Genomic DNA, 72,089 nt, shown 5'->3' with positions numbered 1-72,089 from the left:
GACCGCTTGTGTGTTCCCAATGTCCAATCTATTCGAGAATTGATCCTCAAGGAAGCTCATGAGACAGCTTACTCGATACACCCTGGAAGTGAGAAGTGAAGGATTACGGGGAGGCTACGCTAGCGCAAAACAAAATTTTCAACCCCATAAAACCAAGAACTACTGCGGTTATAGGTCATGGAATTACCACTAGACGCGCAGAGCAGCAGAAGACGTCTCGATGTAGACGAACGCGTCGAGCAGTGCTGTGCAGTCGTCGGCGTCCTTCACGTCCTCGCACGGTTCGTCCTAGTGCTCCAGATGCAGCACCTCCGAGGTATCCACACGTACAGGGAGGAAGCGCCGCGTACCGAACTGCTAGGTTCGCGACGGCGGCTTGGCGAGGGCGAGAGGCGAGCGGCTACTCGTTTGCTGGTGGCGAATTAGGTTAAGCCTAACCGCGCCCCCGCCCCTCATTATATAGGCGTTATGGTGGGCTTCTGACACCGAGGCCCATCGGTAACCCTAAAGCCCAGTCTAATTTCGGATCTAATCCGAGTTAGGCTTCCTTCCCCTTAAGTGTGTGACCCTATAGGTTCACGTACAAATAGACATAGCCCGAGTACTCTTACTCCAATAATTGACAGCGGCCTCTAGCAAGACATGTCAACTCCTATGCACACGTAAAGATCATATCAGACGAACCATTGCAACATTACGTACATGTTGTTTCCATTGTCTCACGATATTTGGTCTGGCTCTAAGCTAACCTCTCTTTCTCGATACTGTGAATTGGAATCCTTTCAATGGTTAACTCTTAACCCTAGCACGACCATGCATTTCTTGATCCAATCACTCGAGGGGCCCAGAGATATCTCTCTCACAAAGATAGGGACAAATTCCATCTTGACTGACCATGCCTCATAGCATGCTTCCTGACAAACCCAAAACTACCTTTATAACTACCCAGTTACGGAATAGCGTTTGATAGTCCCTAAGTAAGTCAATTCACATCTTGAGAACATGCGACAATCTCAGGTCTACGGATACAGTATTTATGTTGCAAAAAGAGAACTATATTACAATATCTCACGTTGGGTCGGTCCAGCCTCATGTCGTACATGCGCCCACATTATTAGTTTAACATCTCCATGTTCATGACTTGTGAAATGTAGTCATCAACTAATACATGTGCTAGTCATCGACTCTGACTAGGGACATCATTTAGAATAACCATATAAGTAAAGAATCTCACAAACAATTCACATAATTGCTAATCAATACAAGGTGCCTTCCATGGATATTCAATTAAGAAATATATATATCATGGATACAAAGAAATATGCTCATCTCTATGATTATCTCTAGGGCATATTTCTAACAAGAAGATGTATCAAGATCTAAAGAAGAAATTCTGGTGGTACGTAATGAAGAGGGAAATCGCAGAGCATGTGGCTATGTGTGATAGTTGTTGACGGATCAAGGTAGAGCACCAGAGACCAGCTGTATTGTTGCAACCGTTGCAAATTCCTCAGTGGAAATGGGATGAAATCGGTATGGATTACATAGTCGGATTGCCTCGCACTCGAGCCGGCTACAATTCCATTTGGGTAGTGGTGGACCGCTTAACCAAGTCAGCCCACTTCATACCCGTCAAGACCAACTACAACAGTGCAGTATTGGCAGAGTTGTACATGTCTCGGATCGTTTGTCTTCATGGTGTGCCAAAGAATATAGTGTCAGACAGAGGAACGTAGTTCACCTCTCATTTCTGGCAGCAGTTGCATGAAGTTTTGGGTACACATCTGAATTTCAGTTCAGCTTATCATCCGCAGACAGATGGTCAGATCGAAAGAACCAATCAAATCCTCGAAGACATGTTGAGAGCCTGTGCATTGCAAGATCAGTCCGGATGGGACAAGAGATTGCCTTATACAGAGTTCTCCTATAACAACAGTTACCAAGCCATCTTGAAGATGTCACCATTTTAGGCACTTTATGGGAGGAGTTGTAGAACTCCATTGCAATGGGATCAGCCTGGAGAAAAGCAAGTGTTTGGGCCGGACATTCTGCTTGAAGCTGAAGAGAGCATCAGGATGGTTCGGGAGAATCTGAAGATAGCGCAATCAAGGCAACGAAGTTATGCAGACACAAGAAGAAGAGAGCTGAGTTTCAAAGTCGGAGATTTTGTCTATCTGAAAGTGTCGCCGATCAGAGGAGTCAGAAGATTCAGAGTCAAAGGCAAGCTAGCACCCCGCTACATTGGTCCGTATCAGATTCTCGCAAGGCATGGAGAAGTGCCCTATCAGCTCGGTCTGCCAGAAAATTTGTCTGCTGTGCATAATGTCTTTCATGTGTCTCAGTTGAAGAAATGTCTGCGTGTGCCAGAAGAGCAGTTGCCAGTGGAAGGTCTTGAAGTCCAGGAGGACTTGACCTACATTGAGAAGCCAACGCAAATCCTTGAGACTGCAGACAGAGCCACCCGAAGGAAGACTATTAGAATGTGCAAAGTCAGATGGGGTCATCACTCCGAAGAAGAAGCAACCTGGAAGCGTGAAGGTGATCTGATGGCTAAATACCCTAAGCTCTTTGCTAGCCAACCTTGAATCTCGAGGGCGAGATTCTTTTAAGGGGGATAGGTTTGTAACGACCCGAATTTTGGAGTTGAATTTTTTTCTTTTTCCTTCACTCTCTAAATTCGGGCGTTACCTCTCTTTCCCATTTCTTTTCGCTAAACCTTACCCATTTCCAAAACTCTATGTCGTGTGATAATAGTAAACCCTAGAAATATTTTCTTTTGGTTGATGCATCATGCCGGATCATGCATTTTTGTTGTTCGATTGAGAGGGTTTGTGAATCATGCGGTCTAGTGATGAATTTTAGCTAAAATAGGAAGAAAAATAGAAAAAGGAAAACCCCCAGGCTTCTTGGGCTCGCTTGGCGGCCCAGCCGAGCCGCCCCCCTTCTCGCGGCCCAGCCACGGGCCCAGCTCGCCCCCCACTCCCCACGCACGTGGAGCGCGTGGCGGTTAAGCCGCCGCCGCCTCCCCCTGTAGGCCCCACCTGTCACTCTCCCCTCCCCCCAAATCTCTCCCTCTTTCTCTCCTCTACCCCCCACGCGACGTGTCTCCCTCGCCCAGCTCGCCCGTCGCCTGGAAACCGCTGCCCGCCTGCGCCCTCGCCCCCCACGCGGTGAGCCCTCCTCCCCCTCATCCTCCCCGTTTCGCCCCCTCTTCTTCTTCCTCGGTCCACGGCGCGACCCCCTCCCTCCCTCTTCCCTCGCGCCCGCCCCGGCCATGGCGCCGCTCGGCCCGGCGCGGCCAACCACGTAGCGCGCGCCCGCCCCGCCCCTCGTCCCGGCGCGGCTCCGCCGAGCCCCCTCACCTCGTGGCGCGCGGCCTGCCCGTGGCGGCCTGTCCTCGACGCGCGGCCTCGGCGCGGCCGTCCTGGCGCGCCCGCCCCAGCTCAGCGCCCCCTCTTCCTCGCGCCCGCGCGGCCCTTGCCCCTGCGTGGCGCGGCGCGGCCTCGCCGGCCATGGCACGCCCACGCGGTCCCCTGCTCCGGCAGTGGCGCGGCCCGGCCTCGGCGGCCCCGGCGCCTCGAGCACGCCCGCCCCGGCGCATTCCCCTGCCCCCATCCTCGCGGCCGGCGTGGTGGCACGGTGCCCTGCGCGCGCGCCCGTCCCAGTCGTGCTCGCCCGACTGGCGCGGCGTTCGGCCCCCTCCCCGCGGCGCCCTGCGCAGCCCCACCCGGCGCGCGGCCCCAGCGGCCCGCCCGCCTCGGCGTGCCCTGCCCACGCCGTGTAGGCCCCGGCGTGCCTATGGCGCGCGGCCTTGAGCTCGGTCAGCGCGCGGCCCCGCGCGTTCGGCCCCGGCGTGGCCCCGTTGCCGCTCGCGGCGCGCAGCTCGGCCCCGACGTGTGCGCGGCTCATTCGTGGCACGTTAGCGCGGCCTTGCGCGCGCGTGCTCGCGTGGTGCGCACGGTGCTTTGGCACGGCTCGTCGTGCCCTCGGCGCACTCGTCTACCCCTAGACGTGCCCGTCTACCCCCTGGTGTATTCCATGCGTAGTGATCACGTTATTTAAATCAATAAATGGAAACTCAATTTAGAAATTGGTTACGTTAGTTATTTCATGTAGTTAATCATTGACCTTGTTTAATGTTGATCAATTGAAAATGGTTATAATTCTATTAGTGCATGTGACTAATACTTGTTATTATAACTAGGTGGAACTAGATCACGTAATGATTAGTTATGCATCTACCCGTAATACGCTTCGATTATAGCTTTAACCACTACGAGACCTTCCTTCTTCTCTTTCTAGCCATGGCGAATGCAATATCATATGTCACATCTTATGCATATTTGACTTATTTGCTCTCTTGAATGGTGTACTGTTTATTTTCCTAATTCGAATGGATGGATGTATGTATGTTTGCGCTCGTATAGAGAGCGATCTGGTTGAGGAGCCCGAAGAACTCGCAGGAGAAGCCCCTGAGCAGTAGCTGGTTGGTGGAGGCAAGTGTCCCTTGATCTATCTTTGTCCAATACATTCTATAATTCACTTTCCGCATTTACACAGTTATACCTAAGGATTGACTAGCTTTTGTTATCCATATCCTTGTTTACCTATGTGGGTTGGATTATTATTGTTAGCTTTATGCTATTGCTTAACACTAATCAATGAACATGATGAGATTTATCAATTATACGCGGTTTCCCTTTTTTATTTATGATATTATACTCGTGGCATTTAAAGGGGCTCGAGCGGTTTCTCGAGTACCTCTCTGTAAGGACCTGTTCGTTGGATGACCGCCCAGGAAAATAGTGCAACCATGAGGGTGGAGTGGGACACCCTTAGCTGAATAATTAGAGGAACCGGGGTGTAGTTCGCTTAGCCGTCGTGCCGTTAATGGGGCTCGGTGTATGCGGCTCGCTCCGCCAAGTTTGGTTCGCCCCTTGGGGAGGAGTGCGGTGCATTTAGGAAACCTAACGGGCGGCTACAGCCCCGGGGAATCTTTGTAAAGGCTACGTAGTGATACCCTGCTGGGTCACCTTGGTAGTGATCAATGGAGAGTCATGATCTCCGAGCAGAAAGGGAATCACGGCTTGTGGGTAAAGTGCGCAACCTCTGCAGAGTGTTTGAAAAACTGATATATCAGCCGTGCTCACGGTTATGAGCGGCCAAGGGAGCTCCATTGATTAGTGATACTTGATCAGAGATGTTCGTATTACAGGTGGTGATGAGAATGTTGGTTTTGGCATTGACTCTGATGATGGTAAGTGGTATTCTTTCCGTTTGGAAAGGGTACGTTTTGGTTAATAACGTGGGTTAACTCTAAAACTTGGCTTTCTCTACTAGTAATAATAATCTGACCAACTAAAAGCAACTGCTTGACTTCCCCCCCCCCCCCCCCACATAAAGCTAGTCCACTACAGCCAAACATGACACTTGCTGAGTATGTTGATGTGTACTCACCCTTGCTCTACACACCAACCCCCCCTTCCCAGGTTGTCAGCATTGCAACCACTGCTCAGGAGAAGATGAAGCCGTGGAAGGAGACTTCCAGGAGTTCCAAGATTATGATAAGTTCTAGGCGTGGGTTAGCGGCAACCCCCAGTTGGCTGCCTGTGAAGGCCGCGTGTATCTACGTTTCTTTTCCGCACTTTGATTATTGTAAAGACTATGTGGATGTCTCAGACATATGATGTAATCGACTATTATTCCCCTTTTATGTTATTATTTGAGCACTGTGTGATGATGTCCAGTTATGTAACTGTTGTGTACGTGAATTGCTGATCCTAGCACGTACATGGTTCGCATTCGGTTTGCCTTCTAAAACCGGGTGTGACATTGTCCCCTCATATAAGGACCGGTTTGTCATCCTTCACTACCTGTACTCATGAAAAGTACAACCACTCGAGGCTGTGTGGGCAGTCACTCGATCTGAACTCGTACGGTCCAACCCTAGGGTTATGAAGGCTGGGGAGCACCGGGAGGATAAGGAGGGGGAATGTTTTGTCCGGTTTGGACATGGCGGTGGCCTGACTCCTTCCGGACCGATAAGGTTAGGACGTGCGAGGAAGGAAAGATATTCGGATTCGGATCTCATTGGCCATGAGATCATAGAGCCAGACTAGTGGGTAAAGTGTACCCCTCTGCGTAGAGTTCAAACCTATTCAAATAGTCCGTGTCCATTAGAATGGACGAGTCTGGCGTGGTATGACAATTAGTGTTTTACACCCTCCGTGAACAGGGAAATGTGTGAGTGTGTCTTTGGAAGAGAAAATGGTGCTAAAGGATCGGGAAGCTCAGTGGTGGTTAAGTAACGTGTTATTTCTATTTCTTTGGGAAAACCCCAAAAAGTACTGCCTTTCTCTGAGAAAAAGGAAGAGTGCCTTCAACTCCACCATATAAAGCATGTATGATATAGGCTCCTTTCTATTTACGGGAGCGGGGTGGGCTTGGAATACCTAGTGTATTCACCTAGATTTATTTATGTTTTTCAGCACCTGAAGACTTCTTTTCTGCTATGCTTGATTGAGGGGGTTGTGTCTGCACCCAGTTCTGCCTATGGCTTGGGTTAGTTTATCTTCTACTGCACGTTGTATTTCTGGCTCTCTCTCGAGCTTGTACTCTGGTATTGTAAAAACATTTATTCGAACTCTGTACTATTTGAAGTAAGGAATGTGGTTACTAGCCTCCTGGGACTAGTAATTGTATCACATTTGAGTCCCAAAGGATCGGGGCGCTTCAATATACTTACACCTAGTAATTGCAAATAAAGTTTGACCAACTTATTAAAAGCAATGCTCAGCTTTAACCAGTTTTTGTTGATCACCCTTACACTATGCATGAGCCCCCACCTTAAGTGAGCTCATGCACATTGTTCCCCACACTTGTTGAGCGATGAAATTTTGTGAGCTCACTCTTGCGATAACCCCCCCCCCCCCAAGTGAAGAGTAGGTGGCCTCGGAGGAGGACTACTACGATGAGTTTGATGAGGTCTAGGTGTCGTCACCCAGTCAATTTGATGGTGCCAAGGAAATAATATTATTAGTTCGATTTATCTATTATCAGTTATTTTATAAGACATTTCCGCTATGTAATAAAGTTTGTGACATTTATCTCTATACACCGAGTCATTGTATGTGTTAGTCTTCTTTGGCGCACATGTGTGACGCACCTGAGTTTGCCCCTTAAATCCGAATGTGGCAGAAGTGGTATCAGAGGCAATGTTGACTGTAGGACTTAACCTAGACAGAACTGGACAAAACCCTTACCTACTTACCTTTACTCTGATTCTTTCTACACTTTTCTTGATCTTGTCTCACCTTTTGGTTGTTCTACTCTGACTACTCTTACCTTTTCTACTCTAGAAAGACCGAAAGGATTTCACACCTTGGAATCCTATACCTACGACTCCATAAAGGGATAGGAAACCTAAGAAAAAAATATATATTTTATCGATATTTAAGTGCATGAATGTTTGTTCTTATGATAATTTCTTGATTCACTTCTTTGATTGAGTAAAATAGTATAGTAGGGCATCCTAGCATGTACCATCATAGGTGTAATGTAGTAGTGTTAGGTAGGTGACACTCTAATATACTGAGCTATTGTGACCCAAAAGATCGTGACCTAAAAGTCAGGTGTTTCATACTTATTTATGTTATCTGCAAATCTAGCTTACCATATCTCTCTAACCTAGATGGTCAATACCAGGAAGGGAGACGATGTCGATCTACCTGTACGTATTTGTCGAAGGAGGGAAGATGCTAATCCAGAACTGGAGATGAATCCTCCATTTGCTGGGACTGATGATATGGTTGCCACTCAAATGCAACTGCTGCAGCAGATGTCCAACACTATGGCAGAGATGCAAGCTCAGCTCCGCCAACAATAGCAGCAGCCACCACAACCACCCAGGGATAAGCATCACGAGTTTATGAGTCATAAGCCACCCACCTTCTCCAGCTCCCCTGATCCACTTCAGGCTGATGAGTGGCTGGAGGCAGTGGAGAAAATGATCAACATTGCCTAATGCACTGACAAGGAGAAGGTAATCTATGCATCGAGTCACCTTACTGGCCCCGCTGCCGACTAGTGGGATTCCTACTGCGCTGGTCACGCCGCTGCTGACACCATCACCTTGGACGAATTCTCACCTAATTTTAGAAACTATCGTATTCCTATTGGGTTGATGAAGATCAAGAAGAAGGAATTCCTTTCCATTAAGCAAGGAAATATGACACTGAGTGAATACAGAGATAAATTCATTCAGCTGTCTAGATATGCTCCTAAGGAGGTTGCTGAGGATGAGAGGAAGCAGGAACAGTTTCTGGAGGAACTCATTGGGCCACTCTAGTACTAGCTAATGTCTCATACCTTTCCATCTTTCCATAGGCTTCTGGACAAGGCCATAGCTCTTGAACACAAGTGTGTTCAGCTTGGCGAGATGAAGAGGAAGGCCGCCACCTAGGGCCAGGGAGGCAGTAGCAGTCGTCCTCACTTTGCTCAGCCTCAGTGTACCCTAGCTCGTTACGGAGGAGGGAAGCAGTCTCATCAGCGCCCTATTCAGCAGACACCTCCCACACCTCAAACACCACACCCTCGTTAGGCTGCCCTAGCTAGCACCCAGCGAGATCTACTGGCCAGAACACTGCTACTGGCAATACATGCTTCAAGTGCGGCAAGGTTGGGCACTACGCCAATGTCAGTCCTAAGAGAAGCACCAACTCTCCTGCTCGTGGCAGTAATCCAGGCAAGCAGAATCAAACTCTAGGCAGCAACCGTGGATATAATATTACCAGGGTCAATCAAATCAGTGTTGAAGCTACTGCTGATGGTTCTAACATCATCATTGGTACGTTCTTCATTAATTCCCTGTCAGCTTCTATACTTTTTGATTCTAGAACTTCACATTCATTCATATCTACTTGTTATGTTAATGCAAATAGTCTACCTTACCTTGCTATGCGTAGACCTATGGTAGTCATTACACCTAAAGGACCTTTTGAGGCAACATATATGAGTCATAAAATAGAAGTAATAATAATGGGAAGAAAATTTTGGGCTATGCCTGTAGTGCTAGAAGAGAGTACCATAGACTTAATCCTTGGCATGACTTGGTTAAAATAGTGGAAGGCAGATATACATTGTGCTAGAGAAACTGTAGAACTTTCTAGTCTTAATGGAGATAGATTTGAAGTCACATTTGCACCACTCCCATCTACCCAACCTGCTATATACCTGGTTAACAGTAACTTTGTCGGTGATCATATCAAAGTTGTTAGAGAATTTCTAGATGTTTTTCTAGAAGAGTTACCTAGAATGCCACCAGATAGGGAAGTGGAGTTTGTTATTGATCTCTTACCTGGAACCGCTCCTATTTCTAAAAGACCCTATAGAATGTCGATAGAGGAATTAAAAGAACTTAAGAAACAAATAATAGAGTTGTAGTAGTCGGGGTATCTTCGTCCTAGTTCTTCACCATGTGGAGCACCGGTTATGTTTGTTCAGAAGAAGGATGGTGTCACACCCGGTTTTGGAAGGCAAACCGAATGCAAACCATGTACGTGCCAGGATCAGAAATTCACGTACACAACGATTACATAGTTGGACATCATCACACATTGCTCAAAGTAAAAGCGGAAATAGTACTTTATTACATCAAGATGTCCAAGACATCCATAGAGTCATTAAGTTAACATAGATCAAAGTGCGAATACGAAACATAGTATGATAAGGCCTTCACAGGCAGCTGACTGGGGGATTTCCACTAAACACAACCAGAACTCGTTGAAGTCCTGAAACTCCTGAAAGTCCTCCATGTTGCCTTCATCTTCTCCTGAGCACTGATTGCAATGGGGACAACCTGGGGTTGGGGTGGGTTTTAAAGCAAGGGTGAGTACACATCAACGTAATTAGCAAATGTCATGTTTGGCTAAAGTGGACTTGATATATGTGGAGTTAAGCTTAAAGCAGTTGCTTTTAGTTGTGTCACACCCGGATTTAGGGTCCAAACCTGGGCGCGAATCACATGTGTGCTAGGATCAAGTCTCACACATATGATGACTCATGGTACAAAAACGAATGTCACATCATTAATATATAATGGAGTTCTATACAAAATAGATAAATAATTACATCATATGAAGACAACGATCCAGGAACCAAAGTTGACTGGGAGACGACGGCCTAGACCACTCACGAACTCATCACAACATCCTTCACGCGCCTCATCCTGTGGTACCTATTCTTGACCTGGGGGATGTGAGTACAGCAAGGGTGAGCTCACATACGTTCATCGCTCAACAAGTTGTGGGGAATAATGTGCATGAAGTCACCAAAGGTGGGAGCTCATGTGAAGTGTAAGGCTTACCAAAGAAGATGGTTAAACCTGAGCATTGCTTTTAGAGTTGGTCAAAATTTTATCACCATTTACTAAGTATAAGTGTATACCAACCCAACTAAATAAGAGATTACAATTAATAAAAAAATCCCACAATGAAATGCATATGACAGATTAAATTTAATTCCATAAATTAATCATGCGAGAGTCCTGAGTCGCTCTTGACCGTGAGCGCGGCTGATATACCAGTTTTACACTCTACAGAGGTTGCGCCCTTTACCCACAAGTCGTGTAACCCATCTAGCTAGGGTTTGCAAGGCCCTTAGACACTTTTGAGGTGAATGGCTAGGGATCCACTACAAGGCCTTTAGAAAGTTCCACTAGCTTTAGAAAACCCGCTACGGTTTCTAAGAAGGGCAATATAGGAATCCCTCATCCGAAAAGCCATCGCAGTATGATCGACCCGAGAACCTCCCTATATGCAGCTCTTCTACCACCCTTGCCCCTTTCGGGTAAGGTAGTCCTCCACTAGCTTTCCTAGTTAGTCAGCCAAGAGTGTCCTATTCCACCCTTGTGGTAGCATGGATATCTCAAGTTAAGCTCCATGTTCCAATTAACACAATGATCTTGTCATGAACAATAATTAAAACAACAACATAACTAGAACATGATCATAATATAACATTAATTTCCCAAAACCAGGTAGAGCAATAGCAAAACTACCCAATAGTTCTTTTGTCTGCAAGGTGTGGAATAAACAATGCTAGGGAAGCCTATTAGGTCCATCAAATTAACCTGAGCATGTCACAGTGATTAACAAGAACATTACTGGGTAAAGAGAAAAGTGATCAAGGGCACAACTTGCCTTAGACTTGAGACCCCAGATACCAAGTTGGTCTTCAGATTCTCGCGACCTCACCGCTATTCATAGTGATACATACACATAAACAAGGAGCACATAAAATAACAGTACACCATACATGAGAACAAACAACGTAAAAATCTTCCACGCGATACTACGAGAGCGTAGGTTCGTGAACCACTAAAATCAAAGCTACGATTATAAAGCTATGATTTTCCGAAGGTTTAGGTGTTTACTATAACCTAGATGAGGCACAAAATTCTAACCATAAGTTTCATAGTAATACAAGGTTACTAGATGATAAACAATATTAATATGAGACTAATGCAACTAGAATGGATCAAAAAGGAATTAAAATTGGATTAAATATGAATTAAACAAGTTTCTGCAATTATTTCTATCCAAAAAATCATTTTCTGATTTAATTGTGATTTTCTCTAATGGCCCTGGATTGCGGACAGAATTATTATAAACCCCAGGGTCTAGCATGCAAATAACATGACCTAATCTGAATTACTTTTACATTCACTTGGATGGCAGGTTTATTTGTAAATAACTCGGGGTTCTTTTGCAAATGCACCGCAGCGAGGGGGTATCTGTTGCCTCCGGCCGTTGGATCACAAGCCCACGTCCAGGATTAGATTAGCCCTGAATGAAGCGGTATGCGCAGCTGACCGTTAAATTACGATTCCTCGATCCGACTCAAGGGCTAGATGAGGACGTAGATCCCGTGGACCAGAAGGAGTATAGGAGCATGATTGGCTTCCTCCTATACTTGACTGTGACAGGGCTAGATATACACTTTGCAGTGTGTCGGTGCGCTCGCTAATAAGCTTACCTACGTACTTCTCATAGACAGGATGTGGAATGGATTATGAGGTACCTGCGATTCACTCCCGAGTTGGGTTTGTGGTACTCTTTTTCTTCCGTTCCGTCTTTGTGTGGTTATTCTGATGTTGATTTTGCAGGATGTCGCTTGGAGCGCAAGTCTACTTCTGGGACTTTTCATTTTTTGGGGACTACATTGGTTTCTTGGTCTTCGTGCAAGCAGTCCAGCATGGCTCATTCTACCATAGAGGATGGGTATGTCGCTGCCGCTAGTTGTTGCTCACAATTGCTATGGATGATGTATACTTTACGGGATTTTGGCTTGGATTTTCATCAGGTGCCTCTGCTTTGTGATAGCACGAGTGCCATAAGTGTTGCCAAGAATGTTGTGCTGCATTCAAGGACCAAGAACAATGATGTTCACTTTCACTTTCTTCGCGAACACACTGAGAAAGGCGACATCGTTTTGCTCCACGTTGATACCCATCGTTAGTTGACTGATAGTTTCACCAAACCCTTTGATCAGTCTGCTTTTGCACATTTCCGAGTGGAATTGGGTGTTTGCTTCCCTTTTTGATCGAGGGCTCCCGATTGGTTTTCATTTCTCTTTTCTACTTTTTCCTATAGATTTTAGTCTTTCTTCATTGATTCTTGTATTATATCTACATCTCATGTAGCATTTTGAGCTTCACTTGTATAACCGCTAGACTGTGATGATTCTCCTAGTAGTTTGTTCTCTGTGTACATGACGATGCTATGGCAGGCTTAAATTCTTTTTTCTCATATTGATACAATTTTTTGAGCTAAGCTTGTTTTCATAATTGTGAACCTGAGTATTACTTGTTGAGTCAAAAACATGTTCACCATTTGAGATTGACACCTAGCATGTGTAGGATGTGTTTGAAATACTTTGTGTTGTCACTAGTATGCTAGGTGGCTACGTCTCATGCTTTGAGTCATTCACTGTCTTGAATCATAAATTATGTGCTTACAATCAAAATCAAGATCAGTGAAAATTTTAGAAAGATCGAGTGGGTTTGCATTTGGCACCACCTCTCTATATCGAGATTGCTTCCATTTGCACCTTTGGATGAACTTGAGTAGGGTAGTGGATGATCGAAACCGGTGTTTTTAGCTTCTGATTGCCTTTCTGCATAGGCTACACCTGGTTGAAAAGTTAGACAATGACAATGCCTACAACCTCTCGTTCTCACATGCTTTTCAGTGAAACTTGTAATCCGCTGCAAATTCCGATAAATCTTGAAAATTTTAACTGATATCAATTTCGAATATGTTCCTAGCATGATGAGTGCCCGTTGATTGTGGTAGTTCACCTAGTTTACCTTGGCTAGCAATTAGTTGATTTCCTACTTACTATATGACTAGTGTTGTCTTTAGTGGTGAAGTTCTCATTTGAATTACATAAAACTGAATCAAAATGCTTACACTTCACATATCTTGTGCATATGATCAGTTTGAGTGTTTGCTAATATGTGAATTTATTGAATCAAAGATTATGTGCATTTTGGGCTTTTGATGTTTCCAACATCAAATGAGAGATTTCTGCTTTGGGTGAGTGTTTTTACAAGAGAAGAAATTCTCAAGGGGAGAGATTCTAGATTTTGGAGATTTTGCTAGTTGCATTGAGTTATTTTCCTCTTTCAAGAGGAACTAGCTTCACTTTCAGCTTGTGTGCTGATTTTGTGCTTTGGTGGGGCTTTTGTTTGTTGGCTAGTGGTGTTGAGCCATGCTTTTGCCTCTTCTTGAGGACTAGTAATTTTTTGCTTGGTTGTGTTGAGTCTTTACCCATTTCTTTGGGGATAAAGCTTTGCTCACCTTGTATGACTTGTTTGGCTTTTATCTGGCTTTTGGTCGTTCGAGCGAGTTTCTCTTCTTCTTCCTTATTTCATCAATATGCATACATGTGGTGGTGTTGACAATGCACTCATCAAGGGGGAGATTCTGTGCACTCTGGGGTAGTTAGTGGACTGACCAGAGTGTGAGATAATGTATGTGCAACCATGTCGGTCGGCTTGTGGTGTGCAGGTGTGGAGCATCGGGACGGTGGTCGGTGGCTGAGGTGAAGGTCATGCGGGCTCGTGCTAATGGACCGGGAGCGGTGAAGGATGAGTGATAGGTCTTGGCTGATAGACCGGAGCAGCTGGGTGACCAACCGTGGTGGCTGACACCTGGGCATGCAATTACACGAGGACATGGTGGAATGGGTCGTCTTGCTGACGCGGTTGAGGACTGACAAGACACGCATCTGGTCATAGAGAATGCGCACGTGGTGTGGTACTCATGGCGGGTTTGGTGGTTTGGCCTCAAAACCACCCAACACTACGGATGGCAGGTTTTTCTGAGTTTGGGCCTCAAAATTCGGCGGCGATGGTTCTCGTGGGAATCAGTGGCGGCACATGGCATCGCAGTGAAGGGTGCATCAAGGTGAACCAACTTCGTGTGGAGCGCGTGGCCGTCGGATCGAAAACCAAGGAGTTGGTCTATTTTGCTTCTAGCGGAGTGGATAGACTCTATGTAAATATTGTTAATTTGGGAAAGGTAATAACCCTATATAAATATAGGCATGTGGCTGTTGTTACAACCATCTCTTGGCTGCCATTTGTTTAGGTTTTTTGTTTTAGAACACCTAGTTTTCTCTCTAGGTAGTCACCAGTTGAGCCAAGGGATCTACAGCGGTTTTGTAACTGTCGATTGTGTTTGTGATCTTCAAGTTTAATCCAAGGAAGGGTCGCCGGTACGACCCACAGGTTTTGGTCACTTCTCAATCTCAGTTTTGTTCCTTGCTGAAATTCTGAAGTCTTGTCTTCTTGGATTCTCCCTTCCCCTTCTCTTGTGGTTTTATTGAGAACCTTCGAGCGCTTGTGACATGGGTGCTGTTGGGGATTGATTTGGGTGGAGATGGACTCTTTGGATCACTACGTACACCATTACGGTACAGTTCTTTGTTTTGATCCGAGTTAAATCTCGTTTGAGTTTGTTTTGAGAAAACCCCAACAAAACCCCATCACTCTCATGTTTGTGATCCACGTTTCGATTTTTGTTTTGTTCGGGTTCATACTTCACCAGTAAACATCTTCTACTATGCGCAAACATTCTGTGAAGTTTGAGGATTTTCTCAGCATTTTTCAGTGTCGGCACCGCCGCCTGTGTGCACGACACTGATGAACCCTGGCACTGTCAGATCTAGCGTCGACACTTCCACCCTGACTTCCTGGTGTTTCTGACTCTAATTTTCCACAGGAAGTTAGGTTTGTTGTTCTTAGGGTTTTTGGCGCATACAAACGACACTGGTTTGTGCTGCACTCTAAACTGCTGCTTTGTCTCCCTATAGGGCTTCTAGGTTGATCCTCAGGATCAAAGTCATGTGATCGCTAGTCGAGAATTTTTAGTGGCTCCCATTCACCCCACTCTGCCCACCTCACCGTCCTAAATGGTCAAACTCCTCTCAAAGGGTCCAGAGACGGCGTCATGGCGATAGCGGTCGACGGTGACGATGTGGCCTTGAAGGCAAGGATGCGACGAGGGCCCAGGGGCACCAAAATCATTGAAGTCGATGCCCGCTGCACGCCAAAGCAACTGGGGTTGAGCTGCCCCCTTCAGTCAGCCACGCCAATGCACGCGCGAGCCATGGCACCGTGAGACTACTGCGAACACGGCAAGCTGTTGGAGTGGCGCCATCAGTGTCGCCGCATACTATGCAAAACCGTCAGTGCCACACCATGAGTGCCACTACGCGTAGAGCCCGCCGAGATGAAGACTCGACACCACGAGGACTAGATCTAGTAGTAGAGTGGGCGGATCTGTCGGTGGTGATGGTGATGAGGGCTGGTGGCCAGATCTTGCGATGTGGTGCCGCGACCACGCATCAGAGAGGAAGCATGGCTGTGGCGGCCGATGCCTGGAGGATCTAGCCAACGGGGAGACGCAGAAGACAAATGTAGCGGCAATGGTCGGTTCCTGGTGAAAGTCGCCTAGAGGGGGAGTGAATAGGGCGAAACTGAAATTTACAAAGTTAATCACAACTACAAGCCGGGTTAGTGTTAGAAATATAATCGAGTCCGAGAGAGAGGGTGCAAAACAAATCGCAAGCGAATAAAGAGTGTGACACGCGGATTTGTTTTACCGAGGTTCGGTTCCTGCAAACCTACTCCCCGTTGAGGTGGTCACAAAGACCGGGTCTCTTTCAACCCTTTCCCTCTCTCAAACGGTCCCTTGGACCGAGTGAGCTTCTTCTTCTCAAACAATTGGAACACAAAGTTCCCGCAAGGACCACCACACAATTGGTGTCTCTTGCCTCAATTACAAGCGAGTTTGATCTCAAGAAAGATTGAGAAAGAAAGCAATCCAAGCGCAAGAGCTCAAAAGAACACAACAAATCACTCTCACTCAACACTAAAGCTTTTGTGGAATTGGGAGAGGATTTGATCACTTTGGTGTGTCTTGTATTGAATGCCTAGCTCTTGTAAGTGGTTGGAAGGTGAAAAACTTGGATAACTTGAATGTGGGGTGGTTGGGGGTATTTATAACCCCAACCACCAAACTAGCTGTTTGGTGGAGGCTGCTATCGCATGGCGCACTGGACAGTCCGGTGCGCCACCGAACATTGTCCGGTGCGCCAGCCACGTCACCAGGCCGTTGGGTTCCGACCGTTGGAGTTCTGACGTGTGGGCCCGCCTGGCTGTCCGGTGGTGCACCGGACAAGTCCTGTAGACTGTCCGGTGTGCCACCCGCGCGTGCTCTGCTCCTTGGCGCGCATTTAATGCCTTGCAGACGACCGTTGGCACGAAGTAGCCGTTGCTCCGCTGGCTCACCGGACATGTCCGGTGAGTTATAGCGGAGCGGATTCCCGAAGCTGGCGAGTTCAGAGTCGCTCTCCTTTGGAGCACCGGACACTGTCCGGTGGTACACCGGACAGTCCGGTGAATTATAGTGAAGCGCCTTTGAGAAATCCCGAAGGTGCGAAGTTTGGCTTGAAGTCCCCTGGTGCACCGGACACCGTCCGGTGGCACACCGGACAGTCCGGTGCGCCAGACCAGGGAGCACTTCGGTTATGCCTTGCTCCTTTTTGTTGAACCCTTTTCTTGGTCTTTTTATTGGCTTAGTGTGAACCTTTGGCACCTGTTTAACTTATAGACTAGAGCAAACTAGTTAGTCCAATTATTTGTATTGGGCAATTCAACCACCAAAATCAATTAGGAAAATAGGTGTAAGCCTAATTCCCTTTCAATCTCCCCCTTTTTGGTGATTGATGCCAACACAAACCAAAGCAAATGTGGAAGTGCATAATTGAACTAGTTTGCATAATGTAAGTGCAAAGATTACTTGGAATTGAGCCAATATAACTACTCATAGGATATGCATGGATTGTTTCTTTTATATTTAACATTTTGGACCACGCTTGCACCACTTGTTCTGTTTTTGCAAATTCTTTTGTAAATTCTTTTCAAAGTCTTTTTGCAAATAGTCAAAGGTAAATGAATAAGATTTTGCGAGGCATTTTCAAGATTTGAAATTTTCTCCCCCTGTTTCAAATGCTTTTCCTTTGACTAAACAAAACTCCCCCTCAATAAATTTCTCCTCTTAGTGTTCAAGAGGGTTATAAGATACTGATTTTGAAAATACTATTCTCTCCCCCTTTTGAACACAATGAGATACCAATTTGAAAAATCATACCAATTGAAAAACTCTTTTTAAAATTAGGTGGCGGTGCGGTCCTTTTGCTTTGGGCTAATACTTTCTCCCCCTTTGGCATGAATCGCCAAAAACGGATACTTGAGTGAGATATAAGCCCTTTTTAACTACTTTCTCCCCCTTTGGTAAGAGACATATGAGTGAAGATTAAACCAAAGTCGGAGAGATGCTCGGAGCGACAGCGAAGGATGAGTTACGGAGTGGAAGCCTTTGTCTTCGCCGAAGACTCTAATTCCCTTTCAATACTCTTATGACTTGGTTTGAAATACACTTGAAAACACATTAGTCATAGCATATAAAAGAGATATGATCAAAGGTATATTTATGAGCTATGTATGCAAGACATCAAAAGAAATTCCTAGAATCAAGAATATTTAGCTCATGCCTAAGTTCGTTAATAGTTTGTTCATCTAGTGGCTTGGTAAAGATATCGGCTAATTGATCTTTAGTGTTAATATATGCAATCTCGATATCTCCCTTTTATTGGTGATCCCTTAGAAAATGATACCGAATGGCTATGTGTTTAGTGCGGCTATGCTCAACGGGATTATCCGCCATGCGGATTGCACTCTCATTATCACATAGAAGAGGAACTTTGGTTAATTTGTAACCATAGTCTCTAAGGGTTTGCCTCATCCAAAGCAGTTGCGCGCAACAATGTCCTGCGGCAATATACTCGGCTTCGGCGGTAGAAAGAACTACAGAATTTTGCTTCTTTGAAGCCCAAGACACCAAGGATCTTTCCAAGAACTGGCAAGTCCCCGATTTGCTCTTTCTATTAATCTTACACCCCACCCAATCGGCATCCGAATAACCAATTAAATCAAATGTGGATCCCCTAGGATACCAAAGCCCAAACTTAGGAGTATAAACTAACTATCTCAAGATTTGTTTTACGACCGTAAGGTGAGCTTCCTTAGGGTCGGCTTGGAATCTTGCACACATGCATACGGAAAGCATAATATCCGGTCGAGATGCACATAAATAGAGTAAAGAGCCAATCATCGACCGGTATACCTTTTGATCGACGGATTTACCTTCCGTGTCGAGGTCGAGATGCCCATTGGTTCCCATGGGTGTCTTGATGGGTTTGGCATCCTTCATCCCAAACTTGCTTAGAATATCTTGAGTGTACTTCGTTTGGCTTAGGAAGATGCCTTCTTGGAGTTGCTTTACTTGAAGTCCCAAGAAGTACTTCAACTCCCCCATCATAGACATCTCGAATTTCTGTGTCATAATCCTACTAAATTCTTCACATGTAGACTCGTTAGTAGACACAAATATAATATCATCAACATAAATTTGGCATACAAACAAGTCATTTTCAAGAGTTTTAGTGAATAAAGTAGGATTGGCCTTTCCGACTTTGAAGCCATTAGTGATAAGGAAATTTCTAAGGCATTCATACCATGCTCTTGGGGCTTGCTTGAGCCCATGAAGCGCCTTAGAGAGTTTATAGACATGGTTAGGGTACTCACTATCTTCAAAGCCGGGAGGTTGCTCAACATAGACCTCTTCCTTGATTGGTCCGTTGAGGAAAGCACTCTTCACGTCCATTTGATAGAGCTTGAAGCCATGGTAAGTAGCATAGGCCAATAATATACGAATTGACTCAAGCCTAGCTACGGGTGCATAGGTTTCACCGAAATCCAAACCTTCGACTTGGGAGTAACCTTTGGCCACAAGTCGAGCTTTGTTCCTTGTCACCACACCATGCTCGTTTTGCTTGTTGCGGAAAACCCATTTGGTTCCTACAACATTTTGATTAGGACGTGGAACTAAATGCCATACCTCATTCCTCGTGAAATTGTTGAGCTCCTCTTGCATCGCCACCACCCAATCCGAATCTTGTAGTGCTTCCTCTACCCTGTGTCGCTCAATAGAGGAAACAAACGAGTAATGTTCACAAAAATGTGCAACACGAGATCTAGTGGTTACCCCCTTATGAATGTCACCGAGGATGGTGTCGACGGGGTGATCTCGTTGGATTGCTTGGTGGACTCTTGGGTGTGGCGGCCTTGGTTCTTCATCCTCCTTGTCTTGATCATTTGCATCTCCCTTTTGATCATTCCCGTTGTCTTGAGGTGGCTCATCTTGTTGATCTTCTCCTTCATCAACTTGAGCCTCATCCTCATTTTGAGTTGGTGGAGATGCTTGCGTGGAGGAGGATGGTTGATCTTGTGCATTTGGAGGCTCTTCGGTTTCCTTAGGACACACATCCCCAATGGACATGTTACTTAGCGCGATGCACGGAGCCTCTTCATCACCTATCTCATCAAGATCAACTTGCTCTACTTGAGAGCCGTTAGTCTCATCAAACACAACATCACAAGAAACTTCAACTTGTCCAGAAGACTTGTTAAAGACTCTATATGCCCTTGTGTTTGAATCATATCCTAGTAAAAAGCCTTCTACAGTCTTAGGAGCAAATTTAGATTTTCTACCTCTCTTAACAAGTATAAAGCATTTGCTACCAAAGACTCTAAAATATGAAATGTTGGGCTTTTTACCGGTTAGGAGTTCATATGACGTCTTCTTGAGGATTCGGTGTAGATATAACCGGTTGATGGCGTAGCAGGCGGTGTTGACCGCCTTGGCCCAAAACTGATCCGAAGTCTTGTACTCATCAAGCATGGTTCTTGCCATGTCTAATAGAGTTCGATTCTTCCTCTCCACTACACCATTTTGTTGTGGCGTGTAGGGAGAAGAAAACTCATGCTTGATGCCCTCCTCCTCAAGGAAGCCTTCGATTTGTGAGTTCTTGAACTCCGTCCCGTTGTCGCTTCTGATTTTCTTGATCCTTAAGCCGAACTCGTTTTGAGCTCGTCTCAAGAATCCCTTTAAAGTATCTTGGGTATGAGATTTTTCCTGTAAAAAGAATACCCAAGTGAAGCGAGAATAATCATCCACAATAACTAGACAGTACTTACTCCCGTCGATGCTTATATAAGCTATCGGGCCGAATAGATCCATGTGTAGGAGCTCCAGTGGCCTGTCAGTCGTCATGATGTTCTTATGTGGATGGTGGACACCAACTTGCTTTCCTGCTTGACATGCGCTACAAATCCTGTCTTTCTCAAAATGAACATTTGTTAGTCCTAAAATGTGCTCTCCCTTTAGAAGCTTATGAAGATTCTTCATCCCAACATGTGCTAGTCGGCGATGCCAGAGCCAGCCCATGTTAGTCTTAGCAATTAAGCAAGTGTCGAGTTCAGCTCTATCAAAATCTACCAAGTATAGCTGACCCTCTAACACTCCCTTAAATGCTATTGAATCATCACTTCTTCTAAAGACAGTGACACCTACATCAGTAAAAAGACAGTTGTAGCCCATTTGACATAATTGAGAAACGGAAAGCAAATTGTAATCTAATGAATCTACAAGAAAAACATTGGAAATAGAATGGTCATGAGATATAGCAATTTTACCCAATCCTTTGACCAAACCTTGATTTCCATCCCCGAATGTGATCGCTCTTTGGGGATCTTGGTTTTTCTCATAGGAGGAGAACATCTTCTTCTCCCCTGTCATGTGGTTTGTGCACCCGCTGTCGATTATCCAACTTGACCCCCGGATGCATAAACCTACAAAACATGTTTAGTTCCTGACTTTAGGTACCCAAATGGTTTTGGGTCCTTTGGCATTAGATACAAGAACTTTGGGTACCCAAACACAAGTCTTTGACCCCTTGTGCTTGCCCCCAACATACTTGGCAACTACCTTGCCGGATTTGTTAGTTAAAACATAGGATGCATCAAAAGTTTTAAATGAAATGTCATGATCATTTGATGCACTAGGAGTTTTCTTCTTAGGCAACTTAGCACGGGTTGGTTGCCTAGAACTAGATGTCTCACCCTTATAAATAAAAGCATGGTTAGGGCCAGAGTGAGACTTCCTAGAATGAATTCTCCTAATTTTGCTCTCAGGATAACCGGCAGGGTACAAAATGTAACCCTCGTTATCCTGAGGCATGGGAGCCTTGCCCTTAACAAAATTAGACAATTTCTTAGGAGGGGCATTAAGTTTGACATTGTCCCCCTTTTGGAAGCCAATGCCATCCTTGATGCCAGGACGTCTCCCATTATAAAGCATACTACGGGCAAATTTAAATTTTTCATTTTCAAGTTCATGCTCGGCAATTTTAGCATCTAATTTTGCTATATGATCATTTTGTTGTTTAATTAAAGCCATGTGATCATGAATAGCATTAATATCAACATCTCTACATCTAGTACAAATAGAAGTGTGCTCAACGGTAGATGTAGATGGTTTGCAAGATTTTAATTCTACAACATTAGCATGCAATATATCATTTTTACTTCTAAGGTCGGAAATGGTAGCATTGCAAACATCAAAATCTTTAGCCTTAGCAAGCAATTTTTCATTTTTATTTCTAAGGCTAGCAAGGGAAATGTTCAATTCTTCAATCTTAGCAAGCAAATCATCATTATCATTTCTAGGATTGGGAATTGAAACATTACAAACATGTGAATCAACCTTAGCTAACAAATTAGCATTTTCATTTCTAAGGTTGTCAATAGCCTCATGGCAAGTGCTTAGCTCACTAGATAATTTTTCGCACTTTTCTACTTCTAGAGCATAAGCATTTTTTTACCTTAACATGCTTTTTGTTTTCTTTAATAAGGAAGTCCTCTTGGGAGTCCAAGAGATCATCCTTCTCATGGATAGCACTAATCAATTCATTTAACTTTTCTTTTTGTTGCATGTTTAAGTTGGCAAAAAGAGTACGCAAATTATCTTCCTCATCACTAGCATTATCATCGCTAGAAGACTCATATCTAGTGGAGGATTTGGATTTAACCTTCTTCTTTTTGTCGTCCTTTGCCATGAGGCACTTGTGACCGACGTTGGGGAAGAGAAGTCCCTTGGTGACGGCGATGTTGGCGGCGTCCTCGTCGTCGGAGGAGTTGCTAGAGCTTTCGTGGGAGTCCCACTCGCGACAAACATGGGCATCGCCGCCCTTCTTCTTGTAGTACCTCTTCTTCTCCTTTCTTCTCCCCTTTTTGTCGTCGCCCCTGTCACTGTCACTAGATAGTGGACATTTTGCAATAAAGTGACTGGGCTTACCACATTTGTAGCAAACTTTCTTGGAACAGGGCTTGTAGTCTTTCCCCCTCCTTGGCTTGAGGATTTGGCGAAAGCTCTTGATGACGAGCACCATTTCCTCGTTGTCGAGCTTTGAGGCGTCGATTGGTTGTCTACTTGGTGTAGACTCCTCCTTCTTCTCCTCCGTCGCCTTGAATGCGACCGGTGGTGCTTCGGACGTGGAGGGATCATCTAGCTCGTTGATTTTCTTTGAGCCCTTGATCATATACTCAAAGCTCACAAAATTCCCGATTACTTCCTCGGGAGTCATTAGTGTATATCTAGGATTACCACAAATTAATTGAACTTGAGTAGGGTTAAGAAAAATAAGTGATCTAAGAATAACCTTAACCATCTCGTGGTCATCCCACTTTTTGCTCCCGAGGTTGCGCACTTGGTTCACCAAGGTTTTGAGCCGGTTGTACATGTCTTGTGGCTCTTCCCCTTTGCGAAGCCGAAAGCGACCGAGCTCCCCCTCGATCGTCTCCCGCTTGGTGATCTTGGTTAGCTCATCTCCCTCGTGCGCGGTCTTGAGCACGTCCCAAACTTCCTTGGCGCTCTTCAACCCTTGCACCTTGTTATACTCCTCTCGACTTAGAGAGGCGAGGAGTATAGTTGTGGCTTGGGAGTTGAAGTGCTCGATTTGGGCCACCTCGTCCTCATCGAAATCCTCATCCCCTACGGATGGTACCTGTACACCAAACTCAACAACATCCCATATACTTTTGTGGAGTGAGGTTAGGTGAAACCGCATTAAATCACTCCACCTAGCATAATCTTCACCATCAAAGGTTGGTGGTTTGCCTAATGGGACGGAAAGTAAAGGCGTATGTTTAGGAATGCGAGGATAGCGTAAGGGGATCTTACTAAACTTCTTGCGCTCATGGCGCTTAGAAGTTACGGAGGGCGCGTCGGAGCCGGAGGTGGAAGGTGATGAAGTATCGGTCTCGTAGTAGACCACCTTCCTCATCTTCTTTTTCTTGTCGCCACTCCGATGCGACTTGTGGGAAGAGGCTTTCTTCTCCTTCCCCTTCCCCTTTTTGCGGGACTCTTCCGATGAAGCCTTCCCGTGGCTTGTAGTGGGCTTGTCGCCGATGGGCTTGTCGCCGGTCTCCATCTCCCTCTTGGCGTGTTCTCCTGACATCACTTCGAGCGATTAAGCTCTAATGAAGCACCGGCCTCTGATACCAATTGAAAGTCGCCTAGAGGGGGGTGAATAGGGCAAAACTGAAATTTACAAAGTTAATCACAACTACAAGCCGAGTTAGCGTTAGAAATATAATCGAGTCTGAGAGAGAGGATGCAAAACAAATTGCAAGCGAATAAAGAGTGTGACACGCGGATTTGTTTTACCGAGGTTTGGTTCTTGCAAACCTACTCCTCGTTGAGGTGGTCACAAAGACCGGGTCTCTTTCAACCCTTTCCCTCTCTCAAACGGTCCCTTGGACCGAGTGAGCTTCTTCTTCTCAAACAATTGGAACACAAAGTTCCCGCAAGGACCACCACACAATTGGTGTCTCTTGCCTCGATTACAAGCGAGTTTGATCTCAAGAAAGATTGAGAAAGAAAGCAATCCAAGCGCAAGAGCTCAAAAGAACACAACAAATCACTCTCACTCAACACTAAAGCTTTTGTGGAATTGGGAGAGGATTTGATCACTTTGGTGTGTCTTGTATTGAATGCCTAGCTCTTGTAAGTGGTTGGAAGGTGAAAAACTTGGATGACTTGAATGTGGGGTGGTTGGGGGTATTTATAACCCCAACCACCAAACTAGCCGTTTGGTGGAGGCTGCTGTCGCATGGCGCACCGGACAGTCCGGTGCGCCAGCCACGTCACCAGGCCGTTGGGTTCCGACCGTTGGAGTTCTGACGTGTGGGCCCGCCTGACTGTCCGGTGGTGCACCGGACAAGTCCTGTAGACTGTCCGGTGTGCCACCCGCGCGTGCTCTGCTCCTCTGCGCGCGCTGGCGCGCATTTAATGCGTTGCAGACGACCGTTGGCGCGAAGTAGCCGTTGCTCCGCTGGCTCACCGGACAGTCCGGTGTGCACCGGACATGTCCGGTGAATTATAGCGGAGCGGATTCCCGAAGCTGGCGAGTTCAGAGTCGCTCTCCTCTGGAGCACCGGACACTGTCCGGTGGTACACCGGACAGTCCGGTGAATTATAGTGAAGCTCCTCTGAGAAATCCCGAAGGTGCGAAGTTTGGCTTGAAGTCCCCTGGTGCACCGGACACTGTCCGGTGTTGCACCGGACACTGTCCGGTGGCACACCGGACAGTCCGGTGCGCCGGACCAGGGAGCACTTCGGTTATCCCTTGCTCCTTTTTGTTGAACCCTTTTCTTGGTCTTTTTATTGGCTTAGTGTGAACCTTTGGCACCTATTTAACTTATAGACTAGAGCAAACTAGTTAGTCCAATTATTTGTGTTGGGCAATTCAACCACCAAAATAATTAGGAAAATAGGTGTAAGCCTAATTCCCTTTCACCTGGACGATCCACTAGGTGGGAGGCAAAGAAGACGACGACACCAGCGGTGAGAGAGAGGGGTGAGGTGGAGAGGGGGAGGGGACAGGGAGGGGCCGGCCACCGCCGCAGCTGGCAGAGATGGCCAATGATGCTAGGGTTTGGGGGTACTTGGTGGGTTCTTGCCCAGCCACACTAATATGTGGTAGTGCGGTCTCTAGCTAAAGTGACTAGTGGAATCTGAATTGCGCAGATGTCTATGATTGAGGGATAAAAGAAGTTTTTAACGCATTTGGTTTGATTTTACAATATAGAAATTGTTGGTCACTTGTTCTCAAAAGCTATGAATCAAGAACAAGGCAATACAAATGTTAATGGTTAAAGACCTTCGTCCTTCGTAACATTATTTCTTTTAGGATATAATGATCTCTGGACGAAGGTCATGAAGGACATACCTTCATCATTTTAATATACAGAGATATAAACATGAACATATGTAACACAGAAAAAATATGAATGATCATATTAAATCATCAAATTGTTCATATTGACATTATATAATCATGAACAAACATTAATGATGTTAAGTTACATTTATACCTTTGGCTTGACAGAAGATAAGAACCCGAGAGTGACGTGCGGGTGATTACAAGTCAACGTGAACAGTACGGGGGTACTGTTCATCTATTTATGGGCACGGGACACAGCCTGGACAAAATTACATTCATGTCCTTGATAACTAATCGTAACTATGACACAAACTATCAGGGACTACACAGTCTTTTCCTCTTTAAGTCGGTGCCACCCTTCGTCTCAAGCGTGTCATCATGCCGAAGCTCTTTCGATTGTAGCTTCGGCATATATCTTCATGTCATGTCTGCTTTTATATCATCTTGTCGAAGGTGTTTTTGCTTAGAGGACCTTCGGCAGAGAAGAAGGCCCCCAACAGTAGCCCCTTCGCAGTGCTAGATCGTTTTTCGTAACGAGCTCGATCCGCGAAAAACTCGAAGGCTTCGGAATGCTGAAGGTCCAAAAAACACCTTCCTTGAGCTCGTTGCCGAGAAACGATTATAATATTCCAAGCGTCGAGCGATCCACCGTTTGCGAGTGCAGGCGACCTGGCGGTTCGCCTTCCCACCTGCAGCACTATATAAACAGACGGGTTGGTGAAGAGTTACCACAACAATCATTGCCATTGCACTGTTGTGTTGTTAAAAAATTTAACCATAGCCGAAGCTTTCTGCACTACGCTTTCAAGCGAACACTTCATCGTTTAAGGTTAACTTCGTCAGACGGGTTAGCTTCGTCAAACTATAAAAATCTATCAAAATGGCCAGAGTGCGATCAACTGCAAGGGTATCTCGTGAGGGGGACGAAACCAAGGCCACTGAAATGGCACCAGTTTCAGAAGTAATGAAACGATCAGGTTTGGTTGTGGTTGACGAAGGTACTTCTAATGTCGAAGCTGAGCAGACTGTGATTGAGGGTGAAGATGTTGAGAGTGAAGAAGACTACAGTATTCTGATCCCAACGAAGCCTAGTCATCTAGATTTTGAAAAATCTACTGTGTCTGAAGATGACATGCCTATGATGATGAAGCTGGGCTATTTTGGAGAAGCTGAAAGCAAACTTATCCCATTTGCTGGAGAAGAGACTACCCCAGAGCCGAAGAAGGATGAAGTTGTGGTTTTCAAGAGCTTCTTCAGAGCGAGGCTGCGAATTCCACTGAATGAGATGAAAGGGGCAGTCCTAAAGAACTTTGAAATATATCTTCATCAACTGACTCCTAACGCTATTGTTAGGCTCAACGTCTTTATCTGGGCCCTCCGAAGCCAAGGGATGAGCCCAGATGCCGAAGCTTTCTGCCGAGTGCATGAGCTACACTATTAGACGAAGGCCAAGGCATATGGTCTTCACGAAAATTTTGGTTGTTATAATTTTGTGTATCGAAAAGATACGAAGGCACCAATCCTCAGCTACCGCACAAAGTGGCCAAACGGCTGGAAAAATGAATGGTTTTATATGAAGGCTGATGAGAATAACAGGGAGAAGCTGATGACCATGGTCATGAGTCCACTGAGCTTGAGCTTCGGAATGACCTGGCCCTTATGCAACATGCAACTGGGGTCACCCTATCAGCTGGCCGAAGTGGAATTTAGAGTGGTAGCTGAGCAGATCAGTACCAGAGACTTGGTGCAGGAATATTTGGCTAACAGAACATATCCTACGTCAAGTGGCTAGGGAATGCCGAAGAAGAAGGAAGCGGGGAAGAAGCATGAACTTGTTCGACTTGCTTACCGCTTCAAATTTGAGAAACAATTCAAAAAACCTTGCAAAGAATGGTTGGACATGATTGAGACCATATGCAATGAAATACTTGGAAATTATATAAAAAAGGAAGACCAACTGATGACCGCGGCCTTTAGCACCCGGCTAAAACGAAGATTGAACCGGGTAATGGATGCCTTGAAATTTGAATACCCTGATTATGAAAGGCCTGACAAAGGTGCCAAAGGGGTAAAAAGAAAAGGAATTGTCAGCATTCTGAGCAGACAAGCTGCCAGAATGGTGAAGGAGGATGAGAAGGCTTCAAAGAAGAGAAAATCCACTCCTGAGCCAAAGGCGGCAGTTTCGAAGAAAAAGAAGGCTGAAACTCCAGAGCCGAAGACAATTGAGGCGACAGAGGAGACTCCTTCGACGCCTCCAGCTGCCGAGATAGCAGAAATTTTAAAGGTAATGACTGAATCTTTACCCATCAAGCTGCTAAGTCCTCTGGGGCCAGAACTGACGAAACTTTTACAGAAGAAGGATGAGCCTTCAGCTACAAAGGAGAAGGCTGACGGTCACAAAAAATGAAGAATTGTTAATGTCATGCAAGCCATCGAGCGGACACCACCGCTGGCCTCGGCATCGAAAATAGCACCTATTGCAAGTGCCGAGGCTACTGCCGAAGCTGATACCTTTGCTGAAGCTATAGCAGCTGCCGAAGCTGCTAATCTTGAAAGTACACTGTGAGGGATTAATAAAATTCTCTCGGATATGGTTGCGGAAGAGACAGCTGCGGCTGCAGAGAAGGTCATGGCCACAGTGCCTGACAAAGGGAAAAAGATTGCTAATGTTGTTTCGGAAGAAAGGGACTTTGACCTTCGGAACCTGGTAGGTCAAGAATTATCTGAGGCCGAAAAGAAGAAGCTACAGGAATATGGGATATCCTGTGGCTACCAACCAGGAGCTATGCTCTTTGGTGGAATCGACGAAAGAGCCTTAGGATGCATTCACGACCGCGCCGGGGCAAAGATAATCGGCACTCTATCGAAGAGTGTCGGTTTCCCGAAGCTTGAGGCTGCTATTAGCGGCTACTGGTGACAACATATCGTCGGCAGTCTGTTTATTCAAATTTTAAGGTAAAATTCTTTTTGCCTAAGTTTATGTTATATTTGTGATGAATCAAGATTTTCTGATGTCAGTTTATTTCAATAGAGCATGCTGCTAAGCAAGGCACTGAGGATGCAACAAGACCTCGAAGACAAGAAAAATGAAATCATAATTGAGGGCTTGGAGAGTAAGATCAAGGATTAAGAAGCTTCTCTAAAGAAGGACTTCCTACTTCAAGAAACAGAGGGCTTGCTTGCAGAAATTCAAGCTGAAAATGCTAGATTAAGCGAGGAGCTTCTCCAAAGTCAAACAGCCTTAAAAGAAAAATCAGAGAACTTCGAACAAGAGAAGAAAGATCTGCAAGAGAAATATGAAGCCAAAGCTGACAAAAATACGAAGCTGTAGAAATCTTTGAAAGACCTTCGGGATATGTGTTTGAATTTTGGCGGCCGCTGCAAGCAATGCTTGAAAGAGGTCTTCAGCTCGGTTGGGGCCAGCTCTGAAGATATTACCCCTTCGTCTGAAGATATACCAAACACCTTCAAGCATATTGAAAATGAAGTTGATGCACTTGATGAAGTGATAGCTGGGCATGGTGACTTCTGTGCCTTGCTAGCTTCTCGCGGCACAGCTGTCGCATTCTTGAAGGCCGGTTGCACGCATGCGAAGACAGTAAACAGACCAAGCTTCAGTCTGTCACCATAAGATTTGACTGATATTCCCAGTGAAGCCTGAAGCATCGGAAATAGATTCATAACTCAGATTTGGGCTAAGGGTGGACGAGAGTTGGCTGGGGACGAAGCCCAAAACTTGCTTAAACCGGTACAGAACCTATACCTGTTGTTTGCCTTTATTCTTGTAATTACTTTTTACCTTATACCGTTGTTTGTCTGCAGGATGATGGTGCCAAAGGTTGATGACCCGAAGCACATTTCGAAGGTTGCTGAAGCTTCTCTTTAGGCCTATCTGTATAGAGCTTAGGAACATTTGTATTATCTTTTGCAAAAAATTGTAATCGAAAGAATTGAACAATACTGTGTATATTTGTCCATACCTTGTAATATATCTTTACCTTCTTATCAATGTACGAATTGCTTTGATGTGGACGAAACTTGTACCTTTTGAGTCGAAGGCGAAAAACACCTTCCCTTCTTTTCGTACACATCGAAGCATTTCCTTGCATAAAATATGTTTGAAACGAAGCTAAGCTTCTTCGTGCTCATCGAAGCACCTTGTCATCAAAGCCGAAGTATCTCTGTTCGTGCTTTATGTCATGATAATGATGATCCTATGAATGTCTAAATGAATGTCTATATGAATGCAATGCATGATGTGATGTAATATGCAAATGAATGTCCCAAACGCACACGAAGCCACACCCAGACTCTGCATCCCCTTAGGAACGACTTTTGAGTCTTTAAGCTCTGCATTCCCTTAGGAATGACTTTGGAGCTTCTTCACCTTCTATTTTGGTGGCATTTAAGCTCTGCATCCCCTTAGGAACGACTTAGGAGCTTCTCCACCTTCTATTTTGGTGGTATTTAAGCTCTGCATCCCCTTAGGAACGACTTTGGAGCTTCTTCACCTTATATTTCGGTGGTATTTGGCTCTGCATTCCCTTAGGAACGACTTCTGAGCTTCGGAACTTACGCTGCGCTCCCTTAGGAATGGCTTTTTGTAGCTTCGTCATCCTTTGTGGTGATTACAGCTCTGCATCCCCTTAGGGACGTCTTTTGAGCTTCTCCCTGTTTTCTTTTGCACTCGATGGTGCAGGCTCTGATTTTTCATTTTACATTTTTGGGGGATTTTGGCCCTTGTATTGCATGGGGATAAATAAAAATGAAAATTACAAACTATGGCCCCATTAAAAACCTTTCTCCCCTCTTGAAAGGAAAAGGGTGCCATAGGAAAAATGAAAAAGATTACATCGATTACACATAGTACCGTCAAAGCTCATCCGCATTCGAAGATCTGGGTATGTCATTGCCGTCCATATCATTCAATCTGTAAGAACCGGGTCTTGACAAAGATACTGCCAGAAAAGGACCTTCCCATTTCAGTTGTAACTTGCCCACTGTATCTGGGTTGGCCACTCTCCGAAGCACCAAATGACCTGGCTTGATGTTTTTCAATCGAACTTTCCTATCACGCCATCTTATTGTTTCGGCATGAAACTTATTGATGTGTTCTATGGCCTTAAGTCTGGTCCCTTCTATAATGTCTTTTGTTATTTGAGAATCAGCTTCGTCCTCTACTGAAACTGTTGTTCTTATTGATCCTATCTCTGCTTCTTCTGGTGTTATTGCTTTGTCACCAAACAGGAGCTTGAAAGGTGTAAAACCTATTGACCTTGACACAGTTGTGTTGTGGCTCCACACCACTTTAATCAACTCATCTGGCCACTTTCCTCTGGGTTGGTTGAAGATTAACTTCATTATTCCTGTCATTATAATTCCATTTGCTCTTTCTACCAACCCATTTGATTCTGGATGCCTTACTGATGCAAAATGAATTTTTGTACCAATTCGGTCACAGAAATCTTTGAACGTTTCAGCATCGAATTGAGTTCCATTGTCCACGGTTGTTGCCTTCGGCACGCCGAAGCGACAAACAATGTTTTACCAAAAGAATTTTTGTACTGTGGCGAAGTTATTGTGGCTAAGGGCTTTGCTTCGGTCCACTTAGAAAAATATTCCACTGCTACAACGACATATTTCAAATTTCCTTGTGCTGGTGGAAGTGGACCTAACAAATCCAGACCCCACCTTTACAGTGGCCAAGTTGGCTGTATTAACTGGGTTAGAGACGAAGGTTGTTTCTGGTCTTTTGCACATCTTTGGCAATTTTCACATTTTTGAACCAAATCTGCTGCATCTGAAGCTGCCTTCGGCCAATAAAATCCTTATCTGAAAACCTTCCCCAGCAAAGGCCTAGACCTAATATGAGACCCACATAAACCTGCATGTATTTCCTTCATCAGTTCATGACCTTCGGTTCTGAATAAACACTTGAGTAATGGAGAGTAGACTCCATATTTATATAACTCCCCTTCTATGATCACGTATGGTCTTGTTCTTGCTTCCATTCTTTTATTATAAACTTTGTCATCCGAAAGACAATTACCTTGGAGGAAAGATATAATCTTGAGAGCACCTAGAGGGGGGGTGAATAGGTGATCCTGTAAAACTTCAAAACTTAAGCCACAAAAACTTGTTAGGTGTTAGCACAATTATGGCCAAGTGGCTAGAGAGGAGTCAAAACACAATAACCACAAGAAATCAATCACAGAGATGACACGGTGGTTATCCCGTGGTTCGGCCAAGTACAAAACTTGCCTACTCCACGTTGTGGCATCCCAACGGACGAGAGTTGCACTCAACTCCTCTCAAGTGATCCAATGATCAACTTGAATACCACGGTGTTCTTCTTTTCTTTTCTCAATCCCGTTTGCGAGGAATCTCCACACTTTGGAGCCTCTCGCCCTTACAAAAGATGTTCACAGAGAATCACGGAGCAAGGGAGGGATTAGCAACTCACACACAGCACAAAGATCACAGCAAATACGCACACACAAGACCCAGACTTGAGCTCAAGAGACTAGCACACTAGAACGGAGCTCAAATCACTAGAATATCGAACAAGTGCGCAAGATTGATGTGCGAGTGATCAAGAGTGCTCAAGGAATGCTTGGGTTATCTCCTCCATGCGCCTAGGGGTCTCTTTTATAGCCCCAAGGCAGCTAGGAGCCGTTGAGAGCAAATCTGGAAGGCCATCCTTGCCTTCTGCCGTCGGGTGCACCGGACAGTCCGGTGCACACCGGACACTGTCCGGTGCCCGATTTCTTTCCTTAACAGTCGCAGCTGACCGTTGCCGACCGTTGCAGATCTGGCGCACCGGACAGTCCGGTGCACACCGGACAGTCCGGTGCCTCCTTCCGACCGTTGGCCAGCCCACGTGTCGCGCGCAGATTCCGCGGCCGACCGTTGGCTCGGCCGACCGTTGGCTCACCGGACAGTCCGGTGCACACCGGACAGTCCGGTGAATTTTAGCCGTACGCCGTCGGCAAATTCCCGAGAGCGGCGTCTTCAGGTCGAGGCAGCCTGGCGCACCGGACACTGTCCGGTGCACCACCGGACAGTCCGGTGCCCCAGACCGAAACAGCCTGTTGGCTGTACACAGCCAACATTCTCCTTTTCTTCTTCTCTCTGTTTCTAACACTTAGACAAATATATTAGTACACAAAACCAATGTACTAAGGCTTAGAAACATACCTTTACTCATGATTTGCACTTTGTTCATCCATGGGCATAAGTTCACATTTAAGCACTTGTGTTGGCACTCAATCACCAAAATACTTAGAAATGGCCCAAGGGCACATTTCCCTTTCAATCTCCCCCTTTTTGGTGATTTATGCCAACACAACATAAAGCAACTAGAACAAGTACAATACCACTTCAAATAAAATAAATTTTTTGGCATATATGGATCATCCTTTGCCACCACTTGGTTTGTTTTTGCAAATCAAACTCAAATCTCTATCTCTTAGTCAAACACACATGTTGAAGCATAAAGAGAGTCATTCCAAAAGAGATTGATCAAAGATTTTAAAAACTCCCCCTTTTCCCATAATTACTACTTCTCCCCACAAGAAGCCAGCTTTTGACAAAAGAGACAATAAGAGAGTTTTGACAAAACAAAAGCTCTACTCTACTATTTTCAAATCTCTCAAGTGGTAGCTGATCCATTTATTGCTTTGGCCTTTATTTTCTCCCCCTTTGGCATCAAGCACCAAAACGGGATCAATCTTGGCCCTTTAACCCCATTGCCTCACCAAAATCTTCAATAAGAATACAAAGGCAATAAGAGTACGTGAGATGAACTTGGAATAAGTTACCCTCTCATCGGAGTGCAGTGGAAGTCTTTCATGGTCCAAGTCCACCTATTCCCTTTCAATTCTCCTTTGAGACTAAATCAAGCAAACTCAAGCATATGGTTAGTCTCAAAGGGTCAAGTTGTAACACATCTCCCCCTAAACATGTGCATCACTTTGCAACAGACTTGTGAGGTCCAGGGAGTGTCTGTACAACCTGAGCACCACAGTAAGCAACAGAATACAGAATGAACATGATCAAGGGCATAAACACATGTATGCTACAATTCAATCCAAGTTCCGCGAATCTAAGACATTTAGCTCACTACGCAGCCTGCAAAAGGTCTTCTCATCTAGAGGCTTGGTAAAGATATCGGCTAGCTGGTTCTCGGTGCTAACATGAAACACTTCGATATCCCCCTTTTGCTGGTGGTCTCTCAAAAAGTGATGCCGGATGTCTATGTGCTTTGTGCGGCTGTGTTCAACAGGATTTTCCGCCATGCGGATAGCACTCTCATTATCACATAGGAGTGGGACTTTGCTCAGATTGTAGCCAAAGTCCCGGAGGGTTTGCCTCATCCAAAGTAGTTGCGCGCAACACTGTCCTGCGGCAACGTACTCGGCCTCAGCGGTGGATAGGGCAACGGAAGTTTGTTTCTTAGAGTTCCACGACACCAGGGACCTTCCTAAGAATTGGCACGTCCCTGATGTACTCTTCCTATCGACCTTGCATCCAGCATAGTCGGAATCTGAGTATCCAACTAAGTCAAAGGTAGACCCCTTTGGATACCAGAGCCCGAAGCAAGGCGTAGCAACTAAATATCTAAGAATTCGCTTCACCGCCACTAAGTGACACTCCTTAGGATCGGATTGAAATCTAGCACACATGCATACGCTAAGCATAATATCCGGTCTACTTGCACATAAGTAAAGTAATGACCCTATCATTGACCGGTATGCTTTTTGATCAACGGACTTACCTCCTTTGTTGAGGTCGGTGTGTCCGTCGGTTCCCATCGGAGTCTTTGCGGGCTTGGCGTCCTTCATCCCAAACCGCTTTAGCAGATCTTGCGTGTACTTCGTTTGGGAGATGAAGGTGCCTTCCTTGAGTTGCTTCACTTGGAACCCAAGGAAGTAGTTCAACTCGCCCATCATCGACATCTCGAATTTCTGTGTCATCACCTTGCTAAACTCTTCACAAGACTTTTGGTTAGTAGAACCAAATATTATGTCATCGACATAAATTTGGCACACAAACAAGTCACCATCACATGTCTTTGTAAAAAGAGTTGGATCGGCTTTCCCAACCTTAAAAGCATTAACAATTAGAAAGTCTCTAAGGCATTCATACCATGCTCTTGGGGCTTGCTTAAGTCCATAGAGCGCCTTAGAGAGCTTACACACATGGTCGGGGTACCGTTCATCCTCGAAGCCAGGGGGTTGCTCCACGTACACCTCCTCCTTGATTGGCCCGTTGAGGAAAGCGCTCTTCACATCCATTTGGTACAACCTGAAAGAGTGATGAGCGGCATATGCTAGCAAGATACGAATTGATTCTAGCCTAGCCACGGGAGCAAAAGTCTCCTTGAAGTCCAAACCTGCGACTTGGGCATAACCTTTTGCCACAAGTCGAGCCTTGTTTCTCGTCACCACCCCATGCTCGTCCTGCTTGTTGCGGAACACCCACTTGGTTCCCACAACATTTTGCTTCGGACGAGGCACCAGCGTCCAAACTTCATTCCTCTTGAAGTTGTTAAGCTCCTCTTGCATGGCCAACACCCAGTCCGGATCTAGCAAGGCCTCCTCTACCCTGAAAGGCTCAATAGAAGAGACAAAGGAGTAATGTTCACAAAAATTAACTAATCGAGACCGAGTAGTTACTCCCTTGCTAATGTCACCCAGAATTTGGTCGACGGGATGATCCCTTTGAATCATCGCTCGAACTTGGGTTGGAGGTGCCGGTTGCGCTTCTTCCTCCATCACATGATCATCTTGTGCTCCCCCTTGATCACACGCCTCCTGTTGATGAACCTGCTCATCGTCTTGAGTTGGGGGATGCACCATAGTTGAGGAAGAAGGTTGATCTTGCTCCAAGTGTTCCTGTGGTCGCACATCACCAATCGCCATGTTGCGCATAGCGGCCGTTGGAACATCTTCTTCATCTACATCATCAAGATCAACAACTTGCTCTCTTGGAGAGCCATTAGTCTCATCAAATACAACGTCGCTAGAGACTTCAACCAAACCCGATGATTTGTTGAAGACTCTATACGCCTTTGTATTTGAGTCATAACCTAACAAAAACCCTTCTACAGCTTTGGGAGCAAACTTAGAATTTTTACCTTTCTTCACTAGAATGTAGCACTTGCTCCCAAATACACGAAAGTAAGATACATTGGGTTTGTTACCGGTTAGTAGCTCATACGACGTCTTCTTGAGGAGGCGATGAAGGTAGACCCTGTTGGTGGCGTGGCAAGCCGTGTTCACGGCTTCCGTCCAAAAGCACTCGGGGGTCTTGAACTCTCCTAGCATCATCCTCGCCATGTCGATGAGCGTCCTGTTCTTCCTCTCTACCACACCATTTTGCTGTGGTGTGTAGGGAGCGGAGAACTCGTGCTTGATCCCTTCCTCTTCAAGGAACTCCTCCACTTGAAGGTTCTTGAACTCGGATCCGTTGTCGCTCCTTATCTTCTTCACTTTGAGCTCAAACTCATTTTGAGCTCTCCTGAGGAAGCGTTTGAGGATCCCTTGGGTTTCGGACTTTTCCTGCAAAAAGAACACCCAAGTGAAGCGGGAAAAGTCATCAACAATAACTAAACCATACTTACTTCCTCCTATGCTCAGATAGGCGACGGGTCCGAAGAGGTCCATATGCAGCATCTCCAAGGGTCTTGATGTCGTCATCACATTTTTGGTGTGATGAGAGCCTCCCACCTGTTTCCCTGCTTGACAAGCTGCACAAGGTCTATCTTTTTCGAATTGAACATTAGTTAGACCTATCACGTGTTCTCCCTTTAGAAGCTTATGGAGGTTCTTCATCCCCACATGTGCTAAGCGGCGATGCCACAGCCAGCCCATGCTAGTCTTAGCTATTAAGCATGCATCTAGACCGGCCTCTTCTTTTGCAAAATCAACTAAGTAAAGTTTGCCGTCTAATACACCCTTAAAAGCTAGTGAACCATCACTTCTTCTAAAGACAGACACATCTACATTTGTGAATAGACAGTTATACCCCATATTACATAATTGACTAACAGATAGCAAATTATATCCAAGCGACTCAACTAAAAACACATTAGATATGGAGTGCTCGTTAGAAATTGCAATTTTACCTAAACCTTTTATCTTGCCTTGATTCCCATCACCGAATATAATTGAATCTTGGGAATCTTTATTTTTGACGTAGGAGGTGAACATTTTCTTCTCCCCCGTCATATGGTTTGTGCATCCGCTGTCGATAATCCAGCTTGAACCCCCGGATGCATAAACCTGCAAGGCAAATTTAGGCTTGGGTCTTAGGTACCCAACTCATGTTGGGTCCTACAAGGTTAGCACATATATCCTTAGGGACCCAAATGCAAGTTTTATCTCCCTTGCATCTTGCCCCTAACTTCCTAGCAATTACCTTTTTACCCTTTCTACAAATAGCAAAGGGAGCATTGCAAGCATAATAAATGGTAGAAGGTTTGTTCACAACTTTTCTAGGAACATGAGCAACATTTCTTTTAGGAACAACATTTCTCCTAGTAACATTTCTATCATACACATATGAAGAACTAGGAGCAAACATGGCATGAGAATCATATGAATCAAAATCATTACAAGCATTTCTAGCATGTCTCCTATCATGGTACATAAAGGCATGGTTCCTTTTTGCACTACTAGCCATAGGGGCCTTCCCTTTCTCCTTGGCGGGAATGGGAGCCTTATGGCTTGTTAAGTTCTTGGCTTCCCTCTTGAAGCCAAGCCCATCCTTAATTGATGGGTGTCTACCAACCGTGTAGGCATCCCTAGCAAATTTTAGTTTTTCAAAATCACTTTTGCTAGTCTTAAGTTGAGCATTAAGACTAGCCACTTCATCATTTAGTTTTGAAATTGAAACTAAGTGTTCACTACAAGCATTAACATCAAAATCCTTACACCTAGTGCAAATTGTAATATTTTCAACACAAGAGTTACTTGCTACCTCTAGTTTAGCAGTTAAAACATTAATTTCACCTTTTAAAGAAGAAATGGTTTCATTACAAGTAGAAAGTTCACAAGAAAGTATTCCATTTCTTTTAACTTCTAGAGCAAGTGAATTTTGTGCACTAACAAATTTATCATGTTCTTCATATAAAAGGTCTTCCTGTTTCTCTAAGATTCTATCCTTTTCATTTAAGGCATCAATCAACTCATTAATCTTAGCTATCTTAGTTCTATCCAATCCCTTGAATAAACTAGAGTAATCAATTTCATCTTCACTAGATTCATCATCACTAGAAGAATCATAAGTATTAGCATTACGAGTGATTACCTTCTTTTCCCTTGCCATGAGGCAAGTGTGATGCTCGTTGGGGAAGAGGGCCGATTTGTTGAAGGCAGTGGCGGCGAGTCCCTCATTGTCGGAGTCGGAGGAGGAGCAATCCGAATCCCACTCCTTGCCTAGATGCGCCTCGCCCTTGGCCTTCTTGTAATTCTTCTTCTTTTCCCTCTTGTTTCCCTGTTCCTGGTCACTATCGTTATCGGGGCAGTTAGCGATAAAATGACCAATCTTACCGCACTTGAAGCATGAGCGTTTCCCCTTTGTCTTGTTCTTGCTTGGCTGCCCCTTGTGACCCTTCAGCACCGTCTTGAATCTCTTGATGATGAGAGCCATCTCTTCATCATTGAGCCCGGCCGCCTCAACTTGCGCCACCTTGCTAGGTAGCGACTCCTTGTTCCTTGTTGCCTTTAGAGCAATGGGTTGAGGCTCGTGGAGTGGACCGTTCAACGCGTCGTCGACGTATCTTGCCTCCTTGATCATCATCCGCCCGCTCACGAATTTTCCAAGTACTTCCTCGGGCGTCATCATCGTGTACCTAGGATTCTCACGAATATTGTTCACGAGATGAGGATCAAGAACTGTAAAGGACCTGAGCATTAGGCGGACGACGTCGTGATCCGTCCAACGCGTGCTTCCGTAGTTCCTTATTTTGTTGATAAGGGTCTTGAGCCGGTTGTAAGTTTGAGTTGGCTCTTCTCCCCTTATCATGGCGAATCGTCCAAGCTCGCCCTCCACCAACTCCATCTTGGTGAGCATGGTGATGTCGTTCCCCTCGTGAGAGATCTTGAGGGTGTCCCATATCTGCTTGGCATTGTCCAAGCCGCTCACCTTATTGTACTCTTCCCTGCACAAAGATGCTAAGAGAACAGTAGTAGCTTGTGCATTTCTATGAATTTGTTCATTTATAAGCATAGGGCTATCCGAGCTATCAAATTTCATTCCATTCTCTACTATCTCCCATATGCTTGGATGGAGAGAGAATAAGTGACTACGCATTTTGTGACTCCAAAATCCGTAGTCCTCCCCATCAAAGTGTGGAGGTTTGCCAAGAGGAATGGAAAGCAAATGCGAATTCGAACTATGTGGAATACGCGAATAATCAAATGAGAAGTTCGAATTGACCGTCTTCCTGTAGTCGTTGCCGTCGTCCTTTTGGGAAGAAGAGGACTCATCGCTGTCGTAGTAGACGATCTCCTTGATGCGTCTTGTCTTCTTCTTCTTCCCATCTTTTCGCTTGTGGCCCGAGCCCGAGTTATTGGACTTGTCATCCCTTGGCTCATTGACGAAGGACTCCTTCTCCTTGTCGTTGATCACAATTCCCTTCCCCTTAGGATCCATCTCTTCGGGCGGTTAGTCCCTTTCTTGAAGAGAACGGCTCCGATACCAATTGAGAGCACCTAGAGGGGGGGGGTGAATAGGTGATCCTGTAAAACTTCAAAACTTAAGCCACAAAAACTTGTTAGGTGTTAGCACAATTATGGCCAAGTGGCTAGAGAGGAGTCAAAACACAATAACCACAAGAAATCAATCACAGAGATGACACGGTGGTTATCCCGTGGTTCGGCCAAGTACAAAACTTGCCTACTCCACGTTGTGGCGTCCCAACGGACGAGAGTTGCACTCAACTCCTCTCAAGTGATCCAATGATCAACTTGAATACCATGGTGTTCTTCTTTTCTTTTCTCAATCCCGTTTGCGAGGAATCTCCACACTTTGGAGCCTCTCGCCCTTACAAAAGATGTTCACAGAGAATCACGGAGCAAGGGAGGGATTAGCAACTCACACACAACACAAAGATCACAGCAAATACGCACACACAAGACCCAGACTTGAGCTCAAGAGACTAGCACACTAGAACGGAGCTCAAATCACTAGAATATCGAACAAGTGCGCAAGATTGATGTGCGAGTGATCAAGAGTGCTCAAGGAATGCTTGGGTTATCTCCTCCATGCGCCTAGGGGTCTCTTTTATAGCCCCAAGGCAGCTAGGAGCCGTTGAGAGCAAATCTGGAAGGCCATCCTTGCCTTCTGCCGTCGGGTGCACCGGACAGTCCGGTGCACACCGGACACTGTCCGGTGCCCGATTTCTTTCCTTAACAGTCGCAGCTGACCGTTGCCGACCGTTGCAGATCTGGCGCACCGGACAGTCCGGTGCACACCGGACAGTCCGGTGCCTCCTTCCGACCGTTGGCCAGCCCACGTGTCGCGCGCAGATTCCGCGGCCGACCGTTGGCTCGGCCGACCGTTGGCTCACCGGACAGTCTGGTGCACACCGGACAGTCCGATGAATTTTAGCCGTACGCCGTCGGCAAATTCCCGAGAGCGGCGTCTTCAGGTCGAGGCAGCCTGGCGCACCGGACACTGTCCGGTGCACCACCGGACAGTCCGGTGCCCCAGACCGAAACAGCCTGTTGGCTGTACACAGCCAACATTCTCCTTTTCTTCTTCTCTCTGTTTCTAACACTTAGACAAATATATTAGTACACAAAACCAATGTACTAAGGCTTAGAAACATACCTTTACTCATGATTTGCACTTTGTTCATCCATGGGCATAAGTTCACATTTAAGCACTTGTGTTGGCACTCAATCACCAAAATACTTAGAAATGGCCCAAGGGCACATTTCCCTTTCAAATCTCAGTACTCCAATCTTCACTATGTACAGGTGATATTGCAAGCACTGCTCTCTCCATAAGTTCGACTGAAGGTGCTTTTATTGTCTCAAAGAAGACTTCCGAAGGCAAAGGGAGCCCTTGTGCCGCTGATTTAGCTAGCAAATCTGCATGCTCATTTCCCCCCTTGGAACATTTTTTACAGAAAATCCTTCGAAAGAGGCTTCCTGTGGCGGAACCGCCCGAATTATTCCAACTTAAGTGCCTAAGTCTCGCCTTAGAGGCTAGACCACACTTAAATAGGAATAAATCGTCAGTCCCTCGGATCTAGTCCGATAAAGCCACTTAACCAGGATCGAATACCACTAGCTCACTCGAAGGTGAGGCACAGAGAAATACAATAAAACATAATACCACAAATTTAATAAGTATCATTAGTGATTACATTATCGGAGTTTCAGAAATAATAACCATAAATTTTAATGCAGCGGAAATAACTAACGGAGAAGAACCGAGTAACATGGCGAAGCCTGACCACGCTACTCCCCCTGGTCCTCTCCTGCGGAAGCAGTAACCCACTCGACCATCTATCCCGGTGGCAGGGATGGAGGCCAAGTCACACCAGCAACAAATCATCCTAAGGAGTACCTGCAAAAAATTATGCCACAAGCAAGGCTGAGTATACTAATACTCAGCTAGACTTACCCGGTGTGAGGAGTCTACTCCTCTACCTCTAGACATGCAGCTGTTTGGCTGTGGGGTTTGGTTTGCCAAAAGCACTAGCTGAGTCTAAAATCAAATTTTAGCTTTTCAAGTTTTAGTATGATCCTTTTAAACTAGATGAGTACCTAGCTACTCATACATGGTATCAAACATTTTTAACAATCAACATGTTTTGCCAAGTCAACACATTTCCACTTGTTACTCAATGTAGCAGCATGGATCAAGCAGTCTCATTAGCTGTGAGAAGCAGACGATTCGAATCGAGTTTTTAAACCTTGCAAGGTAAACCCAAACACACGACATGTAGGGGCACTCCGTCCCCACACACATCAACCGTCCCCATCGATTCCCCGTCAGCAGATCAGGGCTCACCGCCTTGGCGTACAATGCCTCACTGACCCCGACTGCCGTTGTGCAGTGACCGCACTTGTACCCACCATAACCGGAATGGGAGACCACGTCTCAGGTCGCGTGAGGGGTAAAGTCTACTGCCAGGTTCAATCAGGTACTAGGCTTACCGATTTACCATATTTCTCAGCATGTGCTTAGTACGTTCAAACGCTTGACTCACGGTACCACACCTTAATCCTTATTCCAATTTTTATCCTGTAGACAACCAATCCCCATGGATTGTTGCCCACAAACCAACATCAATATGATAAGAAAGTGGATACAGCCAATTCCTGACCTTGCGCGAGTGCTAGAAAAATCACTCGACTTCTACCGAGATCCTAATTATTAAAGCAGCTACTCGACTTAGCATACTAGTATTCATCTCAATAGGATTACTGAGATCATGCAACTAGGGTTTCAAACAACTCCTACACTTAAGTGCACAATCAATCCTACAATCATTAAGTATAGTAAAATAGCATAAATAACAGGTTATGCATAAAACCGGGGCTTGCCTTTAATTTAACACTTAGAGAGTGTTTGCTGGGGGAGGTACTCGCTTGGCGAGCATCTACTGGTCATGTCCATCATTCTTCAGGTCGTCCACCAACTGCATCTTGTGGTTGACACCACATCACTGGCTCGATCATCATCTCTCGGTCCTATATGAGGTGCAAGATGCATATGTATGAATATAATGAAATAGCACAAGATACTTTAAGCACACGCTAGCGAATTAAACACTAAGTAGCGAGACATCACAAACAACCACACACACTAGCGTTAGCTAACTACATATCATCGAGCGCACAACGTTAACACCACAAAAAGACGACAAACATTTTTGTATATTTACGCAACACAAATACGACCCCATAAGTACAAGCGTTTATTTAATTTGCTACGGCTTTTCATTAGTTCTTCTATTTATCACACAAAAGCATCCAACACAAGTTTAACCGATGACATAGGCATCAATGTCTATGGAAATTCTATATCACAATCAACTAAAGAAGAAACATATAAAACAATACGCACATGTCGTCTCTAGCTTAGCCATGGCAAGTCTACATTACTTAAGAGCAAACCAAACATTTTTAGCGAGAAGAGTGAACTAAACAATCAAAAGCGCATTTGCAGATTTTTGGGACAGCAATACAACAGCTACTTGTTTTGATCATAACTTTTCAATTATTAGTTCAAAAATATTAAAATAGGACTTTCTGGAAAGCTTAGAAAGTGTTCTACAATTTTGGTATTATCATCTCAATATGATTAGACTCTTAGGCTATCCGCACTCATACTACTCTAAATTTCTACTCTAAAAGAAATATTCTATCCCCGTCAGCAAGATTATCTACTCTATACCACAATCCTCTGCAGTCATGTTTACTCTATATCTCAACTCTATACCAACTATCACATATTATATTATTTCTTTACAATTTCTCTTTCATTTCCCATCCCAACTGCCACCTGCTGCTTCCGGCTGCCACATGCTACCGCCAAACGGAGAGAGATTTGGAGTAGAGGTGTATATACTCTATATATGGCGTTCTCTCTCTCTTCCATGCATTTAGAGTAGCCGTTGAGGTGATCCACTGCAGTGGGTTTTTACTCTATACGTAGCGCTATCCACATAGCGTATTGTTTAGAGCTGCCCACTGCGGGCAGCCTTAGCAAGTTCGAATTGTGCAAACACAGCAGCTCTGTCCAGATTTGGACAGATTCAGACTTGCAGCTTCAAAAATTCACAACTACAGATTTAGACATCCAAACAAATTAATTCTAGACTTTCTGGAAAAATAATAAAATTTTCTATATATCATTTATAAACATCTCAAGGTGATTCAATATTTTACTAAGGATAAAATACACTAGAAGACTTTGCTGTCCAGAACTGGACAGATTCAGTCTTCAGACTTTAAACATCCATAACTAAATCTTCAGACCACCAAAAATAGTGATCCAAGACTTTTTGGAAAGCTTGGCAAATGCACTACATAACTTTTATAATCGCCAAGAAGTGATTCCAGGTTTAATCAAATCAAACATTACAGTTTTCAAAATCTGTTCTGACAGTGGACAGAACACAGCAACCAAGTTGTAAAATTTATAACTCTTAAACCGTCAGGCCTTTAGTTATGAAATTTTAACACAAGCAAGATCAGAAAAGCATCTACAACTTTCTTACAATGACCATGAACAGATTGTAAAAATAAATTAGGCAAACAATGCAGTTTCTGAAATCTGTACAGAATATGGACAGATTCAGTTACTGAATTTGTAAAAATCCTAACTCCTAAACCGTCAGACCTATGGTTGTAAAATTTTAACACCAGCAAGATAATAAAGTTATCTACCACTTTTCTATAGCACATATCTACAGAAAACACAATTTGGTTCATCAAACATACAGCACAACTAAAACAGCGCGTGCAGTCCAAAACAACAATTAATAAATTTCAGCTCATATACCATTCAAGAATTGTCGCGTTATAGATACTTGAATTATTCTAACACTTGGGCAATTGTTAGAGTTAAATTAACCAAGTGTTGAGCGCCATAATGAGCCAGCGGACGGTCCGGCGCTGGAGCCGGACGGTCCGCGGTCCGGACAGTCCGCGCCTGTGGGCCGGACGGTCCGCGCGTGCGCAGAACAGATTAGGGTTCCGAGTTTTGTGCTACAGTTGTTAGCTATATTCGCGGAATTAGCTCGGAATCAGTTGTGTAAAGGGTCCAGCCCCCCTCCTCTATAAATAGAGAGGTCTACGGCCGATTTGTAATCATCATCAATCGAATCAATACAACTTCTATTTCGCATTTTATCCTAGGAGTAGTTCTAGTCTAGTTTAGGTTTAGCCTCTCGATCCCCAAATTCTCCGCCTCTCCTCGACTCTACGTCGATTAGAGGAGTCTAGGTTGGCCTGCCCGAGCCTAGACAACTCCTAGGATCTCTCCTCCCCGACGGGGTCCCTCCCGGGAGCGAGATCCAGGCGCCGTCGGCGATCTTCCGCCGCCCCTGCGTACACGCGGACCGTCCGGCCCTAGGGCGCGGACCATCCGGTCGTCAGGCAGGGAACCCGAGCTCCTGCACCAGGTCGCGGACCGTCCGGCCCTGTGCCGCGGACCGTCCGCGTCTGACCAGAAAGCACCGCCGCCTCACGCCAGGTCGCGGACCGTCCGGCCCCAGGCCGCGGACCGTCCGCGCCTGACCAGAGAGCACCGCCGCCGGTTCTTCTTGAGTATTTGGCGCTCCGAAAAGGCGTCAACATACTTTTTGGCGACTCCGCTGGGGACACACATATCTAAGCTCATCAAATCGGCCCTCAAATGGCCGGTTCAAGGGATAGCTCTGATATTTCTCCAAGCAACATCATAGAGCCGACTTGGGAAACCTTGCCGGCTGACGAGCAGCTCGAGTTCGAGGAGCACAAGGAGCGGATGATCCAGGAGGCGAAAGCAAAGTTCTTGGCCAACTTCAAAGTGGACAGGAACAACAAGGTCGTCCGACATCGGGCGACGGATCCGGCTTCGCTCCAACCCACGCCAGATATCCCCAATGTAAGTAATACCAACGATCTGCAATTTCTTAGAAATTATGTAGAAGATTAGCGTGAACAAATGCAGAACATTATAGGGGGTATGCAAAGCGATCTTAAGAGACTAGTACGTGCATTTGATAAATCTAGTATCACAAATTTTCCTTCGCACGAGGTTGAGTTAGGAGGTAACACGCGTAACACATCGGCTATAGGTTGTCACGACCAGTCACAACCCCTTTATGGGATGCCGATGGACACATACCCTGAGCAACCGCAAATCGGCAGCAAATCAGCCGATCTGCACATGCCCGGACCGTCCGCACGTGAGCGCGGACCGTCCGGACCAACAACAGTCGAGCCGATTTTTAATGAGTTACCTAGATATGCGCCCGAACCACCACACACGGCACAGAACCCAAACTACCCAGTCGGACGGTCCGCATACAACGACGGACGGTCCGCATATAACCACGGACGGTCCGGGTACGTATCCGGACAGTCCACGCATGGGTCTTTTGAGGAGGATTATTACCTGAATCCTCGCTCGTCCCAGCAACACTTCCCATCACACTATGCAATACACCAGCCCATTAATTCAGGATCCAGAGCCCAGGAAAGCTTTCCGGCCCCACCTAGAAGACCGGAAAGAAACGATCAAACCTATGAGCCATATAGGGCAAATGGAAATCCACCACGTAACTCAAACCAATGGGGGAAGGACAACATGCTAATATCTAGCCAACCCCACCTATGTTTGACCAGAGAGCCGGTGGTCTCGCACCGGCTGCCATTGATATAGTAAGGGAAGAAATAGCCGGGGCGTTCCGAGATAAGCTCGGAGTAAGCATGGTCCCTGGGGGGCAATCATATCTGAAACCTTATGACAGCCGATTTGATCACCACCCATACCCACAGGGAACCAGGATACCCGAATTCACAAAATTTTCGGGTGATCAAGGAAAGAACACACGTGAACACATAGGCCAATTTTTAGCACAATTAGGAGAGTTGGCCAACACAGAGGCATTTCGCATACGTTTATTTTCATTATCTTTAACAGGAACTGCGTTTGCATGGTACGCCACTTTACCTCCTAATTCCATTTCATCATGGGGGGATTTAGAACAAAAATTTCATGATCATTTTTTCTCCGGTGACTATGAGTTGGATTTGGTAGATTTAGTGTCATTACGGCAAGCAAAAGATGAATCGGTTAATGATTACATCCGGAGATTCCGAGATACAAGAAACCGATGCTTCCAAATTCATTTAGCAGAAAATAGCTAGCAGGATTAGCCTTTAATGGTTTATGATATTATTTAAAAGAAAGATTAGAAGGCATCCATTTTTTTACGCTAGCACAGTTACATCAGAGAGCTTTGGCTTGCGAAAGCCGGAGCAAAGAAACTGCTAAAACAATGCGTCACAACGTACATATAGTAGAATGCGACCAAAGTAGCTCGGATGACGAATCAGCGGAAGTGTATGCTGCTGAAATGGTTTGGCCAAAACAGGCCAAATCTTCGGCTTGTCCCTCCTTGCAGCCGGTTCAAAAGAAACGACAAGAGGAGGTTAAGTTTACGTTTAATGTCGGTAAGTGTGATAAAATATTTGACGAGTTACTCAAAAATGGCAATATCAAAATAAATCACACTATTCCATCCGCCGACGAGCTAAAACGTCGTGCGTACTGTAAGTGGCATAACTCATTTTCTCATGCCACTAATGATTGTAATGTATTTCGGCGACAGATTCAATCGGCCATTAACGAAGGATGATTGAAATTTCAGGAAATGCAGGTGGATACAGAGCCCTTTCCGATGAACATGATTGACTTCGAGGGCAAGAAAGTCCTGGTTCGGCCAAATAAAACCGATAAAGGCAAAGGCAAGGAAACAATCATCGGCAATGCTAAAAAAGCCGATGGGGATTGTAAAGTTTCTTGCAGGAAAGTGGTGGCAGAGAAGACTCCCGATGGAGGGGAGACCCTGAAGGTGACCATCACAGCCTCTAACACTGGGGGGCAAGCGCAGACAGGGAGACAGTTGGGGGAACCCGTGCTGCGCATCACGGACAGTCCGCCGTCCCAACGCGGACGGTCCGCCGCTTCTCCGGACGGTCCGGAGGACTCTGACGGACGGTCCGGCCATGCTCAGGACTCGCAGCGACCACGTACCTTCAAACCACGACGACCAGAGATAGGTACGTGGAAAACAAATACATTTAAAGCAGCTGGTCGGCTGATCAAGCCTGGCCCGACTTTCGATCAATTGTTGTCTAAATATATGAAAAAGAAGGCCGGCCCCAGTGACCGGCCACCGAAGCGACCCCGCTCACCCATTCATGAGCAACGTCAGGTCAGGCCGATTGGACCACCTCACCAATCGGAAGAAATGAAAGGTCCTATTGTACAATTGAGACCTAACATGCCAACATGGACCCCTCCACCTCCTTATCCATCTATGCCATATCCATACACATACTTACCTCCACCATATGTCCTAAATCAGATGTGGGGCATGCCACCATATCCATTTGGGATGCCACAGTACCCCGCCTGGGGGGCACCCCAAACATCCGTTTTTGATAGGTTGGCGCCGCCAGTGCAAGACCGATTGAGCGCTGCTGAATCCGGTCACCAGGCACAGGCCCAACAAGATTGCCGGACTACTCGGCCTCCTAGGCCGACCAATCCAGCAGGGGGGCATATGCCTATAGCATCTCAAAGAACAATAAAAAAGGACATCATCAAAATAGGCACCGCAGATGTTGTCATACAGGGAGACAATAAAGGGCCGATGATTTTCGGCGAATCGACCAACACAACCGAAAAGGATACGGCTACCATCAAAACAGCCGATCCAAAATACTCCATGCCTCGATGGTGCCCAGCGGGATTGACACGATCCCAAAAGAGAAAATTACAGCGCCTAAGGGCAAAGGAGAGCCAGGAGAAGAAGGCGGAAAAGATATTTAATGACACACATCCACTATACCCGCCACCGCAAAAGAAATGGAGACCGAAGGCCGTTGAGAAAAAACAAACGGCCACAGAAATAGAAAGTCAACCTGCACCAGGCGCGGACCGTCCGGCCCCCGCGTGCGGACCGTCCGCCGTTCACCAGGAGGCCTCCAATGACACGACAACATCAATGGAAGAGGACGACCTGCTGGGAGAAGACCTGGTCGACTACGAGGCTTCTCCAGAACGCCCAGGTATGGATGTAAATATTATTACATTTTCTGCCGATTGTACTATTATCGGCGACGATGAACCTGTTGTTGCCCAGTTTGATTTTGGTCCTAAAGAAGCCGCCTTTACTAAACCAAAAGAATCGGTAAATTATTTAAAGCCGCTCTTCGTGCGTGGCCACATTGATGGGATACCGATTGCTAAGATGTTGGTAGATGGAGGGCGGCTGTAAATCTAATGCCTTATTCATTATACAGAAAACTAGGTAAACAAGATGACGAACTTGTCAAGACCAACATGACCCTCAGCGGTGTTGGAACTGATAGTTCGATCAAAGCTAGGGGAGTCACGTCCGTTGAATTAACCATCGGGACTAAGACCCTTGCTGCTGCATTCTTCGTCGCTGATGTAGAAGGAAATTACAGTTTAATCCTAGGCAGAGATTGGATTCACGCCAATCAATGTATACCTTCTACATTACATAAAATGCTGATACAATGGGTAGCCGATGACATAGAACAAGTACATGCTGATGTATCGGCCTGCATCGCTGTGGCCGATGCCCCTGTACTCTGGACTTATGAGACTGCTACATGTCTCACAGGAGTAGACTTTTCTGATTATCAATTCATAAGTATAGATAAGAAAGGTTTCATTCCTGTAATGCTAGAGCCGATGGAGAATCGGCTAAATCCTAAATAAAGTTAAATGATGAATACACACAAAGTTCACGAGTCTTTGGTCACGGACAGTTCGGCCGCCAAGGCCGGATGGTCTGGTCTTTCACAAAAGGGTTCGGACTTTAAGACCGAACATCTATTGCATCAAAAAGACAGTATTACGGATGATCCGGTCCCTGAGACCGAAAAGTCCGCCGTCACACAAAGATCATCTAATTCCTCTGTGGGGAGCATGATAGAGGAATTCAGAGATCTTGATAAACTAGGACAGGGGTTTACATCGGCCAATCCTTTGGAGGAGATTGACATAGGAGATGGTAAAACTCCAAGGCCGACTTTTGTAAACAAGACCCTGGAGACCGATCCTAGAGATGAGATGATCGGTCTATTGAAGGAGTATTCAGATTGCTTTGCTTGGAATTACACTGAGATGCCTGGATTAAGCCGAGAGATCGTGGAGCATCGGCTGCCTATTAAATCGGGTTTCAGACCTTTCAAGCAGAGAGCTAGAACATTTCGTCCAGATCTTCTCCCACGCATCAAGGACGAAATCCACCGGCTGCTAGAAGCTGATTTTATCAGACCTTGCAGATACGCAGAGTGGGTCTCCAATATTGTGCAGTGGAGAAGAAGGAGTCAGGTAAGCTTAGAGTATGCATTGATTTTCGCAATTTAAATAGAGCGACTCCTAAAGATGAATATCCCATGCCCATAGCCGACACATTAATCAATAATGCATCAGGAAATAGAATTATTAGCTTCCTTGATGGTAATGCCAGATATAATCAGATTTTCATGGCCGAAGAGGATGCGTCTAAAACGACCTTTATATGTCCAGGCTTCATTGGTTTATTTGAATGGGTTGTCATGACATTCGGTCTTAAAAATGCTGGTGCTACTTATCAGAGGGCTATGAATCTGATCTTCCATGAGTTGTTAGGAAACACTATGGAAGTCTACATTGATGATATTGTAGTCAAATCGGCTGAGTTTAGTCCTCATATAGTTGATTTGCGCAAAGCCTTTGATAAAATGCGTCGGTATGGTTTGAAAATGAACCCACGTAAATGTGCTTTTGGAGTGTCGGCTGGTAAGTTTTTAGGATTTGTCATCCATGAACATGGTATAGAAATAGACCCTGACCGAATCAAGTCTATTCGGAATGTGAGACCTCCGACTTGTAAGGTCGAAGTGCAGAAGTTTCTCAGCAAGGTGAATTATTTACGAAGGTTTATTTCTAACCTAGCCGGGAAGATTGATGCCTGCACCCCTATCCTTCGGCTTAAGAATGATGCCGAATTCACTTGGGGGGCAGAGCAGCAGGAAGAATTTGATCTCATTAAAAAATACTTGTCTTCGGCTCCCGTGTTAAAAGCACCATAAGTGGGAGCACGATTCAGATTATACATTGCAGTTGAAGACAAGGTTATTGGGGTTGTTCTGACACAAGAAACTGAGGGGAGGGAGCATGTGGTGACATATCTAAGCCGAAGGTTGGTGGATGCTGAAACAAGGTACACTTTTATTGAAAAGTTATGCTTATGCTTGTTTTATGCATGCACCAAATGTAGATGTTACTTACTGTCTAGTCATTGCACTGTTTCTGGTCAAGCCGATGTGATCAAATACATGTTCCATAACCCAATTATGAGTGGTAGGATTGGTAAGTGGGCTTATGCACTCATAGAATATGACTTGGCCTATGAACCATTGAAATCTATGAAAGGCCAAGTCGTAGCGGATTTCATTGTAGAACATCGGGTTAATGATATTCATGAACTAGACATGTCATACCTCACTATTACTCATTGGACTTTATATTTTGATGGATCGGTTTGCAATAAAGGGCAAGGAATTGGCATTGTGCTTGTTTCACCAAGTAATGTCTCCTTTGACTTCTCTAGCCGATTGAAAACTTATTGCACTAATAATCAAGCTGAATATGAGGCCCTCCTATTCGGCTTAGAACTTTTAAATGGTATGGGAGTAAAACATGTGAAGGTGTTTGGTGATTCTCAGTTGGTTGTCCAACAAGTGTTAGAAGAATATCAATGTTTTGATGGTACTCTAAATAGTTACCTTGAGAAATGTTGGAGCATAATCCATTCTTTTAACGAATTCAGTATTCGGCATATTTCTAGAGTTGAGAATCATAGACCTAACGATTTGGCACAAGATGCATCAGGTTATCGGATAAAGAGAGGGAAATTTCACAAAACTGAAAATCTGATAACCAGTGCAGAGCCAAATTCCCAGGTCGCGGACCGTCCGCGTGATGACGCCGGACCGTCCGGGGTTACCAGAAATGTTTTCTTAATCGATTCGGCTGACAATGAAGCCGATGCAAGTGATTGGAGGACACCTATACTTAATTATTTACGAAATCCCAATATCAGGACAGATAAGAACATTCGGCGAACAGCTTTCAAGTATGTTTTGATGAGTGATGAACTTTACCGCCGAACGGTCAATGATGTCCTGTTTAAGTGCTTGGGCCCAGATGATGCTATATTAGCCATGGCCGAAGTACATGAAGGAATTTGTGGTACTCATCAATCAGCTCCAAAGATGAAGTGGTTGTTGCGAAGGTCTGGTTTTTATTAGCCTAGTATGATAGCTGATTGTTTCAAGTACTACAAGGGTTGCCAAGTGTGTCAAAAATTCGGCGACCTACAGTTGGTCCCTGCAGCCGAATTACATCCTATCATCAAGCCTTGACCGTTTAGAGGATGGGGATTAGACTTTATTGGAGAAATTCATTCTTCTTCATCAAAGGGGCATCAGTTTGTGTTAGTTGCCACTGACTATTCCACCAAATGGACTGAAGCCGTTGCTGTAACACCCCTGGTGTTACTGTAACTAAAACATGAGCATGGCATCATAAGCATTGGCATTGCATATGTTTGACACACCTAGAGTGCATTCACTAGGTAAAAATTTCAAACAAGTTGTATTGTGTTAATGTTTTGCAAATAGAACCCTGGTTAAAGGACTTAACCCTAAATAGTGGTTAAAGGGGTAAAACTTAACCTAAGATGAGAAAACCTAAAGACCATATGGAAAGAGTCATAAAATGACCCTAAGAATAAAGTTGAATCACATTTATACCCCTGGGATACTAGAAACCCTAAATAGAGCCCTGGAAAACCCTAAAACTAAAACCCAGGGGCTTATGTGCAAAAGTGGTGAACCTTTGGACTAAAGTGTAAAAACTACTATGTTTGAACATATATAGTCATTTGGTTCACAAATATGTGAATTTGCAAGTTAAACCCTAAGTTTTGGGCTTATTTGCAAGAATCACCTCTTAAGCACTATAGAGCCTAAGTCTGAAATCAGTGTGTTTTCTTCAACTTTGAGCCCTTGTATCTTACAAATTAATAAGAATTTGCCCTAGGTTACCACACCAAACTTGCAGACCAAACAAAGGATAACAACTTTGCTTAAGGTTGTGAGCATAGTTGTTAAGGAATATTTGGAGATAATCCCACTTAAAATCAGACTGTCAGGCTGACTGATGACTGAAACTTGGTCTCACAGTGGGGTGGGTCAATCTTTGAACCCGGATTTAAACAAGATCCAGTGCAAGTTTGGGTATGATTCCCATAACAAAGTTGTAGCTGGAACATGGGGCTATAACTTTGGTACAGAAAGCTTGCTCCGTCACTGCACTAAATCGGGAGTAAATTAGCGCTAAAACTGCTCTGTCAGGCGCTCTGATGAAGCAGTGCCATAGTACAGTGTCCGAAATGGATTAGATCGCCAGTGCGACTTGCTCACCGCCGGCGACCTCTTTGTGCCAAAATCCGTGCCGCCGTTGTCCGGGTTCGTGCGCGATCGGAAATGGATAGAGTCGGAGTTAAACGGCGCAAACGTGGCACCGTTCCCTGAGTCCAGCCGGAGACCTCACCGACGGCCACCGTGACCCAGTGACCTTGCCACGGTGTCACCCATGCCGCGATCTCCCTCACTGTGTCTTCTACCAACGTGGTAAGCATGCGCGTGTGTTACTGTCCGTGGCCGGAGGTCGACTGTTGGGTCGCCGTGGCTATAAATAGCACGGTGGTCCACGGCGAGGTGTTTTCCTCTTTACCAGCAAACCGATCGCAATCCAAAATTCGCCGTGTCTCCTCTCCCACTCTCCAAATTGGTTGTACACGGGGAATCAGTGGTTCTTTACGGCCGTGTAGCCCCAATCCCATCTCCCAATTTCGCCCAGAGACGCTGCTGCGCCATTTTCCCCAAAACTGGTCCGCCACATCGCGTAGAACAGCCCGTCCGTGGCTAGGCCACTCTGGTGAGTCCCTATCCAATTCAAGTGTCGTTTCCATGCCTCTGCATGCTTGCAAAGCTCATGGTGGCGCTCGTTTGCTCTGATCGACCATGGTTTGGCGGGAACGTGTGCTCCCATGCCCGGTGTCCGCCGTGATCGTGGACAAGCAATTCCCAGTGGGTTTCCTGTCAAATTAATGGTTGTTCCTAGTTCTCTTTAGGTCAGTGAAGCCTCCCCGCTAGCTAAACTGAGCAGCCATCGCCGGCCAGGGCTAGTCCGTGCGTCGCCAGGGGCGAACGGCGAGCGCACCATGGCCAGGGGTGTGTTTGGAGAAGAGACAGAAGTCTAGGGACATTTTTACAAAGTGTCAGCGACTGGATTCAATAGTATTTGGACTTCCTTGGGTTAATCAAAAACCGTAAGGGTCTTTCTGTAAGATCGCCAGCGCACGCGGGCGCGCGTGGGCGCCCCCCTGTTCACTGTACTGCTGGGCCGGCTGGGCTAGAATCAGCCCAGCACTGTTCAACCCTTTTCCCTTTTCTTTTTCAGAAGAACTTTAGCAATTTGTTAAAAATTGTAGAAAAATGGTAAAATTGTGAATCCAATTTTCCTAGGCTCCTTATTTTCCCTAGTATTTAATAAAAATAGTTTCATGATTTTTAGTTTAAACAGGGAATTTTAGAACATTTAAAACAGCTTAAAGTATTAGTTCTGGATTTTTAGAAAACATATGGTAAGTCCAAAAATTCCCAAACTTTTTATGAGAACCTAAAGCAATATTTAGAGGCCTTGGGTAGAATTTGGGTTGATTTGGACCTTGTTTGACACTTAGAACCTAAAACCCCTACCCCTGCCCTGTGAACTCCTTTACCGACTCCGGAAACCCTAAGTTCTCGGAGTTCCGTGAAGGAAAGTTGTACTCAAGACTTAGTTAATAAGTTTATATTATCTTTGCACTCTCATGAGCATTACATGGCATTCATTCTTATATATATACCTATATGGTTATATTTAGAAAACGAAGAAGAGAGTAAGGTGACTCAAAGAGAAGACACCACCACCTTTGGAATCTCGGGCAAGGACTTGGCTCTACTTCGACAACTGCGAGTCCGAGCCTGACTCACCTACGAACGAAGGCAAGCCCCGGTGCATGCAACCCCTTTCCTTGTGTTTTTAAATACTTTTCGCACACTTAAGTCTAGTGAAATGTGCATTAGGTTCACAGGAATTGCTTGAAACCCTTTGATGCATTGCTTTCCTTGATATCCATACCTTTATAGATACTTCTGTGAAGTATCAAAATATGATTTACAAAAATGCTTAGCCTTGCTTAGATCTTGTGGATAGAGGTTGTCCTTAATTTAATTCGAGAAAGTATGGCTTCTACCTGCAAGAATATTTTCATTTGGAGCAATAGTGGGATCTTACTGCAAAGTTCCCTGTGATGCTCTTTCATCCTAAGGAACAGACACAATCCTAAGGATGGAAATACTTAAATCGAGACTTGGGCTAGGAACAGGTGATGCTCCGCCCGGGTCGATTAAGGATTGGATGCATATGTAGGCCTGTTGATCAAGGACTATCTTATCTAGCCACATGCCCTGAGAATGGGACAGGGTAAGCTTGAACCTGGCTATTCCATACATGAAAAGACAATCGCGCACTGGGCGTGGAGAGATGGCGAGAGTGGCACGTACCCTCCTGGCAACGGATCGCCTAAAAGGGGTGGTGTACTCTCGGGTGGCGCGGACCTGTTCATGCAGTGGAGGATCCGTGGGAATAGTAGACATCAAGGTTTACGAGAAACATATGTCGTGTGGTTAGAAATCCTCAGCTGAGTAAATCGATTCGGATCGCCGTTATATCCCCGGACAGTGGAGACTTGAGCTCCGACCTACAACCTAAGTCAAGATGTGAACACTATGGATAAAAATGATGTTGTCTTGATGTGATGTGAAATTAGACTAGATGCAAACAGAGTCTATTAATACTTAATATGGCGTTAAAAGATTGAAAGTAAGGACTCACTTTAGTAAGCTATTTCTGCAAAAGTATCTAAGTTGATTCTTGCTAAAGCCTCTCCTTGACTCCTATTTATCCAGCATACCCTTGAGAGTCTTTTCCTTAGTCGGGTAAGACTTGCTGAGTAATTCCATACTCAGGGTTTATCCCTTTGTTGTTTTTAGGTGAGGAAGCGACAAATTTTTGTTGCTTTTGCTCCAAGGTGGTATCAAATGAAGGAAAACAGGAGTGAAGATGTGGGAGGACTTGGTCCTCCATATAGGATCTTTTTGTTTTAAAGCTATCGGGAGGAGTCTGTGCCTCCCTTGATATATGTAACTACTCAGCACTCGTTTATAGCTCTGGTCTGTAATAAGTAACTTGATCTTACTTTCTAAATAAATGTAAGTTTATGTAATTTCTTCCGCACTTCTATATCTCCGATGTTCTGTAATGCCTGCAAGACGGGTGAGACGTTCCTGGTAAGGTAAGGAAAGATACCGAACTTGTCGAGTGATTAGTAACATCTACAGGGTGTCTGATGTCCGTTGGACAAGGACAACTGTAGGTGGGCCTAATTACTTGGGAGGTTCCGTCACAGCTGGTATCGGAGCGTAGCCCTTCTTTGCAGATATTATGAGGCATCTTCAAAAGGATTTTCAAAAGTCTTACCTAAAAACTCTTTTCTCTTCTTACCTAAGTATTCTGAAGAGTCTATCTTAAAGACCAGATAGGACGAGTGCAATGTATAGAAGGTTGAATCGACTAAGGTTGATTCTGTACTTACACATGCATCATGCTAAGCACTATATTAATAAAATTTCCCCCTTAGAGAAATGTTGTCGCGCATTAGAAAGACCGCGTGCAAATCTACTAAACCCATTGGCGTACCCTGCCATTAACTTACCCCAAGACATGAAGAAAGTAGCAGTGGTAGCAACGATCCTATCGGGATCTGGAAGCACAAGTCGAACTGCTTCAATCAGAACTCCGTCATAGGAATAATCTATGGGTCGCGGATGCAGCCATCCGCTACTTGCAAGACCAACTCGCAAAACAAGATCTAGCGCTCAATTGGATGGTTAACTCTCGTTTACTCGCCTGGGCTAAGAAAGCCAAAGCTCGAGCCCGCGTGGAGGAGCTTAGCTTAGCCATGGATAACTTGCAGGTCTCTTATAATACACTACATGAAAAAGTTCATGTGTTGTATTCACAACTACACCCGAACGTCCCTGTGAATTCTGTCGGGATGAAAGTCGGACCTTCTCATGTAGCGGGAGAAGCACTTGATGGTGCACTGGACCTTTTCAGGCCTCCTCCCTCTATGAAGTTGGTTGACGAATGGTCTTCTACGCCCGACAGTAAGGCTACCAAAAAAAATAGTGGCTTACCAAGTGCCCGTGACATTGGCCGGACAGGACTTTCCTACTAATATGGTTGTTCTGAAAAGCCAAGACATAAATGTCATTTTGGGCATAAACTGGTTAGTCCAGCAAAAGGCAGTTCTCAACACTGATATGAAAACCATCAGGTTGAGTTATGACCAATAGAGAGTTGATGACTTGATTGCCTAAACCAAGATTAGGCTATATTCATATTTAGTGAACCATGACCTGACCCAAAAGTCGAATTTTCCGTTAGCACTTCATGACCACACCCGTACAAATAAATGCCTAGATAATTTCCTTGTTGAACCTAAAGTGTACCCAGACTTCAAGCAAGGATCTCAAGTCATGCCTCCTTTTAGAGCCATTCTCTTGATCAGCTGATGCAGGTTGAAGTCTCTAGTGTATTTGGCCTCTCCTTGCGGATCGTCGTGTTGCTTAATTAACCCAACCTAGAAAAGACATGTCCGACCATTTCCTTGAATTTGATGCCTTTGGTTCCTTCATATCTATCGAAGGCCTACCAACTTAATCCTTGACCTTGTGATTTCTACGATGGGCATAGAAATATGCTTGGGCTGAATTAACAGTCTCCCATCATACTTCTTTCATCAAGTTTAGATTATGGCCATGCCTTGGGCCATGATCTATTTGGCGCTCTACTTGTAACCATCTTTACTAGTGGAGTATTTCGTTGTGTATAATCACCCTTGCTCAATCTATTGGTGCCAGTTTTGTAATGGTGTCATGATTGAGGACTTATGGTACCGCGGCAAAGCTGAGAACCTCACTCAGGATTTTGGCTGCTTGGCGCATGTCGGTATCGAGGTCTCTAGTCATGATCCATTATGGAATTACACTGATGTGTTATCTCCCATTGACCTTTCCTTGAAACAATTTCTATGTTGTTTGTGAAGAGATCAAGCAACATCTGTCATTTCCGTTGGATCAAAAGGATATACCACTTACATGTGTGGTCTTATTTCTTTTGATCTTGGTAGTGACTACTCACACAAGTTCCCTTTGCATCCTTTGTGTAAAGGTGAAGCCTTGGATCTTTTTAGTGTTGGATAACAATTGATCAGCTCTCAAAATGAAGACTGGTTTTCCCTGCTGCTGAAATGCAGGAGTTTGTTCATTCGCTTTCCTAATTAATCCATGTATTCCCTAACCAAGTGGATAATTCATCTTGCATAAAGAAACGAATGAACAACATGACCAAATGTATTTTTACCCTAATGCGTGACCTTTTGCTTGTAAATGTGAACTCTCAACCCCTTGGCTTACCAATGGTACTGAGAGGATTTGCTTAATGTCAAAAGTAGTTCAACAAGTTGGTTTTGACTAACTTGTAACTGCCCGTTGAACGAATGCTGGGTTTAGAGATCGTTTTATCGAGTTGTCTAAACTCACTTTGGTTCAACCTACCCTAAAGAAAGTACTTACCAAAGTCAAGTTAAGTTGACCAGTAAATTATCGCTTTAGTCGCGCCTCGACCATCTCACTCATGTTTTTCCTGCATGTGTGATCATGCCGATCCATGACTGGTGCTGGATAAAATGGACTGGTTGCAAAGTCCGCATTTTGGATCCCTCCGCTGGTGATTTTTCTTGAATCTATATCACCTTTCGTGGACTTGGAATTCCCTGGCTAACACGAGTTATCCGTGATGTTATTCGACATTCACACCCGTCTCGTGTACTATGAACTTACTGTAACCACTTGTTGGTAAACCTCTTTCTGTGTGTTTTACCCAAGATGGTGCATCTGATTCTATTTGGGTAAAGTTGCATAATTACCACCCAACAGACTCAGATAGTACAGTGTCATCAGAAAAAGCAAGTTGCACACCTGGAACCTTATGTGTTCTTCTGGTGGGCAAAGATGCAAATTGAAATTGCACACTATGTGGCTAGACGTGACACTTGTAAACGTGTCAAGGCCATATACATGAAGACTGTTGGTCCATTACAATCCTTACCTATCCCAACATGGAAAGGGGAAGATATTGTATGGACTTCATCATGGGATTACCCAGGACTACAAAAGGGTATGACTCTATCTGGATTATGGTTGATCGGCTTACGAAAATTTCTCATTTTCTGCCAGTCAAGACAAATCACCCGGTTACTGTCTATGCCCAATTGTACATTGCTCGTATTCTTAGTCTGCATGGTGTCTCGAAGACCATGGTGTCGGATCGTGGATCGCAATTCGTATCCAAATTTTGGGAAGAACTTCATAAATCCCTGGATACTAAGTTGCTCCACAGTTCGGCCTATCATACTCAAACCAGTGGGCAGACTGAGAGGGTAAACCAAATACTGGAAGATATGCTACGGGCATGTGTTCTGGAATTCCCACAGAAATGGGATGAATGTTTGCCCCTAGCGGAGTTTTCATATAATAACAGTTATCAAGAAAGTATCAAGATGGCACCTTTTGAAGCTTTATATGGGCGACGGTGTCGAACTCCGCTAAGTTGGTCTGAACCTGGAGAAAGGTACTTCTTTAGGCCTGATATGGTGAAAGAGGTCGAAGAAAAGGTTCAGAAAATTATTCATAATATGAAGAAAGCTCAGACTCGACAAAAGAGTTATGCAAACCGACGACGACAACCCTTATGCTTTCTGGTAGGCGATTATGTCTACTTGAAAGTTTCACCAATGAAGGGTGTATCGCGTTTCGGGGTTAAAGGGAAGCTTGCACCCAGGTACATTGGTCCATTCCTGGTGCTTGAGCAATGTGGACCAGTGGCATACCGACTTCAACTCCCCGAAACATTGTCTGCTGTACATAATGTGTTCCACGTGTCACAATTGAAGAAGTGTCTTCGGGTTCCCGATCGAACCATTGAAGTGATTGATGTTGTCCTGGAACCAGATTTAACATACTCGGAACATCCTATTCGAGTTCTGGATCAAAAGGACAGGATCACCCGAAGAAAGACTCTCAAGTTCTACAAGATACAGTGGAACCAGCATTCTGAAGATGAGGCTACATGGGAAACTCAAGACTTCTTGAATAAGAATTTCCCAGGCTTTTTAGCCTCTTGTAAATTGTAAAGCCTGTATAACTGTGTAATAGAAAAGTAACCCCCACATCACCCCTGCCTTGTACCAGAATTAAGGAAATAAAAATGTGATGTGTTTCCTTTATCATTACCTACCCTAGGACTTTTAATCTCGGGACGAGATTCTTTTATGGGGGGAAGGATGTAACACCCCTGGTGTTACTGTAACTAAAACATGAGCATGGCATCATAAGCATTGGCATTGCATATGTTTGACACACCTAGAGTGCATTCACTAGGTAAAAATTTCAAACAAGTTGTATTGTGTTAATGTTTTGCAAATAGAACCCTAGTTAAAGGACTTAACCCTAAATAGTGGTTAAAGGGGTAAAACTTAACCTAAGATGAGAAAACCTAAAGACCATATGGAAAGAGTCATAAAATGACCCTAAGAATAAAGTTGAATCACATTTATACCCCTGGGATACTAGAAACCCTAAATAGAGCCCTGGAAAACCCTAAAACTAAAACCCAGGGGCTTATGTGCAAAAGTGGTGAACCTTTGGACTAAAGTGTAAAAACTACTATGTTTGAACATATATAGTCATTTGGTTCACAAATATGTGAATTTGCAAGTTAAACCCTAAGTTTTGGGCTTATTTGCAAGAATCACCTCTTAAGCACTATAGAGCCTAAGTCTGAAATCAGTGTGTTTTCTTCAACTTTGAGCCCTTGTATCTTACAAATTAATAAGAATTTGCCCTAGGTTACCACACCAAACTTGCAGACTAAACAAAGGATAACAACTTTGCTTAAGGTTGTGAGCATATTTGTTAAGGAATATTTGGAGATAATCCCACTTAAAATCAGACTGTCAGGCTGACTGATGACTGAAACTTGGTCTGACAGTGGGGTGGGTCAATCTTTGAACCCGGATTTAAACAAGATCCAGTGCAAGTTTGGGTATGATTCCCATAACAAAGTTGTAGCTGGAACATGGGGCTATAACTTTGGTACAGAAAGCTTGCTCCGTCACTGCACCAAATCGGGAGTAAATTAGTGCTAAAACTGCTCTGTCAGGCGCTCTGATGAAGCAGTGCCATAGTACAGTGTCCGAAATGGATTAGATCGCCAGCGCGACTTGCTCACCGCCGGCGACCTCTTTGTGCCAAAATCCGTGCCGCCGCCGTCCGGGTTCATGCGTGATCGGAAATGGATAGAGTCGGAGTTAAACGGCGCAAACGTGGCACCGTTCCCTGAGTCCAGCCGGAGACCTCACCGACGGCCACCGTGACCCAGTGACCTTGCTGCGGTGTCACCCATGCCGCGATCTCCCTCACTGTGTCTTCTACCAACGTGGTAAGCATGCGCGTGTGTTACTGTCCGTGGCCGGAGGTCGACTGTTGGGTCGTCGTGGCTATAAATAGCACGGTGGTCCACGGCGAGGTGTTTTCCTCTTTACCAGCAAACCGATCGCAATCCAAAATTCGCCGTGTCTCCTCTCCCACTCTCCAAATTGGTTGTACACGGGGAATCAGTGGTTCTTTACGGCCGTGTAGCCCCAATCCCATCTCCCAATTTCGCCCAGAGACGCCGTTGCGCCATTTTCCCCAAAACTGGTCCGCCACATCGCGTAGAACAGCCCGTCCGTGGCTAGGCCACTCTGGTGAGTCCCTATCCAATTCAAGTGTCGTTTCCATGCCTCTGCATGCTTACAAAGCTCATGGTGGCGCTCGTTTGCTCTGATCGACCATGGTTTGGCGGGAACGTGTGCTCCCATGCCCGGTGTCCGCCGTGATCGTGGACAAGCAATTCCCAGTGGGTTTCTTGTCAAATTAATGGTTGTTCCTAGTTCTCTTTAGGTCAGTGAAGCCTCCCCGCTAGCTAAACCGAGCAGCCATCGCCGGCCAGGGCTAGTCCGTGCGTCGCCAGGGGCGAACGGCGAGCGCGCCATGGCCAGGGGTGTGTTTGGAGAAGAGACAGAAGTCTAGGGACATTTTTACAAAGTGTCAGCGACTGGATTCAATAGTATTTGGACTTCCTTGGGTTAATCAAAAACCGTAAGGGTCTTTCTGTAAGATCGCCAGCGCACGCGGGCGCGCGTGGGCGCCCCCCCTGTTCACTGTACTGCTGGGCCGGCTGGGCTAGAATCAGCCCAGCACTGTTCAACCCTTTTCCCTTTTCTTTTTCAGAAGAACTTTAGCAATTTGTTAAAAATTGTAGAAAAATGGTAAAATTGTGAATCCAATTTTCCTAGGCTCCTTATTTTCCCTAGTATTTAATAAAAATAGTTTCATGATTTTTAGTTTAAACAGGGAATTTTAGAACATTTAAAACAGCTTAAAGTATTAGTTCTGGATTTTTAGAAAACATATGGTAAGTCCAAAAATTCCCAAACTTTTTATGAGAACCTAAAGCAATATTTAGAGGCCTTGGGTAGAATTTGGGTTGATTTGGACCTTGTTTGACACTTAGAACCTAAAACCCCTACCCCTGCCCTGTGAACTCCTTTACCGACTCCGGAAACCCTAAGTTCTCGGAGTTCCGTGAAGGAAAGTTGTACTCAAGACTTAGTTAATAAGTTTATATTATCTTTGCACTCTCATGAGCATTACATGGCATTCATTCTTATATATATACCTATATGGTTATATTTAGAAAACGAAGAAGAGAGTAAGGTGACTCAAAGAGAAGACACCACCACCTTTGGAATCTTGGGCAAGGACTTGGCTCTACTTCGACAACTGCGAGTCCGAGCCTGACTCACCTATGAACGAAGGCAAGCCCCGGTGCATGCAACCCCTTTCCTTGTGTTTTTAAATACTTTTCGCACACTTAAGTCTAGTGAAATGTGCATTAGGTTCACAGGAATTGCTTGAAACCCTTTGATGCATTGCTTTCCTTGATATCCATACCTTTATAGATACTTCTGTGAAGTATCAAAATATGATTTACAAAAATTCTTAGCCTTGCTTAGATCTTGTGGATAGAGGTTGTCCTTAATTTAACTCGAGAAAGGATGGCTTCTACCTGCAAGAATATTTTCATTTGGAGCAATAGTGGGATCTTACTGCAAAGTTCCCTGTGATGCTCTTTCATCCTAAGGAACAGACACAATCCTAAGGATGGAAATACTTAAATCGAGACTTGGGCTAGGAACAGGTGATGCTCCGCCCGGGTCGATTAAGGATTGGATGCGTATGTAGGCCTGTTGATCAAGGACTATCTTATCTAGCCACATGCCCTGAGAATGGGACAAGGTAAGCTTGAACCCGGCTATTCCATACATGAAAAGACAATCGCGCACTGGGCGTGGAGAGATGGCGAGAGTGGCACGTACCCTCCTGGCAACGGATCGCCTAAAAGGGGTGGTGTCCTCTCGGGTGGCGCGGACCTGTTCATGCAGTGGAGGATCCGTGGGAATAGTAGACATCAAGGTTTACGAGAAACATATGTCGTGTGGTTAGAAATCCTCAGCTGAGTAAATCGATTCGGATCGCCGTTATATCCCCGGACAGTGGAGACTTGAGCTCCGACCTACAACCTAAGTCAAGATGTGAACACTATGGATAAAAATGATGTTGTCTTGATGTGATGTGAAATTAGACTAGATGCAAACAGAGTCTATTAATACTTAATATGGCGTTAAAAGATTGAAAGTAAGGACTCACTTTAGTAAGCTATTTCTGCAAAAGTATCTAAGTTGATTCTTGCTAAAGCCTCTCCTTGACTCCTATTTATCCAGCATACCCTTGAGAGTCTTTTCCTTAGTCGGGTAAGACTTGCTGAGTAATTCCATACTCAGGGTTTATCCCTTTGTTGTTTTTAGGTGAGGAAGCGACAAATTTTTGTTGCTTTTGCTCCAAGGTGGTATCAAATGAAGGAAAACAGGAGTGAAGATGCGGGAGGACTTGGTCCTCCATATAGGATCTTTTTGTTTTAAAGCTATCGGGAGGAGTATGTGCCTCCCTTGATATATGTAACTACTCAGCACTCGTTTATAGCTCTGGTCTGTAATAAGTAACTTGATCTTACTTTCTAAATAAATGTAAGTTTATGTAATTGCTTCCGCACTTCTATATCTCTGATGTTCTGTAATGCCTGCAAGACGGGTGAGACGTTTCTGGTAAGGTAAGGAAAGATACCGAACTTGTCGAGTGATTAGTAACATCTACAGGGTGTCTGATGTCTGTTGGACAAGGACAACTGTAGGTGGGCCTAATTACTTGGGAGGTTCCGTCACAGTTGCTCTAAAGAACATGACGCACAAGGAGGTAATTGAGTTCATAACTGAGCATATTGTTCATAGATTCGGCATTCCCCAGACCTTGACTACAGATCAAGGTACTTCTTTTATGTCAAAGGAGGTACGTGAATTTGCTGAATTATACAGAATTAAGCTGCTTAATTCGTCTCCATATTATGCTCAGGCCAATGGACAGGCCGAGTCTAGTAATAGGACATTGATTAATTTGATAAAAAAGAAGATATCTGATAATCCTAAACATTGGCATAAGATTTTGTCTGAAGCTTTATGGGCTCATAGAATATCTAAACATAGGGCTACTGAAGTATCTCCAAGTATCTCCTTTTGAGCTTGTCTATGGGCAGGAAGCAGTGTTGCCTGTGGAAATAAGTTTGAATGCAGTCAGGTTCGCCAGACAAAATAATCTAACTGCTACTGATTATTATAATTCAATGATGGATAATATTGATGAGGTGACCGACAAGAGGATGATAGCTTTGGGAGCAATAGAAAAGGACAAGATCATGGTAGCCAAGGCCTACAACAAGAAGGTCAAAGCAAAATCATTTCAAGTAGGGGACCTGGTGTGAAAGACCATTCTGCCTCTAAGGAGTAAAGACCGGAAGTTCGGGAAATGGTCGCCAAGCTGGGAGGGTCCTTATAAAGTAAAACAGGTGATGTCTGGCAACGCCTATTTGCTACAAACATTACAAGGCAAGGATTTGCCTAAGGCTTTGAATGGGCGTTTCCTCAAACAGTACCATCCTAGTATGTGGCAAGATGCCTAAGAGAACCAGTGTGATCACATCGAGTTAGTTGCTTTTGGTTTGCTCAGCTCCAACAAAAGGCAGGGGGGCATATGTTGAGCGCCATAATGAGCCAGCGGACGGTCCGGCCCTAGAGCCGGACGGTCCGCGGTCCCGGACGGTCCGCGCGTGCGCAGAACAGATTAGGGTTCCGAGTTTTGTGCTACGGTTGTTAGCTATATTCACGGAATTAGCTCGGAATCAGTTGTGTAAAGGGTCCAGCCCCCCTCCTCTATAAATAGAGAGGTCTACGGCCGATTTGTAATCATCATCAATCGAATCAATACAACTTCTATTTCGCATTTTATCCTAGGAGTAGTTCTAGTCTAGTTTAGGTTTAGCCTCTCGATCCCCAAATTCTCCGCCTCTCCTCGACTCTACGTCGATTAGAGGAGTCTAGGTTGGCCTGCCCGAGCCTAGATAACTCCTAGGATCTCTCCTCCCCGACGGGGTCCCTCCCGGGAGCGAGATCCAGGCGCCGTCGGCGATCTTCCGCCGCCCCTGCGTACGCGCGGACCGTCCGGCCCTAGGGCGCGGACCGTCCGGTCGTCAGGCAGGGAACCCGAGCTCCTGCACCAGGTCGCGGACCGTCCGGCCCTGTGTCGCGGACCGTCCGCGTCTGACCAGAAAGCACCGCCGCCTCACGCCAGGTCGCGGACCATCCTGCCCCAGGCCGCGTACCGTCCGCGCCTGACCAGAGAGCACCGCCGCCGGTTCTTCTTGAGTATTTGGCGCACCGAAAAGGCGTCAACACCAAGTGAGAACTAACAAGTAGACTTGCTAATTTTTATACAAGTTATTTTGCGATCTAGAACTACCATACTGAACTAATCAACGCATTCACCACAATCATCAAATCCGGCATATATGTATATCGAAGCGCTTTTCACCCACTAGTCCGCATTTTAACTTAGACACCACATGAGCACTACTAATTTTTACCTGCGACCATAACCACACGCATTTAGACTACAACAAGCAATTCATCGGGACTACGAGCTTAACTAAAGCCATCTAACAAGTTGGTTAACCAAAGCAACAACCTGGGCCGCTATACAACATACTTGTCGACTAGCCTATTATTATCGAAATCTGAGACACAACATGTATATAACAAGCACTTAACGCAATTGACTCCTACTTAACATGAGTTGGCTAATCACAACATAAGACTTAGCAAACCATTTAGACATTGCAACTCAAAACATGGGTGGGAGCAGGTTACTTAATGTTTCTTAACCTTTTCTCAACTTAAACTAGTTAACACACAAGTCACCTAAAATAGCACCTCGTTGGGGTCTAACATAGAGATATTAAAACATGGCATAAACTCCATAAAACTTACACTGGCTACTGAAGGACCTAAAGCACTTATGTGTATATCTTAGCGGATTGTTCTTCAATTTTAACAAGGACCGACTTGTGCACGCTACTCGCTTCCAATAATTATGGGGCTGCGATAACGCTCATATAAGACCTATAATCGATCATCAAGACATTTATTTATCCAACAGACATAGAATGCAATGATTGACAAAACAAAGTATCAATCCACCATACAACAGAAATCATGACGGCACCGATGGATGCTATCAACTACCCGTTTAAACATATTAAACTTACTTCTCGCTTCGCCACTACACCACCCTTTAGCCACATGACCATCGGGAGCATCCTTCACACGATTATACAATAGCAACCTACACGTCGGGTTACACAATACATACATCTTTTCTACGTCGCGAGTATAACCACATTACGGCATATACCCGCACACCTCAATCAATTATCTTATGCCACCACTACTACAATACACCACAGCACACACATATATACATGTCCCCACATTACGCACAAGGCATCAACAGCATAGTGACTCTAACAGGATTAATCATACTTCTCATTCGCCTCGACTATCCCAATCATCGATCACATGCATAAAACAATACACTTTTCACGTAGACACCTATCGATGCATTCCCCAACACATAATCCGCTTTTTAAAAATTTATCCTCACAGCAAACCACACATCAAACACATTATTACCGAAACTTAAAAACATCCAAGCCCTCTTTCTAACTTGTTTTCTTTCGCCACAAACTTCAATCCATACCAATACAATTTTTACACATATACACACATGCACAACATCGACCAAAGCTCAAATAGATTAATCCACAAAATACCAAGTGAACAACCTGGATGAAACGAGATTAGTCACATGGGCTGCCCACAAGGCTCGGCGTTTCGTCGAACAGACAAGGCGCGAAGCGCGGCGTCGACGGTTGCTGCGATAACACAAGAGTTCATGAATTTGGCATATCGTCGAACACCACGGACACAAAAACAGTAAGGATAGCGGAGTGTCTCACCGGGGGTCGGCGACGTCGCGAGCGGGGCTGCGCAGCGAGCGCGGCTTGCTGCGTATTTTGACAAACAGCTGGTGGGCACCATGGAGAATAGCGAGGAAGGGGGCTCGCTATTTGGGGAAGGGGAGTCGCGCAGAGGCGCTGCGCGGGGCGCCGGCCATGGAGGAAATGGAGCTCCTGCTGGTTTCCATGGGAGAGTAGGGCACAGGGAACAGCAAGGGGGACGTCCATGGAGGTAGCTGTGCTCGGCCACCATGGAAAAGAGTAGGATCTCCTGCTCACCTGCAGGGGACATGCTAGAGACATGGCGACCAGAGGAAGCTCGTGGCCCTAGAAGTCGCAGGGAACAGGGGCGCCAAGGAGGGAATGGAGCAGAGAGCGTCGCTGGGGAAGGGCGCCATGGCTGGGGCGTCGGGCTTCATCCTTTGAGCAGGGCGTCGGCCAATGGGGCTGCTGGGGAATGGGGGCTGCTGGCTGCTGTTGGCTGGAGAGGAGGAGAGCAGGGGTGAATGACCAAGGGGAGGAGATAGCAAGGGTGCCACGCCATGGCTGCTGGCCGGAGCTGGAGCTCGGCCGTGCCTGCGACTGGGCGCCATGGAGGGAGCGTACGCAGGGGCCGTCGGGTCCTGGGCGTAGCAGTGCGCGCCATGGAGACAGGGAAACAGGGAGCCGAGGGAAGGAGCACCAAGCACATGAGGGCAGAGGGAGGCGCTCGACATCTGCTGGACAGCCGACACCGGAGGGAAGCTGGGCGGCCATGGGAGGGGAGGAAGCTCCATGCGCGCAGCCGTGAGGAAGAAAGGAATAGGAAAAAAAGGAAGTAGCGGCTAGGGGGGTAGATGCAATTTTTCCAATTTGCAAGGGGAGAGGGCTCCTATTTATAGAAGAAAACTTAGGGTTAAGGTTTCTTAGTGGGCCTATTGGGCTGGGTTGGGCTGGCCCAAAACACTCAAACGGGTCGCACTAATTTATTTCCATTTTATTTTATGGTGTTTTGATTAAACACGGATTATCGGATCGCTAATTATTTCCCGGAATACAAATGCTCTTGCGGAATTCGTTTGTACGCAAAACAGCGTGAACTAGAGTTCGGACGATTGAGCGATTAATTCGGCCGAGAATCAAATTTGATTTCGCTCAGAAATAATTCCTCGCGCACTATTTTAGAAATGAATGTTTCTCTCAGACTTCTAATCGGCTTTAGATTTTTAGTCGGAGAAAGCGAATCGTGACATTTTAAAATTGCTGTCGATGTTGATTTTGAAATCGGATTGGATACAGAGATATTAAGCCGAATTGGATAGAAATTAATTAGAGGACGACATACTGAGTATTCCTTTTGCGAGTATGGATCCGAATAAAATGGTCGGACACCGATTGAGGTTCGAGGAATCGGACTATGACACAGCTCGACTAGCAACTGTCGAGCGCTTGATTAAATGAGCTTCAGATGAGGTTTACAATTCGAGAATGATTTACGAGTTGGCATTCGCGCCGAGAAATAAAAGTTTTAACAGGCTCCAAATTCGGCCTTCTGCGAGACTGAATAACTCCGAATTTGGTGAAATGTGAATGAATAATCTGGATAATCAGAGACATACGCGAGCGAAAAATAGAAATTTTCACTGAGCATCCGAGATTAGGATAATTCTTTCGACATAACCCGAAATAGACACCTGGGGTGTCACAGCCTTCCCCCCTTAAAAGAATCTCGTCCCGAGATTCGGATGAGGATGTTTAAGGGTGGAGAAGCATGTAACTCCCAGGCTGGAGATAGATGCAAATTCATGAGATGGGATCTGACAAGATACTGAAGACAAATTTGGATAGAATATCGCGACATATTGAGACAAAATGTAGCGATCACTCTGAGAGAATGTTCACAAAAGACAGCACATCGGTGTAGTTCCATAATGGATCATGACTATTAACCGCGATACCAGCGCGTGCCGAGCAGCTCAACCATGTGTGCACCATAGTAGGCTCTCGGTTTTGTCGCGGCACCATCGGTCGTTAGTCATAACACCATTACCAAACGTAACCAACGAGAATTTCACATAGAATAAATAGATGGAGCCCATGAGAGTATGGCTCAGAAAATAAGAATGTGGCCAAAGTTGAAGCAGAGATTGCTGACAAAAGAGCATCACATGAGAATTTTCTTCAAGTCAGAGAACTATTTTATGATCATCACGGGAATTATCAGCCAAAGATTGATACGATATTTAATATGAGGAGGAACCAACCATGAGATCGAGATTGATAAGCTTTTAGAGACATGAGAGATCCAAAGATAACAGCAACATCCATTAATCCACATGGATATGCCGCTTAGAGATAAGTTGATAAAACAAGCGTCATGGTCCTCGAAGAAAGAGTATGAGAATAATTAGAATGAGAGATTTAGACAAGATCAACATTCGATACTTGAGAACGGTTATAGCAGATAACCAGCTAACGGGGCAGAGTCGATAGGGGATCTCGAGATTCGGATGATAAAGACAACATGATTCACAAGAAAAAGGATTACCAGATCCAGGCAAAAGAAGAGGTAGGCAAACAGGATCAGCCAGGATGATTAACAGAAATGCTTTGAAGTTTCAGTAGCAAGGATTTATGGAAAGAAACATGGCCTTGATAGGGTTTGCGCAACTAGACACCAACAATAATTTTTTTTGACACAACAAGTGCACAAGGAAGTTTTAGTTTGGCTAGCGGTTAAGCTATGGGGGTCTACAAGTTGTGCAGGTTTAACTTCAAAGGTAAAACACTCAAGGGGGCTAGAAAATACCAACACAAGTAGGATTTGTTTTTTTAAGGAGGTTTCACTTGCTAAACTCAAGGTTGTTTGGAGGGGTCTTTTAATGGGTAAAACAGGCAACAATTTTTATTGGCAAAGAGGGTTGAACAATTACAATACACCTAGCTAGCAAGACAAGACAAACACATAGCACGAACTAACAAGACTTACCAATCTGACACGGGGTAAGGCATTTCTAACATAGCAGTACATCACATTATTCACAAGTTTTTATTATTGGAATAAAGGTGAGAGAAGCAGGTTGGTGCACAAGAGACAATTATAATGCGATAATCATGATGCATGCTCATTCTAGTCGTCTTCTCAGACCTAACTACTCTTCGAGTGTTTGCTATAGCATCCTTATTAATAGTAGTAGTAGCCTTTATGGCCTATATAAATAGCGTTTAGCTACCCATCTATTTCCTAAGGCTTCACGTCCTAGGTCTATCCTTATCGTCCTGACAGCTATCCAACTTGGTTTCTAAGCAAGTTTTACTTTAGAAAAGGTTGGTAATCATGACTTATTAACTTCTCTGTACTGGTATTCGCTCTGATACCAGCTGTGGCGGAACCGCCCGAATTATTCCAACTTAAGTGCCTAAGTCTCGCCTTAGAGGCTAGACCCCACTTAAATAGGAATAAACCGTCAGTCCCTCGGATCTAGTCCGATAAAGCCACTTAACCAGGATCGAATACCACTAGCTCACTCGAAGGTGAGGCACAGAGAAATACAATAAAACATAATACCACAAATTTAATAAGTATCATTAGTGATTACATTATCGGAGTTTCAGAAATAATAACCATAAATTTTAATGCAGCGGAAATAACTAACGGAGAAGAACCGAGTAACATGGCGAAGCCTGACCACGCTACTCCCCCTGGTCCTCTCCTGCGGAAGCAGTAACCCACTTGACCATCTATCCCGGTGGCAGGGATGGTGGCCAAGTCACACCAGCAACAAATCATCCTAAGGAGTACCTGCAAAAAATTATGCCACAAGCAAGGCTGAGTATACTAATACTCAGCTAGACTTACCCGGTGTGAGGAGTCTACTCCTCTACCTCTAGACATGCAGCTGTTTGGCTGTGGGGTTTGGTTTGCCAAAAGCACTAGCTGAGTCTAAAATCAAATTTTAGCTTTTCAAGTTTTAGTATGATCCTTTTAAACTAGATGAGTACCTAGCTACTCATACATGGTATCAAACATTTTTAACAATCAACATGTTTTGCCAAGTCAACACATTTCCACTTGTTACTCAATGTAGCAGCATGGATCAAGCAGTCTCATTAGCTGCGAGAAGCAGACGATTCGAATCGAGTTTTTAAACCTTGCAAGGTAAACCTAAACACACGACATGTAGGGGCACTCCGTCCCCACACACATCAACCGTCCCCATCGATTCCCCGTCAGCAGATCAGGGCTCACTGCCTTGGCGTACAATGCCTCACTGACCCCGACTGCCGTCGTGCAGTGACCGCACTTGTACCCACCATAACCGGAATGGGAGACCACGTCTCAGGTCGCGTGAGGGGTAAAGTCTACTGCCAGGTTCAATCAGGTACTAGGCTTACCGATTTACCATATTTCTCGGCATGTGCTTAGTACGTTCAAACGCTTGACTCACGGTACCACACCTTAATCCTTATTCCAATTTTTATCCTGTAGACAACCAATCCCCATGGATTGTTGCCCACAAACCAACATCAATATGATAAGAAAGTGGATACAGCCAATTCCTGACCTCGCGCGAGTGCTAGAAAAATCACTCGACTTCTACCGATATCCTAATTAATAAAGCAGCTACTCGACTTAGCATACTAGTATTCATCTCAATGGGATTCCTGAGATCATGCAACTAGGGTTTCAAACAACTCATACACTTAAGTGCACAATCAATCCTACAATCATTAAGTATAGTAAAATAGCATAAATAACAGGTTATGCATAAAACCGGGGCTTGCCTTTAATT

This window comes from Zea mays, chromosome 4 (assembly GCF_902167145.1).
Source record: "Zea mays cultivar B73 chromosome 4, Zm-B73-REFERENCE-NAM-5.0, whole genome shotgun sequence".
Classification (NCBI taxonomy): Eukaryota; Viridiplantae; Streptophyta; class Magnoliopsida; order Poales; family Poaceae; genus Zea; species Zea mays.
Note: the sequence above shows the minus strand (reverse complement) of the source record.